We start from the raw sequence: 72,089 nt of genomic DNA on the forward strand, positions 1-72,089 counted from the left end.
TGTCTAGACTCAAGACTATCTAATGTAAGTTTCAAACATTTAAAGCATGTCTAGTGTAACTTTCGAAACTTCCCTGAAATATTCCTCAGATTTTTTAACTACCCATGAAAACCTCTGATCTACAGTTTTTTAAGCTGTAAAATATAGAGAGAATATTTATATATTAACAAAAATAAAAATGTTGTAATAAGAACTGTAAATATTTATTTTTGAACTTGAATTTAGTGTAGGCTTGTTTTTATTTATGTTTATATATTAGCCATGTAATACTTTTTCACTTGTTTTTTAGTTTAATAACTAAAGAACATATAATAAAATTGTATTTAAAGAAACCATATAAATAATAGAAAGTTTATATAAAAATTGTTCAATGTAGTTTAAAAATGTTGCGATTGTTATTTATTTGTATAAAATTATTATATAAGTTAGTAATTTTATTTCTTAGTAATTTTTTTACCAAGCCAATAACAGCTACATAGTTTTAAGAACTCTAAAAAAACTCTAACAAATAATTATTCAAGCCAAAATTTCAAGTCAAATCAAACTGATTTTATTCAGTATCCAGAACTTTTTGTTTTTCAGCTTTAAATTATAATTTTAACTACTGTGCTAGCTAGAGCCGAATGGTTAACTCATTATAAGTTTTAAGTGGCATTAGCTTAGATGCCAAAAATAAAAAACTCCATAATATACATCTATGAACTTTTTTTACAGTTTGTGATTGACTTGTTGGTAGTAAGTTATTCCTATTAAATTTAGTAAATAAATTTGGTTGTTTTGTTTAACTTATTGTCTTTTCTGCTTTAAGTTTTTTAGGAGCTAAGTAAGTTTTAAAAAATAAAAATAACTTTCTTTGAAAAACTTACAGGAATTATCTTCTTCTTTTTTAAATTACACAAAAATTAATAAATATTTTTTTACCTTATTTATCTATACTGTAAATATTTTTTTAAATAATCTGAGTTGTTAAAAAACTAAAATTGTTAAATAAATGTTTTTGTTTTTTTTCTAATTGTTACACTTTTATATTTATATATATATATATATATGGGTGTTTTAAAAGAAATTTTAGGGAATACTGAGTGAAGATTTATATAACAAAAGGCTAGTTAAATAGTAATAACCACTCTTTTTTTAGATCATACAAACAACACAAGCAATAGACAAGCTATAAAAAAATCAGAAGCTTCTAGTTCAAGGGTCAAAGTTTTTAATAAATTTTTTCAATCCTTATTTTGAAGAAGTTTTAAATTTCTTTAAAAATATTAAACTAAAACAAAAGTGTAGACACATTATTTTTTTAAATAAGTAATATTATTTCAAAAAGACAATATACCATAAATAAAAAAATGAAAAAAAAAGATGTTAAAATTATTTTTCTGTAGTTTTTACAAGTCATTTTGACTAAAGTTTTAAAGAATTTCTAATATTTTGTGAACTCAAGATCAGCTAAAACTAGTTCTATTTAAACTTTAAAAACTTCTGATACACTTGAAACAAGAATGGTACCGAGAAATTCAGTTTGTACAAGCTTTATGTAACACGTGAGCTTTTTATTTAATAAATAATTTTTCTACAGTCTAATATAGCTTTTACCAAGTTTTTACTTATTTAGTCACAAAGAGTTTTCTTCAATTTTCAAAAGTTTTCTCTTTAATTTTTATTTAAATTTGTCAAATGCTTAATTTATTTTGATCATAATGAAAATAGATTTTTAAGTTTTTTTAATTTTGTTTAAAAAGTTTAATTAGTTAAGTATTTTGAATGCTTTAAAAAGTATTATTTTGATAACAACCTTAACATTTTTATATAAATTTTTAAAGAAATGCCATAAACCTTTAAGTAAATGCTTTTAAAGTTTGTTTCATGAACTATTCTAAAGAAACAAAATTGAGAATTTTAGTTTTTATGCATGAGGTTTTTATTAAGTATTAAGGGTTGCCACTTAAGCTGGAACCCTAGAAAAACCTGGAATTTGAAAATTTAGACAAAAAGAAGCTGGAAAAACCTGCAATTTGGGAAATTAAAAAAACAACTGTAAAAACCTTAAGTTTTAACAACTTTCCAATGTTCAGTTCAAAACTTAAAGAGACCCAAAAATGTGTACTTTTAGAACCTGGAAGAAATTTGGAAAACCTGGAAAAATTTTTTGAAAAACCAGTGGCAACCCTGAGTATTGCAAGTTTTGTTTTTACCTAAAACTAATATCTATATTTTTTAATGAAAATAGAGTATATGGCTATATGAAAGCATAATACCCTTCAACTTACTTAAAGTATTAGTTAACTCTAAAATGATTTATAACTTTGTAAAAAACATTTCAATTGAAATATTTTATATTAAATTGTTAAATTTGCACCTCTTTGTTGTCATTGGAGTTGTAATTACAGAATACCTGCACTAGATTTTTTTGCTGGAAAATCTTGGCATTTATAATTTAAAATCATCCTAAAAACTAAAATATTTGAGACTTTACTTATCACATATTCTAATATATCTACGGTTACCAAAAAAATCAGGCTTATAAGAACAACTTTGTTTGCTAAATTGGACATTTTTTAAAACTTTAAGTTTTAAGTATTTAATCCTAAATTTTAACTGTGCCTTAATTTAACACTGTTTTTGTAATTTGCATATTATGTGATATTGGTAAACTGTTTTTTTTTGATTGACTCATACTTATTTTGATTATCTAACAATTTTAGTATAGCTTTTAATCGCTAAAGCTGTATTTTTTAGAGTTAAAGAAACCCTGTATAAGTAATTGAATTTTAGTTTTTCTATTGCCCAGTTAAATGATATATACTCTAGACATTTATTTACCCTGGTCAAAAATCTACCAAAATTCTTAATGTTTTATTTAGAAACCAACAACTTTTTCTTTGCTCGTCCAAACTTTAATTTTTTCCACTCTTTGAGGCTATAATTTAATTTAAGCAGCTTAGAAATAAAAGCAATCAAAAAATCATAACTTTTCTTAAAAACTATCTTGTTATCTTTTATGTCACTAACTTTTTTATTTGCAAGATATTAAAATGTATTTTTTCAAAGAAAGTTTTTACAACAATTAAAATAAGGTTTCAATTTTTTTTTTAATTAGTATTTGACCATTCACTAAATTTAAAACCTTTTACAGTAAAGTTTTTAACATCATAGTCAACATTTGACGTATAATATAAAAATTATTGTTGTATCTAACAAAACTCTCACACAATAAATGTTCTATTATTTTTAATTCTATTGTAATTTTAATTTATAAAATAAAATAAACATTGTCACGACTTAAAAAGAAACTTTTCAATAAAAGTTGATATATTGCTATTATAAACTGTCTTCAATCAAATTTAAATGATAAGTAGTTTTTGGTAAGTGTTAAGCAATTTAGTTTAAGGTTTAAGTTGGTAATTATGCTTTCTACTCTTATAATCTAAGAATCTAACAAGCATCTATTTATAGTCGAAACATAAAAAAATTATATAGGATATTGTTGTGGTAAAATGGTTTATCAAAAACGTAATAAAAAGATTCCATGATTTAATTACTTCTTTAAAAATAATCCATACAATTGCTTACAGATATTTATAATAACTAAAACTTTCAAATTAAATATGACATTTACCTTTACTATTTTTATTAGCTTGGATTAATAAGCTTAAATTTAAATATCTAAGTTGTAAGAAGTTTTTTAATTTATTGTTTGAGTAGCTTAGAAATAAAAAGGCTTTAACTTGGTTGAAAGGAAAAGATTAAAACGATAAAAATACACACCTCTTAGTTAAATTAGACAAGTATAAAGGTTTTGAAATAAATAAAATTTTGAGTTCGTTTTTAAAAAATCAAAATAGTTTCAAGGTGAACCTGGATTTTGCTACTGTATAGGAATAGTTTTATAATTTACATGGAAGTCAGACAAGTTTGATAGTTGATTAACATAATTATGCTAGTGCTTTCTTTTCTATTTAAATTTTAGCCTCTTTTTGAATTTTAGCTATGATTCAATTAAATTTATATATTTTAGTTTAGTAAAAGTTGTCTATTATACAAAAAAAAAATTTTATAGTTTACGTTTTATAAATGTGTTGACTAATTTAGACAAGTGTCTAGAAGTAATTTATTTTTGCAATGTTTATCTTTTTTTCCATGTTAATTAAAAGTATACAGTTTTATAAGCTTTTAAACTGATTAACTAATATCTTCAATGGAAAATACGTTGGCATCTGATTTAGCAAAAGAAGGTGTCGTAAAAATGACTGCTACTGATACAAAAAGTACGGACCACTCGAGGTTAGCATTGATGATTCAGTTATTTCTTGTTGAACAACGAAAACTTGATAGTTTTATAACTCTTCTTCTTTTCAATACTGTGATTAAAATAATGACAACAAAAATTTACCTCATATGTATACAACAGCATCTTGTCTGTCCACGACGATATTGTCAAGTCGCCATCAGACGAACGTATCTACCACGGCTTTCAACTCGGCAACAAACTCAAAGTTGTGGTGGTAAGTGACCCGACCACGGAAAAGGCTGCTGCTTCAATGGATGTACAAATAGGTACTTGAATTGTTTGGTATTGTTTTATAACCTACAAGTAACTAAAGCGCTAATTTTTTTTGAATAAATTAAAATTTTTAAACTAGTTTTGAATTAATTAATAACTACTTATACTATTTTTGTCTTAAAAATATGATTGTTTAAAACTTTCACCTTTCTTTAACTGTGTACAGTAATATAGAGCATTTCTTAAAATTCTATACGCACAACGCGTACAACTTAACTTCTAACAACAACACAGGATCATTAAAGGACCCTGTTGAGTTACCGGGATTGGCTCATTTTTGTGAACACATGCTGTTTTTAGGAAGTGAGAAATATCCAGAAGAAGGAAAATTTCAAAAGGTTTTTGTTTTGCAGTTTGATTTTACAACATTGTAACAGCAGCTAGTTGATAGTTCGTTCCTTTAAAAGTGAAAAGATAATCTATGTTGTTACTAGATGCTAAAAAGTTTCAATATTATATTAATATTTAATGTAAAAATAAATTAAAAACGTACCTGAAGAACTGTTTTATATTTCATAATAATATTACAATCTATGTTAAGTATAAAAATAGTCACTATTAATGAAAACCCTAGGTAAATATTTTTTATCAGTGAATTGAAAAAAAAAAGTGTTATAGTAAAAGGGCTAAAGAGTATTATTATAACAATATTTTAATTTAATCGTTATTTGATTTGCTTTGAAGGATTCAGAAAAGTTTATTATGTCCATAGTTATATGCTTTAAGTTAAAAAAAAAAACGCTTTTAAACAGTTTGCTGGACAAAATGGTGGATATAGCAACGCTTATACGGCAGGAGACCACACAAACTATCATTTCAATATAAAATACGACAAGCTTGAAGAGATATTGGACCAGTTAGTGAAAAATAAAAGTCTTCTGTATTTTAATTCTTTAAACTCGAAAAAGTTTTACAACCGTAAAACAAATTGATCAGGTTTGCGCAGTTCTTCATATCGCCCACTTTCGACGAGGACTCAACTTCAAGGGAGATCGAAGCCGTCAATTCGGAAAACGAAAAATACATGATGAACGACAGCAACAGAAACCACATGGTTGATGCGGCGACGTGCAATCAAAACCACGATTACTCCAAGTTCAACATTGGTAAGCGTGTTTAATTTAATTTCCTTTTTTAAAGCATATTAAAACAATTTGCAACTGGTTAATCAGGAAACCGTGACACTCTCATGAAAGATCCGCTCAGGAAAGGAATCGACGTGCGCGACGAGCTGCTGAAGTTTCACGCGAAATACTACTCTTCGAACGCGATGACGCTGTGCGTGCTCGGCAGGCAGCCGGTGGGAGAGCTGGAAAGAATGGTGGTCGGCATGTTCGGCGGGATCGCGAACAAAGAAGTCGAAGTTCCTCGCTACCCCGAAGGACCGTATCTCGAAGAACACCTGAAGATTCGCATCGACCTCGTTCCCGTGAGTGACACGAGATCTTTGTATCTCCAGTTCCCGGTGCCGGATTACACCGAGTGCTACAAAACAAAAGTGGGTTTCTTTTTAGTTTTAGTTAAAATTTGTCAACGTTGGCAAACAAATCAATACACACAATCTTTCAGCCTAATGAGTATGTTTGCTATTTGATCGGGCACAAAGGAAAAGGGTCGCTGTTTTCGTCGTTGAAAAATTTAGGTTTCGTCAACAGCTTAAGTGCATGCGATTGGTATTACGACGGTTTCGGTTTTTTTGGAATTAGCTGCGGTCTTACCGAAGAAGGAATTGGTAAGCTTTGTTTACTTTTGTGTATATATATATGTCAGTAACTTAGTTAAACTACAACTAAAGAGGAACTAAAACTTTAAAATAATATAAATGAAACAAATGAGTACAAAACTATTAGCTTCAACAACTAAATTGAATGAAAGTTTTATATTAAGAAATATCCATGTTAAAGTTTTTATATTGATGGTTAGAAGTATATTAAACAATAACTATTTTTACACGATGTTTTATGCAAATAAATTTTCGCTTCATTTATATCTATTAATTATTCATTGTAAAACATTGTATGCATATTTAAATATTGATAAAGGATTATAATAAAACAACTTACCTATTTTGATTAAATTATTGAAATATAAATACCGTATTAATGTAAAATATTTAAAATTATCATATATGTACAAAAAATTTAGAATATGTTGATGAAATTGTGAATATTGTTTTTCAATATATAAACATGCTACGTACGACAAAACCTGATGAAAAAATATTTTTGGAGCAAAAAGATATTAAAGACATGCAGTTTAGATTTCAAGGTATTCGTAACTAGTTATTTGTAACAAGTATGGATTGCCTTACAATTCTTAAAACATAATTTTAAAATCTATATTTTTAAGACCTGCTTTTTATATAACAATTTTAAGTTTGTATTTTACATAGTTTTTATCAGTAAAATACCGTTTTGTTTTTCTTCATAAATATATTTATAAATTTATTGATAAAAATATGCAGAAAAATATAATCCGATAGACGTAGTTAAGAGTGTTGCAATAAACTTACGCAACTATCCAGTAAGTGAAGTGCTTACTGCCCCAGTGCTTATTACTAAGTTTGATGACAAACTCATTGAAAACTTCTTATCTTATCTCGTACCTCAAAACCTCAGGTATATACTTTTTTATAACATTTTAACTTAATTAATGCTTTTAAAATTATAACTATGTTATCTTGAGTAATAATTTGTATTTCACATTAAGTATTTGTTTTTACTTGGTTTTAATTCCTTACAATTAAGCTAAATTAGTAAAAGACAAAACTTTTGAAGAGGATAAAAATGTAATGACAAGTTTTTTAAGTTAGTTCCATTAGTAACTTTAAAAGTTAAGGTTTTCTTATATAAGTAGAAAGCCTTTAAATAATTGGGCAAAAATTTTGAGCTTTACAAGGGCTCCTAATTTAATTTTTCGAATTAAGAGGAATTCGGATTGCCATTTGTCAAACTAAGTCACAGAGATGCTGTAGTTTGTTTTAGTTTAAAAAACTTGTCGTTTAAAATTAATAATAATGACTATAAACTTTTTGTTATAAAACGAATTACTTTTTATGTATGTAATTATCAAATTCTGTTCTTTAAGTAGTATTTAGAAAAAATGAAACGTTTTAATATAAAATAAAAACAATATTTTAGTAGTTTAAAGATATTAAAAAAGTTAATAATTTGGTTTTATTATATCTGTTTAATTTTGGCTGCTATAAATGTATTGCATTACTCTTTATGGGTAAAGATAATTGGTTAAATGGACAAGGTCTTAAGGAAAAATAAAATAAAAAACAACTTGTTATTACTTTTCAAGTTACAAAAAAAAATTATTCATTAAGTAATGCAAATAAAATTCTACAAAACATACAGAATAAAAGTAAGTGCTAAGAAGTTTGAAGGAAGTTGCAATACAATTGAAAAGTGGTATAAGTGCAAGTACAATGTCACTAAACTGTCGGAAGATCTCATTGGAAAGCTGAGTGATGCACCTAGACACCAAAATCATCATCTTCCTCTGCCGAACCAATTCATTGCTACCGACTTCCGATTGAAGTCTCCTCCTGAAAATTTTGAACACAATGAACATCCATATTTGATCAAAGTTAGTTGTTCTTGTTGTATTTAGTTTTTGTTTATTGTCAGATTTGTTTGTATTAGAACACAATCAATTTTGGGACTGTTTTATGCTAAAATTATTGTATTTATATAAAAAAATAACGTTTGTTTTAAGGTTTTAACCTAGAATTACAAGTAGCATACTCTACAAAGGGCTTGTCTTATTTTTAATTATTAAATGCAGTTTTTTAATATTTAAACTACTATTACTTTTAACTATGTTTTTATTTAAAATCTTAGGCTGTATATTTAAAATTACTAATTTAAGTATTCATGTTTTTTTTCTAATACTTGACTCTAATTGCTTTTTATTAGAGAGACTTTGAGTGGGTTTGACTGCCTTATAATAAATGAACCTGGACAGTAGTTTTGAGCCTGTTCGTTTTTGTGCTAATCAATTTAAACACTAAAGATAAAAACTAGTGGTATTCACGTAACGCACCTGAGTTCAGTATTTTGCATAAAATTTACTCTATTCTGAACATAAATTTAGTAAATTAAAAAATATTTGTATAACGCCTGCATTGCTTTGTAATAAAAAATTATGTTTATGTTATAAACAAAAAGTTTATAAAAAATTTCTATATATTTATATCTAAAAGACAAAAAAAACGGTTTTTAAATTAAATTAATAAACCTTATATAGTCTAGCCCAGGGGTTGGCGGCCTTTTAAAGAAACAGGCATTGTTTCCTAGAAAAGAATGCTCGCGGGCGGATAGCATTTTACAAAATAAAGTATTTACGGGTTGTAACTAACTAAAGTAATTCTATGAAACTATAAAAGAACTAGTTTAAACTAAAACTGTGAAAAAATATGTGATATTAAAGTGTTATTACTCATAACCTAGGGGCATAAATTAATTAATTTTTTATAGAAAGGTTTTATTTTACTATTTTAAATGCTGACATAAGGTTTGATCACACCAATTTGATCATTAGACCACAAAGCTTTGGTAGACTGGAAACTGTCCTCAGTCCACCGAACGCTTGTAGTCTAATGATCAGATTGGTGCGAATTGCAGTGATGAAACCTTATTTTAACTTGAGCTTGTCTCACGGCATACAAATGTCCAAGCTTCGGCTCTGTAGACTATCGACAATGTTTTCGTTGATCGTATTCAATACGAGCGTGCCAGCTGTCTTGCTGAAAGGACAATGAATTGAAAGTTGTTGCACGCCAAAAGACAATTCTGACGTCACTGATCAGTACCAGCAAACGGTTGCTACATGCTTGCATATATAAACTGTTTGTAGATTGATGATTACAAGTTTTTCGATACATTTTCGATTGATGATTACAAGTAATTAATAATATGAGTTCCAATAAGAACGAAATCGGTCTCAGTCTACTTAAAGCTTGTGGTCTGATGATCGACTTAAGTTGATCAAACCTTATGTTAATTTGAGCTTTTCTCACGGTATACGAAAGTCCAGGCTTCGGCTCTGTAGACTTCTGCCAATCTTTTCATGGATTACTTTTAAACGTGGTTTTATAGTAAAAAATATATTGTGTGTATTTTTTCAAAACAAAAATGTTTGCGTTCGCTGACCCATGGTCTAGATTGTATTCTTTTTGCTGTGCTAATCTGCTTTGCACAGCTTTTGATAAGGTTGAAGATTACGTATCTAAATTATTTTGACTCAATCACAGAAAACGGATATTTCAAGAGTGTGGTTTAAGCAAGACACGACGTTTAATTTGCCCAAATGTGATTTGCAGTTTGTCATTGCGTCACCTGTGTGCTACAACAACCCAGAACATAGTGAGATGAATGATATCTTTGTTGGTTAGCATTTTGTCCATTTGAGATTTGTATGCAAGTTTTTATTTTATACATTAGTAAAAACAATTAAAAGCTCGATTTAAAAGTAAACAGTTTTTGAATTAATTTTAACACCAAAGTTAATTTTTTCTAAATAAGTTTAACTTTATATTTTCTTAACCACTTTCAGCTACCTGAATTAGAATTGTTTACAAATAAAAAAAACTAAAAAAATTATACATTTATTAAACATTCTTAGATTTGCTGAATGATTCGCTGAAAGAGTCTGCATACAATGCTCAATGTGCTGGACTATATTGTATTTTAAATGCCACTCCTCAAGGATTCAATGTTAGTTTTAGTATTTGAAAAAAGTTAAAAGTTTTTTAAATCTCCTTAATTTGTAAAAATATTAAAAGGTGTTTCATTTTCTATAAAATCTAATAGCAAAAATTCTGAAGGGTTTTAGTTATTTTTAATTTTAGATTGAAGTTTGTGGATATAGTGAAAAACAAAACGTTCTATTAAAAAAAATTCTCAGTAAAATTGTTAAATTTGAGGTTGATGCAAAACGTTTTCAGATACTGAAAGAACAAGTAAGTAAAAAACATTGTTTTACTTTTTTTTTTAAATAGTTATAATAATTTTCGCTTATTTTTTTTTTTACTTTCTTATTGAATACTTAGCGTTAAAACTAAATGTGCAGATAAAATAACGTATTTTCAATCAAAAATTTCAATATAAAACTTTACGCATTAGCCGTATGTTAAAAAATTAAGTTTATAGTATAAAAGGTATTTAATTCAGGAAAAAAGATGCTTGACAAACTTCAAAGCAAAACAGCCATACGAAATGTCTGGTTTCTATAGCAATGCATTGCAATTTAATAAATGCTGGATGAACCAGGAGCTTATAGATTCCCTTGAGAGTGTTACTGCTGAAAAGCTGCAAGCGTTTATCGATAACCAGTATTTTTCGCATATGTCTATTGAATCGTTGTTGATGGGAAATTTAACTGCTCAAGGTTTGTGCAAAATAAAAAAATAAAAAAGTTGTTGTGATAAAAACAGTTTAAACATTTCGTTAGTAGTGTTTTCAGCATAATTTTTATTTGAGCCTTTTTTACTGAAAATATTTCAATAGATGCATTGTCTATCAGTGAATTGGTTGAAGAAACTTTCAAAGAAAAAAGAAACAGCTGTGCTAGTGAAAATTCAAATCAAATTCAAGAAGTTGTCATCGGTAAAGGTTTGTATTTTAAATAAAAATGGTGTTTTTAAAATGGTTTCTAATTTTTGTAAAAATCTGTTTTAAATGTGTGTCAGAAAAAATTACTTTAATATTAAACAGTTTCCCACCATTGATGAATCATTCATATCAAAACCTAACCTTTTTAGGCAATGTCGTCTTTTTAATATTTCAAGGAAGAAAAAAATTTTACTACTAGCTTTAACTATCAGTTTAGCTAATTCATTAAACATCAGAATATTTTCCATATTGCATTTTTTTTATGTTCTCTTTGAAAAAAAGAAAGTTTAGTCTCAAAAATATTTGAAGTTAGATTAGTTATCTTTAAAAAGTTTCAAAACGTTGTAGATTCTTAAATTTAAAATGAACTTATATTTGTTTATAAATTCAAAACGATTGATACAAGTTAACAGTTTTATTGGTTTTAAGGTTTCAAAAATCTATGGTGGGACAAAAAAAAACTTATTTTTTTTAAACTTCCATCAACTTAACCTAACTATCAAGATTACGTACATGTTTGCATATTAGCATGAAACTGACGTTAACTTTCTCCCTAAAGTTTATCTGTTTAAAGAAGAAAAAGTAGATAAGTTTTTCAATAAAAGCTTGTCCTTTCAATACTTATTAAAACTCATTTCTTCTAAAGATAATAAAAAAGTTTCGTTTTATTTTGCTGCAGATTTTAATTAATGTTTTTTTATTTAGTTAATAACTTTTTTTTAAATGATATACTAATTTTAAACAATTTAAATTTCATAAGAAAACATATGACTGCAATTTTTTTAAAATATGAATAAAAAATAACATAAAAGGTAAAAGTTATGTGTACAAAACAAGACACCAAGTAAGAGACATTTCAGCTTGCGAAGTTACGCTCAACATAGATGTTCAGTGTGATGAAATCAATGTCATGACAAAGCTTTTCGTTCAAATAATTCAAAGCCCATTCTATCTCACTCTTCGTACTAAGTTTTTTTATTTTTATTTTTTCAATTTACTATTAAAGAAATTTGTTGTATATGGCATATTATGCGTTAAAAATAAGATTTCATGAACTAGTTTTTAACTATATACCAGTTACATGTAACTTGAGTTTTGCCATGATGAAAATGTATCAGTAATTTTTTTTTTGCTTTCGCATCCGAAGAGGTCTTAACAAAAAATAAGAAACTAAGTAAAAATGACTAAAGTATAACATAACAATTTCGACTTATTTGAATATATCATTTATACGCTTTTTACTAGTAAACAAGTTATATTCGAAAAAAGATAAATGCTAGTAAAGAAATCTGTTAAAGTTTAGGAAAACTTACATATATTATACAAAAAAACGTTCATTTAAAAACAAAAGTAAATGGCAATTGTTTCAACATAAAAAATTAAATTAAAAATACTTTATAATCTAATAGTGTATAAGTTTAAACAATTAACTTGAAGCTACAAAGTAATAAAATAACTTAAATAGTTTAACTTAAACAATCAGTATTTATTTTGTTTTTAATAATGATACTGATGTTAGTAAATAACATAAAAAGATTTAAATTAATTGTTTTAAGTTTTATTTGTTAAATATAAAAAAAAACATTGAATAGCAAAATTAGTCAAAAGGTTAAATCCTATGATATAATACAATAATGTAAAATGACACATGAAGTAAGAAAATATAGCAAAAGTAATAGATTATTTAATCTTAAAGTAAAACTTATTACGGTGTTATAAAGGTTCATTATTTTATTAGATTATTTTTCGGGAATGTACTAATTTTCTTACTTTAATAAATTTCGGTAATTTACTTAAAAAAATATATTTTTTGTTTTTCCGTTATGTATATAGCATTGTGTTTGCAAATTGTCGCCTAGTTCAAATATGGTCCTTCTTTTGTATGTAATCACAATTTCAAACCTTTAAATGTTAGCTGTTAATGTCTCACAATTACCCTAATAAGTATTAATTGTATGTTTTCTTGCAACTGTATTTTCTAACATTTTAGAAAAAGAACAAATTTTATTTTAGAATAATAACAAAATTTGTCTTAAAAGAAGTTTATACTATAAACTAGATCCTAAACATAAAACTAAACTTATATGTTTTTGTAAAAACTTAGTATATTTCTAAATATATCATTTCGTAACTTTAAAATAATTTTTACTTTACAAAGAACAAAAATATATTTTGTTAACAAGTTTAACAAACAGAATAAAACTAACACTTTTAAAGGTGTTACATTTTTTATTGCTTAAAAAAAAGCTCTTCCTATCTATTTCAGCTTGATTATTGTTAATTGTTGCTGCAATTATTAATTTTAGTTTCAAGTTTAAACACTTTGACATTATTTTTAAGGGAACAGCTTGGGTATCATGTTTGTTGTAATGCAAAGAAAATGAAAAGTTCCATGAACGTCCAATTTTCGATTCAATCAAAAAAGTCACCCGATTTCGTTGATGGGAGAATAGAAGCTTTTATTCACTCAATTGGAGTCAGTATTCATTGACGTCATAACTTTTATTTAATCAACCTTATCATCACACAGTGTTTTAGTTTTAGTTTCAGGTTATTTTTTTACATAAAAATAAGTGTACAACTTTAATTTGTTCTAGAAAATCTTGGAAGACCTGAGTGTCAACGACTTCGGTGACGTAGTCGAAGCCTTGAAAACGAAACTAACTGAAAAACCAAAGTACTTGAGATTGGAAAACTATTACTATTGGAGAGAAATTACAGCGAAAAAATATGACTTCGGCAGATGTAAGTTTATTAATTAGAAACTTTTTTTATATTGTTTAACGTTTGAAAACGTTGTTAATTTATTATTTCTAAAACACTGCTATGGATTTTTAAATGTTAAAAACCACTTATTTTACTTATTACTTTTAATTCGAATTAGTAAATGCTTTAATATATTTAAAAAACGTTGCAGATGAAAGGCAAGCTTCTTACTTGGAAAATGTTACTGTAGATGACGTCATGGACTTTTACAAAAAATACGTGAAAGTTGATGCTCCGAATCGCGCTAAGCTGGCAGTTTACGTGCTTGGAAAATATTTAGACGACTGTTAGTTTTCTTTTTGATGCAGTTAATTTTATTTCACTACTAGTACAGTTACAAAAAAGGTGGTAGATACCCAGCGATGCATTATTTAAAAACTATACTTTTTATTGTTTGAGTTTTTAGAGAAAGCGAAAAGTTACGTTTGAAAAACAAGCTATCAAGTCTTTAAAATTTAATACAATGCTTCCTCACTTATCCGTCTGTTTTAAATAAGGCCGGATTAGCCTTTGGCCGTATAGGAAAACTATAAAGTTTTTTATAATCTAATTCATTTGTATCACGCAATGCATATAATAAAACATCTACTTAGTTATCTACTAATTTAATATACTTCAGTTTTCTCCAACGAACAATCAAAACACCCGAAAAATAAATGAAACAAAACTTTATAAAGTTTAAAATTAGTTTAACATAATCAAACTACATTGTGAACAATACAACTAATATCAAACCTTTTTTAAAGGAAAGAATAAAGGTTCGTTTGACATAACTTTCAAGTTTCTTATCATAAAGCTCACGGAGTCGGATAAACTTTCTGGTGTAATCTTTGTTTTTTTTTTGTTTCATTAGGCCGATTATGTACTAATGTTAAGGTATGTCATAGCAACACTTTTGAATACAACCCAGGTTTTATCGGATTTAATAATTAAGTGTTCGGAGTAGCCCTCAGATTGTTATTTTATATATCGTTCTTATATTGCATAGCACACAAATAAATATTAAACCATCAAGTTTTCTTTACAACTATAACGTTAATATAAACTGCTTGCTTAGTTATTGAAATCAAGTAAGACATGTATTTATAATAAAGCATTGACTAAATCTACTTCTCGACTAAAAGGTAAGTGAGGAACCTAATAAGTGAGGAAGCACTGTACTAAGAGTTTGTCGACGATTAACTTAAAATTCAGAACTATCGCTAACTATTTTAACAGAAAGGCTGTATCAAGTTTTTTTATTGTAAATCTGACTTAGGTTTTATTTTTATTTCAGGTCAGTTCGCCCCTGGTGACATTTCAAATCTTGACAGCAGCTGCAACGTCACTCCGCCAATTCCCACACAGGTAATAAAAATCTTGCTAAAATTATTGACATATATTAAATTATTTTAAAGATATACGCAAAATTAAACACTTAATCGGTATTTAACATAGAAATAACATCGGAATTAATAAACTAGAAAGTTTACGTTTAGAATAGCTTAAGAATCTTCATTGACACTTTAGTTTAGCATAGTTACTTCAAGCATTTTTCTAAACTAACAGAACGTTTACCTAACATGAATAAAATAAAAGAAGTTAACTATACAGTTATATTAATAATATTTGTTAAACTTTTTATATTAGACAAAGATGTATTAGAAATCTAGTGTTAATATATTTTTTCACTGTCATAATATTACTATATGGCATAACTTTTTTAAAAAGTGTTTTGCAGCCGTTTATAATAACGATTTAATAGACTCACAATGAACAAATTTAAATTTTAATATATTTTAAGTATTCCCTGCCTAGTTTTATTTACATTGTTTTCAAACTTTACAAATAAACTACCCGATTAATATAATAGACTGTTTTATAACCGCATACACATAAAATAGTATTGAGATTCGTTTCTCAAGTTGATTTGTAATAACTTTGTTGTGTTTGTTTTTACTTTTATTATATGTATGAAAATTTTAACGATTTAGTTCTTTTATTTCACTAACAAGATTAAAAAAATATTTAACGTAATTAAAGTCTAAATGTAACAATTAAAAAGCATTTCTAGTGCTACTTGTATTATTTTAATAACATTATTTTTTTAATCAGTTGTGTTAAATAAGTGATTAGTGTCTTATTTTTTTGATATTTTTATGATATTAATTAACATGTATTATTTTTTAGCCTGAACTGATTGAAAATATTGAAGAATTCAAAAAAGGCCGTGATCTTTACCCGAGAATTCCCGCTGCGATCGATATTAACACACCAAAACTTTAACACTACAAAACTGCTTTGCCTGTGTGTCAGAACAATATAGGATATTTTCATAGTTACTTGTAAAATTTATCGAAATAAAGTTATAAAAATCACAGTTGTTTGCTTTTCGTTTTTATTAGTAAAACTAACGAGTATAAATAGATCAATTTCTACAGAACTTAAGATACAATTAGTTGTACATTAAAGAAAGAAAACAAAGCAGTTCGTTTTAACTGTTTAAAAAAGCATTCTTCCTTAATAAACTGTTAATCTTGAAACTGAAGTTACATTTTAAATGTTGCGACAATGTTCTAACTAGTTAAAAAACTAAAGTAAAAATCTTAGTAGTTATAGTGTAAAGATAAAAAACATATTTAAACTCAAAAAACTAATACTAAAAATAGTTTTTTATGTAAGAAAAAGTTTATGTATGTTTTTAAATTTATCTAAAGCAAGAAGTTTTTGTCACTTAAAAACGAAAAACAAATAAGTAGTTAGTTAGGTAACAAAACCTAACACAATATCGAATTTTGTCAATCAATGATGATTAAAAACACACTAGAATAACACAATACAACGTCTAATACTACGAAAGTCCTTTAAGTTAAACTTAGTAGAAAGAGCAAGTTTAAAATATGCAAACAAACACTAACGACACTAAAAATAAAAAATCTCTTTGTGTACATCAGCACCATAATAAACGCATTTTGCTAGATTAAACGGCAAGTCTTTTGAGACTTTCATAATCTAACTAAAATTATAACAACACTATTAGTACTAAAAACATACGTTAACTAAAATAAGTTGGTTTCTCTAAAAATAACGAGGATATGTGCTTGGTTATGTATATAACGCGGGCCTGGCAGTTAAGTGACATAAGGTGTTAATATATTTAATGCTTAGTCCTAAGTTAGTTCTAAAACTACTTTTGTTATTGAATCTAATAGGTTTATGAAGTGTTTAGTAAACTCACACAATCGAAAAACTGTAATCGAGTCTGTTTGTGAAAAGTGTATTTTAAAATGAACAAATGTAAACAGAAAGTAACAGTAAACTAACACATAATAGTAACAAAAACCATAAAGTCATAACTAATAAATCACCAAAAATGCCACCACGGCTTAACAGCCTAACTTACAACAAATATAACATATTTATTCAAATTTCAAATAACGAGCTTATATAACCACAGATTAGTGGTTACACTAAATAAGAGCAACAGACAATAAAAGTGAGCAAAAATAAAGCGAAACACGCGTTTTCAAGCAAAGAGTAATACTTTAAAAAAGGATAAAATGCAAATACTATTATATCTCTAACAAAAAGTAAATACTTAAATGTAAGTATCTTTTAAATGTTGTTATAAAAATTATTTTATACAGTAAAAGCTTTAAAATTCTATAAACGTAAATAATATGTTTAAACTAGTATTTAGTTTTCTAAACAGTCCGATTTAACTTATAGCTATACAACAATATTTCAATATTTTAAGTTGTATAAGAAATTAATTTTTTCAAATAATACGTAACATTAAGTAAAAATTGTAGTTATAGATAATTTGATTTCAAAGAAGCATAATGTTATTCTAGTTTTTGAATAGTAATACGATAAAAAAATGCTGTAAAATTTTTTTTTTTCTATTTCAAATTCTTGTTTTAAAAATGACGAGTACAAAATATTTTTATGAAAAAAACTAAGTGCTTCACAAATTTCAACTTTGTTTAATTTAGCTAGTAAAAAATTTTAAGCAAACTTTTAAAATAAAAACTAAAATATACTTAATTTGATTCAAATTGAAACTTTTATATTGTTGTGAAAATTAAAGTAAATTATGTGAAAGACTTCATGATTATTGGTATATTATTGGTATATTGGTATATTCTATAAACAGTTGACATTTAAAATTAATCGTCTTATTTTTTAACTTTTTATTTAATTTTTTTTCTAAGTATTTAAGCTATTTATCAAAATCAGTTTTAAAATAACTATCGAAATTTGCATAACTGCATGTGGTTTTTTAGAAACAACTTTAAACTTAACTAAGAATGACAACAACGTAAAGAACACTAAAGTGTTAGATACGTGAACAATAAATCAAGCCACCAAAAAAATATCATAAAAAACTCCTAGACATGATTGATGGTCTTTCACAATTTCTTAAAATGTACTTTAATCTCCCCAATGTGGTGAAGGATACTCCATTTGATGTCAAAACTAAATCTGTTGTTTTCATAATTAAATTGCGTTTTTTTATTTCATAAGTTTTGAAGCTGGTATTAAGATTATACAAATTGCTTTTAACAGTCCCTTCGGTAAACGTAAATTTTAAACCCTGTTAGGATTTGTCGTCTTTTCAAACGGAGATGGTAATTCCATTGGGACGTGAGCTTGGTACGCAGAACCGGCAGCCGAAACTAAACCGGTTGGCTGTCCAGCGCTTATACTTTTTGTATTTAAAAAATTTTTTTTTTTTAATTAAATTTTCAAAATTTTTTCAAATAATGATTGTGATAAATAATTAAACTTGTTTTCATTAATAACGCATTACTTAAATAAAAGTTTAAGTTTAAAAATTTTTTATTTTTTTTATAATTTCTTGAAAGTTTATGGTATATATACCATAATTTAAGTAGACATACGGGAGATATGACTAAAAATGAACCAATTGCTTTTAAAAACCTTATACTATGTAATTTTAAAGTCACTAGTTTCTTGTAAATTTTGTTTTTTAAAAATTACTTTTGTTTATATTCTTATCGCTGCTTTATTTTAGTTTAAGTTAAGTTTCATCAGTTTTATTAGTACAACAAAATTCTACAGTAAAAACATTTATTTAGTTTTTGCATTTGATTATTACTTGATTTTGTATTTTAAAACGTTTTAATACAGTATATTCTTATTTCAGTTTCAATTCAGTTTAATTTAGTAAGATATAATTTGTTATAAGACTTACTACGAAAAATCTTAAATAAATTTCAAGAAAAAATAAAATGTGTTCTGTTATATATTATAAATAAAATTAAATCATTAACAGACATTATTCATACATACATGTAGTTTAAATGTGTCGAACATACAAATACGTTGTGTAAAAGTTTGCTTTCAAATTGAATTAACTATTTTGGACTTTTTAGTTCGAATTTGCAACAGAACGTCCATACCATTCACATACTAATTCTAATTAAAATAACACTACAACTTGCACATTCAAATAAAGAAACTTTTTAAAAACCGAAAAATGTCAACAATATTACTGTAAAACAAAACAATCACATTCCGACAATTAAAGTTCTGAACAAAATGATTAAAGGGCTACAACTCTAAAAGCATTATATTTAAAACACAATTTTCTAGATCTAATTAATAAGGTTATAAAAGTAACAAATTCCAAAAATATTAAAGAGATCTTTTATAATTACTAAAAGTTATCAGATATTGAAACTGCGTTTAGCTATATATGTTATATATCAAAAAAGTGTTTGTTGGCTTATCAATGACATTATAAAAAAAGTTAGAAAATGTTTATTTTACAAGATCATTAAGAATTTCTAAAATTTAGAGAGTTCAGATTATCGGAGTTTCAATTTTGTAAATTCAAATAGTCGTACTTCCAAATAAGACATAGTTCAATTTTATAATATTATGGAGTTTCTAACGATCATATAAATTTATTGTTAAACTTTTGTTGCGTTACGCCGTTTCTCTGCTGAGCAGTTCATCAGACGCTAAAAAAGCTGAAAACAAAAGTATACAGAGCGATGAGTGGTAAAATAAAAGTACACAGATAAAAAAAAATTGAAAATAAAATTTTTAATATGAGTTATATTTAATATGTTGTTTACAAAAGTTACATTTTAAAGTTATATCAGTTTAAAATGAAATACAGTTAAGTTGAGTTTAAATAATCTAAAAACTATAGATTTTATACATTTTAATAATGTATTTAGTAAGTATTTAATTTAATAAGCTTTGGAAAAAATGTAAATATTAAGATTTATAGGGGTTTTTTAGAAAACAGAAATGGTCTTTTTACGGAAAGGTTGTAACTTTAAAACAAAATATTTACACAATACTAACATAACGGGTTTCTAAAGATATCCTTTATTAAAGGTAATTAAATAAGCAACTAAGCCTGATTGTGTTTCCAAATTAAAATATTATTTTTTATTTTTAATCATAGTATTGTGATATTTCTCTGTATTAAACTTTTTTTTTACATATTTTTCTCATTAAGCACATATTTTAACTAAATCTGATTTACTAAAGTACACTAGTTTTAGTAATTAACATGTTATTCTAAAATAAGGTTTAACTAATACTTAGTTGAAAATATATTATTACGTTGTACCTTGTAGTCATTTGTAATAAAGTACTTTATTATAAAAGCAGTTTGAAGCAAAAAGTAAAATTAGCTAATTAAACTTACATAACTTTTAAAGTTTTGTTTAAGTACTTAGATATTTTTATATGATGAAAATGTATTAAGTTTAAAAAGCTTAATGTAGACTTATTTTTACATGAAAAGTTGTAGTTTTATTCTAAAAAAAACCGCACTTTTCTTTAAAATTAAAATAAAAAACTATACTTATAATTAAGTATTTCTCAGTTATAATCAGATCGATTAAAGTAGTTTTTCTTTAATTAATATAATTGCTTTTTATAAGTTTGTTAAATAAAATGTTTGGAATACTTTTAGAAACATCACTTACTTAATGTGAAATGTATAAATAATTAAAGTTAAATCTTCTTTGCTAACTATCATTTTTTATTAATCAAAATGACTAACTTATACTGTATTGAAAGCATAATATGTTCTATTTGTAAATATTAATATTTGTTTTTTTTTAAGATAAGGGTGACTTAATTAGTTTCACTAAAGTTTTGATCAACAACATTTAAACTGTTTTAACAGTAACTAAAAGGATTATAAGTTAAATTTTAAGTATTAGTAATGTAAATTACAACACATAAGGTTTAACAACGGATATTAAATTAAAAAAAAGTCAAATAATGTTACGCGTGTATAGATTTCTATCATCTAAAAATGCTCTTAAAATAGTTTAACAACCTTTAGTTAAGTGTTTAGTTAAGTGTCAATATAATTATTATTGAAGACTTAATTTTTGCTTTTTTTTACTTTGATAGGTAATTAAGACATTGCTAAGTGATTTGCTAAAACAACTAATTTAAATATTTGTTTCAATATTCATTCAACTTTAATTTAGATTTTATTTAGTGTTTTTTGCTAGTAGGATTATATTTTGTTATAGTCTTACAACAAGCAATTAAATAAACAAGGCCTATTGTTTAAACTAATAGGGTTTGAAGTGTACCATAAAAGTTTGTAATTATTGTCGATTATGTAGGTATTTTTGACACTTAGACCCTACACAATAATAATTTCTTAAATCAAAGTAGTTAATTGGTTAAGCAAAGTTTTAATGGTAAACAACGAAACACAAATTATCATTAGTTTTAAAGCAATTCTGCTTTTATAAGATTTTTATTTAACACAAACTATGTTATGTTAAGTATTTTACAATGAACAAATATACTAAACAGTACGCTCTTGGATGTTAACAAAAAAGCTTACGTACATAGCATAAGTGTTTAAGAATTTGATAATCTAAAGACATATAAATATTGATGTCTTTTTTACTTAATTTTTGTAAACCTTAAAAAAGTTCGTCATAATTGTTATGATAAATTATTTAATTTCGTACAATTTAGTTTCAGCTGATAGATATTATGACAAGTTAGTAAAAATGTGCTTTTTAAGAAAAAAAGTTTACTTTAAAAAATTAAAAAAGTTATTTAAAGGGTAGAAATAACTTTTCGACTTTAGAATAATAAAATAAGGAGCTTTCTTATACAGTATGCTATTATACTTTGAATCAGATATTGGCAGTTTTTTTATAAATGGCAAGACCCTTTCAAGAAAAAGTTTTTGTCATGCTACATTAACGTAAAAAATTGCTTGGACATGAAAATAAATTTGTTACTCTTTTGTAGACAAGTAGTTAATTTAAAATTATTTAATACCAAAAGTCAGTCTAAAAATCAATAATAAGGCTTTAGTATTTACTTTATGATGTTTTAAGAGCTGTGTATTAGTTCTTTTTATAAGTTTTACCTAGGATTGTTTTTAGCTTAAAAGTATATCACACAAATATTTTTTATACAACGTGGCCGTTTTTCCAACGAGATGAAATTTGCTGACTTCTAGCTTATAAATTTTTTATCGTTGTTCAATTTTTATAAGGTAAACGTCAAGTGAGGACCTTACAATCATTTTTTTTACAAAAGTTAATCTGCTAAGATAATGGTTTATATTATGTAGTGATGATATATTACTTAAACCAAAACCTTTTCTTTTATTTTTTACATGAAATAGTTGTAGGTTGATTAAAATCCTTGAACTTAAACTTTAAAGTAAAAATTGTTTATAATACTTTTTTATCTTCTTTTTCAAGCTCAGAAAGTAAACATACGATATTCGTTCTTTATAAAAATATTAATAAATTTCTTAAAGCTGCCAAGAACAAAGAAAAATGTGCTTTTTTATGTAAATTTAGTTACATAATCGCTGCTTTAAATTTTGTTAAAATAAAAGAATATTTTTTTGGCAAGTTAATTTTCTATTATATTTTTAGAATAGTGATCATATTAAAAACGTTCTTCAGTTTGTAACAGTATCATTAAAGTTTTAATTTTATTACATCTTAACTATTATATATTATATCACAATGTATAACAAGCATTGAATACTTTAGAAAAATACAAATAGATTCAAAAAACATTGTTTACCTTATTTCAATAAATAAATGGACTTGAAAGATATATTTTATTGATGCATAAGGATTAAAACAGTTGTTTTGATTTAGTATTAATATAAAATATTTAGTATTTTAAATTTTATCATAATCAAATTATCTAAAAAAACGCAAATCTATAGGATTGTGCTAAATATAAACTACAAGTATTGGAAATGTTAGAGTTATTTAACGTTGAATATGCTCAAGTTTATTTAAACTTAAGAAAAGTTTTAGCTAGAATAAATTCAAAATGAAGTTACATTACTATCAATGTATGCTAAATGTTTAAGAGCTTTAAAATTAACTTTATAATTTAATAATTTCTAAATCAGTTTAAAAAACTAAACACATTGTCTAACTGTTTACATAATTAGCTGTACTTAAATGCTTCCTTATTGATTTAAATTAAAATAAACCATTATGACAACAAGGTCTTATAAAAATTAATTAAGTAAACTAAAATCAGTGTATTTTTTATTAAGGTGTTAGAATTCTCTAGAAGTAAAATAATTATTGTTAATTTTCATTTATGTTAAATAACTAAATTCCTTCTAAAAGTAATTATTATAGTTGAAGTAGTTGTTTGACTAAATAAAGTTATAACTAGAAAAAAATTATCACATTTTAAATTTGAATTTGAAATAGATTTGTAAAAATATATGTTTAGTAATCTATTTATTGTTAAATGATTGAAATACGTATTTGAAACTTGATAAAAACTTTTACGCACAGTTAATTATAACTATTAAAGTTAGCTTTTATTTAAAATGTTAATTTGTCTAACATATAGAAAATAAGTATTTTAAAATAGTCAAACCTTAACTTTTATTGAACTAGTTAGAAAGATATTTTAAAGAAAATAGAGATTATTTATAGGAATATGAAAAAATAGTTGTTTTTCATTACATAAAGTATTAATGTAGATGTTTTAAGAAAAACTGCTCTGAATATTTACTTCTAACTTAAAAAGTTTAGCTATTACTAAATTATTTTGTTATTAACCAGGTTGACTAAAATATTTCTAAAAATCTTATTCACATAAAACAAGTATTACTTAATTTATATATGTGACGCGATATTTAAACAAAGTAAAATTTCTTAATCGCAATATGTTTTAATAAATTAATATATTTTTAAAGACGAGAATTTAAAGCAGTTTGTTAATGTCAGATTAAAAACTTAAGAAATTTTCTAGAAATTGATAATTTGAATTTGTCGTGTTTGTTAATAGGTTATTAAATACGGTGTTTCTTTTGTAGTTATAAAATACAATTACATTGCTATAAAGTATAGTTTGATACACTAGTTTAGTTATTTGGTTAAATACTCTTGTCAAACAACTTTTCGCTGTATTTACAACTTGAAATAGTTTTAAAATCTCATATACTTAAAAATGATATTATTAATTTTTTCAATTTGATAGTTTTAAGATTTACTTATTTTGTTGATTGTTTTTAATCAATAGGATTCTTGTTTGACCAAATAAAGTTTTGTTTTCTCTTAAGTAGATAATTACTATTAATTTTGTAGGTTTATATTACACCATAAATCTTTTTTAAATTAATTAACTAAACTGAAATGGTTGTTTGATTTAATAATGTTTTTACTAAAAACAATCAAACACTAATTTCAGTTTAGTTTAAAGCTTAATTTCATCAGGTTTTAATAATTTAACAAAATTGTTTATTGAACAAAAAAGTAAACGCACAAAAATTTGGTCCAACACCCTGTTGTGCGAAAAAACATTTCAGTTTTTGTTTTTTATTTATTCTTTATCAGATTATTTTTTATTATACTTTTTTATCCAACCATAGTGATTTATATAATGCACTAGAAAGAATGTTTTTTTTTTAATATTGTACAATTTAATATCTGTTGTTAAATGATAGTTTTGAATTAAATTCCTGTTTTGTAAAATAAGTGAACCGGAAACAAAAAAATATTATTTGTTACGTAGTATTGTTATTATCATAAATTTAGCCCTATATAATTTATAAAAAAGAATAAGTACAATAAATTTTATCAAAACTTAAAGAAAAAATATGGTCATGTGAAAAAACATAAACTAATTATAGTGTCTAATTAAAATAACTTATTTAAAACAGTTGCTTTTTACACTTAGACTAATACAGATTCAAATGAATTGTTTATAACAAGTGTATATTTTGGAACTTAGTTATTATTTTTGTATTTTACAGTCTTGTATTCATTTAGATCCTACTTAAAAGTTAAGCTTCTTTTTTATTTTATTAAGTTTAAGTATAAAATTGAATGCCTATAAAATTTTATTGCTTAAACTTACAGTCATTGTTTGTAAAGCAAATTTTAGTTATAATTAAAACTTTATTAGTGATTTTAATTTAAGGTTTGTGAGTAAACAACAAAATCTCATTAACTAAACAAAATTGATATTATAATACAACTATAATTAAAAACTGTTAAATTCTTATTACTTATGCTCTTAAAAACTTTTCTTGGTCAATTAAACGAGATACTCGTAGCTAGAAAAAAGACTAAAATTAGATTTAAATGATTTTAGGAAACTTCGACCAGTTTTAGCTTTATTAATATAGTTTTATTTTTTTTTTTATTGAAAGATTTTATTTAAATAGAACGTTCTAAAATAGCCAGATTTATTGTTTTTTTCAGTATAAGTCTGAAATTCATTTAATTTGATGTTAAATCTCTTAAGTTTATTTCAATTATTTGTTCTTCTTTTATACAAATTTGATTTACTTATTGTGTATTTTTTAAATGTTGTTTCTACAGTCGACACCGTTTGAGAGTTTATTAAGTTCTATTATAGATGCTAACGAAAATGTTCAGTTCTTTAATTATAAAATATTTTTTACGGTTATAAATCGAGTCTGTTTAAATTGTACAATTTACTTTGCGTTTTTTATTAAATTTAAGCTACCATTATCTTATATAGATAAAAACTGTTGTTAATAAAAAATGATTGCATTACTTTTTTATTACACACTTACAAAAATCTAAAATTATACTTAATTTTATCAATAACTAAATATTTATACACTAATGCAATATTAATTTATATTTGTTTTTTAAGGTTGTCATTGTTTGCTTTTGTAAGAAAGTACACTGTGACTTCTAACTAAACTAATACTAATTATGCTGCATGTTGGCATTAGAAATTGTGACCAATTAAAAGGATCAACAAAGTCAGTACAGAAATACATTTTTACAAACTTATATCTTTAAATGAGTTTTTTAATATCTTTAATAAAACTTGAAGAATTTTCTTTAATCATTATTGATAAAGTTTCGGAGATGATTGTAATTTAAATAAGGATGTTTTCAAAGTAATGATTGTGAATTAAATATTTTCTTCATGTTGTGCTTGTAAAAATAAAAATTTTACCTTATTTTATTAAGAACTCAAAGTTGTCATTAGTTCGTTTTTCCTTCGTATAAGGTCTAAAAATGTTTTTAATCGAATCAACTTCTAGTATTATCATGGAATATATCGCATCTTTTTTTAATTACAATTTTAGCTGTGGAAATAACCAAGCCGACTTATTAATTCATTATCATGTTGTACAGCTTCTACAAAAATTTCATCAATGCGCATTTTTTAAAGACGGTTTTTTTAATTAGACAGTTTACGAATTAATACATAAAAGTTTATTTAGTAAGCTTAACATTTTTCTCAAGAAGCATGTATGTTTTTGATTAAAAAAAACAAAAAAAATTTCTATAACAATTTAGGCAACGCACAATGACTAAATAATTTGCTGATTATTTTAATATTTCTTACATTTATAAATGAAATTTGTGCCACAGCTATGTTAATATTTAAAGCTAATCGTTTTAGCATGAGTTACTTAAAAACTTAGTTGTTTTGTGTTGTCAAGTATACCCCTAAGAAGTCATTATGTGTGCATAGAACTATATGTGTAGATCCTAGCCGATTATGATGAAATTGAACCTTTTTTAGGAATTGAAATTACCCTTTTTAAATGTTTAACACTAACAGTGCTGTAGTACTGTTTTTGTAAAGTAGAACATAATGCCATGTTTAAGCATAAACCAAGAAACTAATGTTTTTGTCGTTAATATTGTAAATAATGACGGAAAAGTTAGAAAATATATACTTTAAATTGATATTCAATCTATAAATCAGAAAACTAATTAATTGTTTCCCCAGTTGCATTTCATAAAACCAAGATGATCATGGACCCGTTGATCCAGACCTGCGTCGATTTATTAGAATCGGTCCACGCGAACAACATCAGAGTTCCGATCACGGATGAAGTGCGCCTCCTCCTGAGAACGTGCACCACCGAGTACGGTGGGATAGCGGTCACCGCCACCCTCAGAAGCTACCTCTTCCTCAAAAACGAATACCTGCACGTGATGATAATGCTGATCAGGCGGTATTTTGAGGACCACGTGACCGCTTACGTCATCGAATCGGAGAAGACCTTTTCGTGCATCGCTGATCACTGGAGGAAGTTCAAAGACAGTCTCGGTTACATTTTGCTCCACATGCTCGTGAGCGCGGATGAAAAGTTCCGCGGAAAGTTCCGCCGCCACCGGCTGATAGGAAACGAAAAAGGCACTTTGTCCATGGAGCTCTACGTGGACTACGTGATGCGGAACCGCAACGTGATGGCGCTGTTGGAAGAGAAGAGTAAGGAGCACGGCGCGATGGCGGGGAACGAGGTCGAAGCGATGAGGTTCGTCTATGGGGAGCTCAAGCGCGAGTACCGCAACGCCGAGAACGAAGAAATCTGCGCGCTCCTGGAGAAAAATGTTCCCGTGGAAAAACTGATTGGTGCGTGAAATGTTGTTGTAAAAACTTTATGCTGCAATATTTACACGATAGTTTGTCGAATTTTTTTGCCGCTTTGTGTAAAAAAATTGAATTAATTTTAATAGCGTTAGAGCTTTTATAGAAATCATTTTATCTATATAAACTTTACAAATTTTAAAGTGTAATTAATTGTTTTAATAAACTATTTTTTGTATAGTGTATCCTTTTCACTTTTGCGCGCTTAAAGAAAGATTTTTTCTTTACTTAACTGCATACAAATAAGCTATAAAGTCAGTTTTCTGAACTATTATATGTTAAAAAGTAATTAATTTAATTCTTGTTTATACTAAAAAAAAAACTAAAGTTTTGAGGGGACCCAACTTGAACTTTATCGCGTAAAACTTCATATTCCTACATTACCTTACTAGTTTTACCATATAAGTCATCAATATTTGATAATTAAGTAATTTGTCGTTACTATAGTTCATCATATATGACAGTGTGTAGGTAGTTGATTAGCTTTTTATTCAAGATTCTAGTTTTAAGCAATAAATAATGAAGCTTACTCTCAATATAAAAGTCCAATGGAGTATACAGAGTTTTGCAGCACACAAATTTATAAACAGCTTGAAATAATAACATTCAAATTTATAAGCACTTAAAAGTTGTTTTATACTGTTTGCAACTTTCGAAAGTTAAGTTTAAGAATTTTTTTCAAACTGCAATTTTGTTAATGCTAAACTGCTAGACATTTTTGTTAGCTTTACTTTAAACCTCAACGATATACTTACTCAACAGAAAAAAAATGTTGAGTTTTTCATGCTAGTTTTAACTTATCTACCGCGTTAAATTTAAATTTAGATTAATTACAAATGCTAGATTAATACCAGAAGCATTTTTAAACTAAATATAATTTGATACAAGTTAAGATTTTATGTAGACTTTTGTAATTCATTTGTAAAATACAAGCATAGCGTAACTTTAAGCATAGGTTTTTATCGAGACACTTAATTTTAACTGGATTTTAGATATGTGGTTATGAAAACTTAGCTCTACAATCTATAAACTAGATGAAATAGTTCAGATTATTAAAAAAAAACTATATCACAGATCAGTGAGTGATACACTTTGGGTGATAAGAAAGTAGTAGTAATTTGAAAATTAAAGGCGGTAAATAAATATATTAAGCAGGTAATTAAAAATTAAAATCAAAAGTAACAACTAAAATATTTTGATGAATATGGGTTAAGAATCCTATAAACAATTGTTACTTTTTACTATGTCGTTTACAAAAATTTTTTAACTTAAATGATTAACAGGTTCATAATAATATAATTTACATTAAGGTGAAGAAAACAAACAGTTGTTTACTTTATATAAAGGGGATAAAAATATTGGTTGAAACTTTTTAAACGGTAATCATTCAGAACCTAATTTAGTTAGTTTATTAGAAAAAAACTAAACAAATAAACTTAAAAATCATTTACATTTTGTATTATTATATACAAATAAGTCAAACACTACGATTTTTTTCTGAAAAAAAATGCAAAACTACTCTGTTAAACAGAGTAGATCATCAGTAAGTTTATTAAGTAGATATTAAAATAAGAGTCAAAGTACAAGTGAGAATAAATTAAAACTTGAAGCATCGTTATGTCACTAAATAAGTTGGTTTAAAAACTAGACTAGCTAAATTTCCAAAAACGTTCAAAGTTATTAAAAATAACAGATAAAGAAATGTTTACACCTACTATAAATTTCTTTTCGTTTGTTTAAAGTTAGATTCGGATTTATAATTAGATTTTGATTTTGAAATATAATGTTTTACCATACTACAAAAAGAAAATCCGTGTTTTAAATTAAAGTATTTTTTGACGTTCTAAGTTTTTCTACTATAAAATCTTAATCTCTATCTTATAAATCCCAAACAAGCTTATTTTTTAGTTTATTTTTGCTGCTATTAAAGGAACATTCAACAGTGTGTACATACTTTTATGCAATAAACCTAAAGACCCAAAATACTGTTTACTGTTAACCAATGTTATTACCGTCACTTTACAAATCACACTCTACTAATTAACAGTTTAACCATTTATCTCTCCAATTAAATTTCTGGCTCCTCTGTCTTATCCTCTAACATTTTTTGGTTATAAAACATTATCTAGTTCTTCATTTTGTGTGCAAGAGTAATAAGTTTTAAACATTTTATGTTATAAGCTTTTGCAGGTGCCTGTAATCTAGCTACTAGGAGGATTGTAAAGGAGCACACTTTAGTAGTTAACTATTATTCATTTAGAAAAATTTAGAACATAATGTTTAACCTTAAATGAATACAGAGATATCCGAGAAAAAAAAGTTTTTAAAGTAAAAAGCGTCGCTGGTCTAGATTGTTTGCCTAAAAAGCCTTATTCTGCTAATGAGCTGCCTACCCGTAGATTAAAATTTTATATTATTTATTGATATATTTTACTTATCCGTTGATCGAAAGAAAACTACTGACATCCTAGCTATTTATAAGTATTTTACAAGTTTTCCAAAAGTTCTACAGTGTAAGTCCACAGTCATGTAGTAATATTCAGTAAACATTACACTCATACTGTAATAAATTTAATGTTAAAATAATTGTAAGTACCCTATTTTAAACCTGTTACTGTCAATAAAGTTACTGTCAATACTGACGATAAGAACCATTGTCTACCATAGACACAATAGTAATAACTACAGAAATAAAGTTTTTCAACTACATTTTGCTCAATATAATGTTTAAGAAAAATGTTTATATTTATTAAATTTTGTAAAAGTTTAATAATAAGTTAAATTAGTTATACAATAATTTAACTCTTTGAATTATTAAAACTTGTTGGTGTACACGTAATTTTTAGCATCATACCTTTAATTTTTGTTTAACTTTTATATTTTTTAGGACATACTAAGGTGATTAAGATGTGAAGTTACTAAATAGTTTGCCCTAGAAATTTAGATTTCATTTAAGAAACTAGTGTTTATAAATAGTTTTTATTGTTAAAAATATCTTACATTTTCTACTAATATAAATAAATCGCATCTAATTAACTTAACTACTGATAAATTACGTTTTAGATATTTTAGTTTATGATACTAAGAACTTAAAATCAAACTTATTTTATTTAACATAACACAACAAACATGGTTGTTGTAAACTTACTTATTTTAAACAAGTATACATAGCATAAATAAGCCTTAAATTACACTACATCATATCATTAGTTTAAGATAAATATTTAAAGTAGTGTTTAGTTTTTGTTTTGGTAAATTTGATTGAACATTTTTAGTTTTTAAAGTATTGTTAAATTATACTATTGAATTAGAACATAAAATACATTTAGAAATTTTATTTAAGTTATTTACACTTCATACAACCTCTATAAAACTGAAATACTTGTTTTTTGTTTTATACAAAGCTGATAATTTACTTAAAAAAAAACATATATATATATTTTAAATTTTAGTTACTAAATAGTTTTTTTATACTAAATGCAATCTAAAAATTATAAATTCTAAACTTTTCTATTAAAAAATACTTTCTATTAGTTTTAAATTATATAAAGAAAGCAAATTGCAGATTTTCGAAACAGAAGAAAATTATTTCTATTGACCAATATTTAGTAGAATTGTATGTTTACAAGTGTAAACTTTTTGTTATGTTTTAATAGTTATTGTTTATTGAACGATAAAAAGAACGCGCTCAAAAAGATTGGTCGAAGGACCTGGTTTACAAAGGAACCTTTCGGTTATCAAAAAGTACACCTTGATGCTTATAAAATTTCTCACGAGCTATTAGATTTAATTTTTTATCATTTAGTTATGTAAATCTTTAGTAATAAAACAATCAGTTAAACGACATAGAAGAAAACAAAAAAAAACAAGTGAATTTTTTTTGTATAAAAATTTATTTCAATACTTTTTCAGTAACAAAAGAACTAAAAAGTCGAAATAAAATTAAATCAACTTATTAAAGCAGATAGACAATACTTATAGAAAACATTTGAATACTTAAATGATAGGTTACATCCTTTTTTATAGAAAGTAAAAATGTAATACGCTAAAATATCTTTACGTTCAATTTTATCATTATTTTGTGCTAAAATTGTTACTTTTTATTTTATTTATTAATTTTGATTGTACAGTAAAAATAATTTAACATTCGAATAGATAGATAAAGTGTTGCATAATCTATTAATAACTTTAAAGAAGTGAATTCAACCATAACTGAACTTAACTTTTATAAATGAAAATAAAAAGACGAGTAATGATAAATTTATGCTTCTAATAAAAAAACAAAAATACGAAAACAATAATAAAAAAAAACAAAAAGTTTTCTTCTGTTTTAAATTAAACTTCTTTATATTTTGAACACTTGTTTAAGTTTAAAATTGTAATATTTTATTAACACTTTTTTTAAATTGCAAAAAAAATTGTGAGCATAATTTAGAAGTTTTTTTTTTTTTTTAACTTAATTCAAAGTAGTAATCTTTTCTAAAAATCTTAAGAATAAATGGAAAGAAAATGCTGCATTCTAGACTAAAACACTAGACTAAAATCCGAACAATTCAAATTTTAAAAGGTTAAGTAACTTAAAGCTTTTAAACAAGAACTGTAAATTAGTCATTTTAAAGTTCTAAAAATAATCTCTTTTAAACTTGCATAAATACAGTTTAATCACTTAATAAAATTGATTTACTTCAATTGCATAAGCTTACTAACTTTAAACCTTTAGAAACGCTTTTTATTAATTTGTTTAAAAATATTTCATATTCTAGTTGTTTTTTAATTAAATCAAATATTAAGTTATAGTTGTAAGTTAAAAAAACAACTAGTTAATACGTATTTTATTTTGTATTATGATAAACATAAAAAAATCAATAGTAACGTCTCACTGTTAAGGACTAATGGAAAATTTAAAAATTAATAGCAAAGTTATAGCCATGACACAACTTTCTAAGTTCTATCACTTTTGACTTTGCAGCCCTGAAACTATAAGTTTTAGTTAGTGATCTAGTCTAGCGGATCAAAAAAGATCTGATCCGACCGCATCCGGATTTATTTTTCAAGCTAAGACGCGACCAGAACCGGATATTATTTAATTTATATCAACAGGCTATAATTTACTTGTAATTAAATACAAGCTAGCAAGTAATAGTTAAGTATTATTTCTTTACTTATTTAGTAAAAAATCTTTATGTGTTTAACGTCTTAATAAATAAATTAATTGATTTTGTCAAAATTGTGTTTTTTCAAACGTACAAATAGTATAAGTCTCTTTCTAAAAAAAATCAGGCTACAGACACGAGACCTCAGTTTGAATTTATTAGATATGCATATAAGTTACATTAACATAGGCTTGTGTTTTTAATATTTATTTACTGTAAAAAAAAAGATTTTGGAAGTTTATAACTCAGCTACAAAAGTCTGTTAATAAAATTGAAATAAAATTTTCATATCAACGGTTTTTTGAAAAGAGTTTTTTATTTGTCTATTGAATTTAAAGTTCATACAAATATGTTGTTTGAAAGTTTGCTTTCTAATTGAATTAACTATTTTGGAGTTTTTAGTTCGAATTTGCAACAGAACGTCCATACCATTCACATACTAATTCTAACTTTAATACACTACAATTTGCACATTTAAATTGAGTAAACTGTTTTGAAATCGAAAATCTTTATTATCAAAAGTCATTAAAACAAAACAATTATGTTCCGACAATTAACTTTATGAACAGAATTATTAAAGGGCTACTCCTCTAAAAGCACTATAATTAAAATAAAATCTTTTAGATTTAATTAAAAGATCATTAAAGTTATAAATAAAAAAATATTAAAAGAGAGTTTTCATAATTACTAAAAGTTAATATATATTAAAACAGTGTTTAGCTATATCTCAAGAAATAGTTTAATTTTTCAAAAAAAAGTGTTTGTAGGCTTTTTAATAACTTTTGTAAAGTATTAAAAATGTTTTAAAAAATGTTAACTAGTGAGATAATAAAGAATTACTGTAATTTAGAGAGTTCAGATTACCGGAATTTCAATTCAAAATTGCTTGTTTATCAGAGCAATATAGGATGTTTGCATAATTACTTGAAAAATTTATCGAAATAAAATTATAAAAATCACAGTTTATGCTTTTCGTTTTTATTAGTAAAATTAACGAAAATAGGTAGATCAGTTTATAAATAATTTAAGATACAGTTAGTTAGTTGTACATTAAAGAAAACAAAATAATTTGTTTAATCTGTTTAAAGTAAATTGTTCATTAGTAAACTGTTAAACTTGAACTGCACGTATCTTTTTTTGAAGCTTATATACTAAACATTCTGATACCCATAATGAAATTCAATAAAAAGGTTATTCATTCGAGATTTGATGCTTTACACCAGGAAAAATTATTTTATTGGTATTATTTATATTTTTTATTTATTTCTGGTAAATTCAGCCCGCTAAACAAAAACGTTGCTTACCTCAGAATAAAAGACTTTTTATTGTCCTTAACTTCCAAAATATAACAAAGTTTATATTTATATTACTTAAACTATAAAATAAACGCTACAATTTCTTCTAATTTACATTTATCTTTGTTACTAAACTTTTACAAAAAATTTAACTTTGCTATATATCTAAGTTATACCTTTTTTTTTTGGTTTTATTCAGAATGTTTTTGTTTTATGTAAATTGCATATAAACTTTTTGTGCTCTATACTTATGAATTACTTTTTAAATTATTTAACTAAGTTTGTCTCTATTTTCAAAGTGTATGTTTATAAGTAGTTTATGGATGTAGTTTGATTTTAAAGTTGTATAAAATAAGACTAATTAATTAGTATACAAAGTTATTTTAAAAGTATTTCAGAGACAAAATTATTAGTCTTTTAAATCAGCAAAAAAAAAATAACTCTTCAATCACTTAATGCTAATTATGTTTAAAGTACAAAAGTTTTAAGTACATCCGGATCCGGCTGGATTCGACCTGGACTCTAGATTAAAAAATGAACCGGATACGGCTTTAAAAATATTAAAAAGAAAATTTTTGTAATAAAACTTTACAACTAGGCTCTTAGTTAACGATTAATCTCTACTAGTGCTTTTTTGTTGTTTATTTTATCTCATTTTTGGTTCAATACAGAGTTTTTACATTACTTAATATAATCGTTTCAAAACAAGGACTTTTTTAGAGTGTTGCCCGCCACTTATAAAATATGCTGACTCCTGATCTATTTTGTATTACAAATTTGAGTTACGAATGGTTTTTCTTACCAAAGTTTAGTCTTTGTTTATAAAGCTTTTATATTATAATTTTTAAACGCGTTTGTCCGAGTTTTATAAAACTTTAGTCATTTAATTCAGCAATTATATCTGAATAAATACTAACAAAAACCAAACTCTTTTTTGCGTCATGCAACATAATTTTTTGTTTACAATAAAACTTGCTAACTGCTGTGAAACCCAATTAATGTTTAAAAATATAAGCTTTTCTAAAATTCGGTTTTAAAATGACGAGTAAAAAATAATTTTTATGAATGATACTAATTGCTTTAAATACTACAAATTTGTTTAATTTAGCTGGTAAAAAGTTTTTGGTAAACTTTTTTAATAAAAACTAAATGACACTTAAGTTGATTTAAGTTGAAACATTTATTTAGTTGTGAACATTAAAGTAATTTTTAAATAAACAAAATCGGCGAAAGTCTGCAGAACAAGTCCGGACTTTCGTTTGCCGTGAGACAAGCTCAAATTTAACAAAAGGGTTGATCATGCCAATTCGATCATCAGACCACAAGTTTCGGTAGACTGAGACCGGTCTCAGTCTACCGAAACTTGTGGTCTGATGATCGAATTGGCATGATCAACCCTTTTGTTAAAGTTATTTTCATGAAAGACTTCATGATTATTTGTATATTTCTATAAATAGTTGCCATTAAAATATTCGCTTTATTTAAAAATTACTATTTATTTAATTTTAATTGATCGTTTTTAAATTTTCTGAATGATATAATAATTCTCTGTGCGTGGTATTAAGAAATAGTATTTTTTGAATAAATTTGTTTTTGAACACTTAAACAACTAAAATATATATCACAATATAAGCAAACTGATTAAAATTTTTTAACTTAGGCTTTGATGTTTAAAAACTAAAAGATTACTACAATAGTTTATTACTGAGTTTATTTTCGGGTAAAATTTTTTTCCTAAGTTTAAACTATTAAGACTTTTAAATAATATTTCAAAACTAGTAGGTAAGTTATACTTTTATAATACGTTAAAACTTAAAAAAAAATTAAGAAAATTTAAGCTCTAAAATGAAGAGACAATAACCGTTTTCATGGAATTTCTAAATGTGACTTAAAATTAGAAGGATAAAGTTAAAGTAAAAACTCAAATTACTGACGTGTAAAGGTTTTAGGGGTAAATCACCAAAATTTGAAAATTTTATAAAAATAAAATGATTTGTTTTATTATACATATACAACATACGTGTATTTTACTAGTTAAATAAATCAGTTTTTTAACCTTCCTTCTAGTTAATAAAATAAATTTCTTGAAACATTTTTTAACAAGTAGAAAATTTTTGAAGCATAAATAAGTTGTTTCTAAAACTTTAATGGTAGCATTTAAAAATGATTTTTACCGATTGAAATATATTTGATATTCTTCAAATAGCGTTGGTATAGATTAAAATTCAATGGTAAAAATTAAAAATTTGAAAACTAATAAAAAGCTCATAGAATTTAATGATTTATTAAGCTAGTTGCATGTTAAGTAAACACGAGTTTTAATGTTGAGTTTTAAATCCTAAATACTAGAAACCAATTTATACTTCTCTAGTGAGCTTGTTTAATAAATCTTTTATGTAGACACTATATTATTTTGTACAATTTTATATACTCTGCATGTGTTTTTATTTTTTCTTTATTGTACCAAGTTGAAATAGAGTATTTTATTTAATTATACTGAACAAGTATAAAATAGTGGTTTTAGTTCTTTACGTCTATATAAAACACAAAAGATTTTTATTTTGCTTAAAAGTTTATTTTCAACCTTTTTGTCTATTTTAATGAACTTTTATACGTCAGCTGTAATACACAAATTATATGAAAATAAACTAATGAGTTTTTAATTCTAATCTATTTAATTCAGTTAACTCGATATTGAGAGAATTATTTTAAAATATATTTTCTTTAAAATGTTTAGTTACCTTTAAAATTTAAAATAGAAAGTATAGACTATGTCATAGATCAGGAGTCGGCAAACTGCGGCCTGCAGGCCAATTGCGGCCCGCGAGCATGTTATTTTTTTGAATGGAATGCGGCCCGCGAAAGAAAATTTTGTTGCCTGTGAGCATGTAAAAGTGGCCCGGTGAGCAAAATTATATTTCTACTTAAATTTTTTCGGTAATTCGACTTAATTTGATTAGTTTGATTTTAAGTCTTTCCATAACATTTTAAAATAATTTCTAGCAATTACTGCTTTAGTTTAAAAATGTGAAAAAGACAGATTAGCATTCTAACAGGATATGATTCTCAGTTTCATAATTACTTATTTTTTACAACAGTAAGTAATCATCTGAAAAAGAGTGCCAAGACTTCAAGAGTTCTTGGATTTAATAAGTTGGTTCAATAATACCTATTTATTAACTAAACTAAATGCAAATATTTTCCATTTTGTACAAAAGTAATGCATAGTAATTAACTAAAGTGTTGTTTCTTTATAGCTTAGATATTCTTTTTCAATATTTTTTTATACCTCAGTTTCTTTTATAATTTTTTATTTGTAAATGTTATATTTTAGTGTGAATAAATTTAAAATAACATAGTAATAAGAAATAAGGTTCATTTGATTTTTGTTTTGACACATTTTAATTTTTTATAAGTTTTCTATGCACACCAACTTAAAAAAATGCTCATATTTTAAACCACTTTTTATTTAATACTTTAGTTAGTTTAAGTTTAGTTTATGCATACTTTTCTAAAATTGTTATTTATACATGTCATATCTAAATTTGTACAGACACATTTAAAACAATATATATGACATAAGTTAATATAGTTTTTGTTAGGTGTACATTCCATTTTTCAAACATTGTTTTTTTCAAGCTAAGTTAATTTTTATGCCTTGCATATCAATACACACAATTGCTGTTTTTTCGAGCTACCTTTTTAATATAAACTAGATATAGGGATGGTAAATTTATAAAGTTTGTACATTGTTAATCAAAATAGTTCAAATTCAAGCAAATAAACAACTTAACATTGCCAAACACTCAGACTATCACTATTTGAAGACTTCAAATCTCAGGCCAACTAAGACATTTTTTAAGTTTTTGGCTAGAATTGCTTTTTGTATACAAAAATATCAGGAATGTTTTTGTTGACTCAGGCTGGCTTTTTTGCTTTAAAGAGTGGCAAATTAAACTTATGATGTATGTTTTGCTCAATCCACAGTGTCAGTTTGAGTTTTAATATATGTTAAATTTTAAGTCTTGCAGCTGATATAATTCAAAGCATTATTTATATTATTGTGTACATTAAAGAATGAACAATCAGTGTTGCCAAAAACGTTGAATCCCGGAAGGTTTTGAATTTGTGAATTTACGGTTAAAAAATTCTAGAAAAAACTTGAATTTGAGAATTTTTGAAAAAACCTGGAATTTCAAACAATTTTTACATTTAAAGTAATAAAATTTCGATTTGACTCAAAAAAATTACCAAGTAAATGTTTTTTTATGAAAAATATATTATAATAGCTTAACAGTATTTTTTAATATTGATAAATGTTTTCAGACATTTTTTTAAACTTTAATTAAACTTTCTACTAAAAATAAAAGAAGGAATTGTACTTCCAAAAACTCCGTATTGGTATATTGCACTTTTACTAGAAAAATTTCACCGATTGTTGTGATTCGCGTTGGAACTAAATCAAGAAATTCTACTAAAATGTCAAAGTTAGTAAAATCATCTCTATTAAAAATTCTCAGATGAGCATTAGTTTTTTTATCAGTCCTTTCATGCTAACAGTTTGCTTAAAGTCCTAATTTGATTTATGCGACTTTATAGCCTTAATGCATTTCCTAAACACGACTTCATGTTGTCATTGAAGAAATAAACAAAAGTTTTTCATAACCGCCAACATCAATTCTTTATAAAAGTTTTCAATTATAAACGATAACTCATTTTAGGTAATAAATTTTGCTACTTTATTACTTGCCTTAACAATTTTTTCTGATTATTCTGTAGTTACTGAAGTTAATAAAGTGCTTTGTCGGATAAATCATGGTTTCTTAGCTAATATAAAAAGTTAAAACTTTACAACAAATAGATGAAAAAAGAGTAAAATTATTTTTGAATTAATTTATTTATCAGGTTTAATTGAAAGTTATACAAAAACTATATTAGGCATAAAACAAACTAAGTTATACTATTATGTAATTTTAAATCTTTCATTTTTAGTTAAAAGTTTAGTTACTCAATGAGCATGAATTCTGATCTTTAAACCAAGTATTTGTTTAAAGATTAAAAAAATAAAGAAAAAAAATAGTTGTTTAGGCAAACAACGTTTTATAATTTCATAATATTTGTAGAACATGGAAATTTTTCAGATCTTTAAGGTAAATTGTTTAAACTTAACAAACACTTAAGGTGCCAGAATATCATCAAACAAAACGTCACGTAAATTAGGTTCATCTAAACCTACTTTTTGGTATTCTTCTTGTAATATTTCCTCTGTTTCTTGTATATCTTCAACCAGTTCGCTAACAGCAGCAGACTCGTTCAAGTCTTCAAGATCGAGTTCTTGATTAATTTGCCCTCGGAGCGATTGCAAACGACGCTCTGTTGCCCGTATGTCGTGTATCGGTTGCAGCCCCGCTCGTTGAAACGGCAACATCCGCAACATTCTATAAAGATCCTCCTGCAGTTCTATGAACCGGTGCAACTTCTGTATGGTTTGCTGTCTCAATTGTTGCATCATTTGGTCGACATCGAGAAGACTTTTGTTTTTCATGTTAATTAAAGCTTGCTGTTATTTTTTCTGTTTTCAATACATGTGTAAATAGGTTAAAAGATGTCAAATCAACAAAGATATATTTTTTGTATTAACTAGTTACTAGTGTATACTTTTATTGACAATTAATAGGATGTGCTTCTGTTAAACTTTAAGTTTAATAATAAAGAAAGCGAACAAAGGACACTTAATAAAAAAAAATATTTGATTAATAAATATATAGAGCTTCATTTCAAATGGCTGTACAAAAATGCTTATGTTCTTTGTTAAATTAAAATTTTACATGAGGTAAAGCTAAAAGGAACATTATTAAAAAATATAATTAAAAAATTCATTTAAAAATCACATTTGGTTTTGCCAGATTTATTATAAACAGATTTTAAAAAAATACACATGACTTGTTTATTTAATAGAGCTAAAACAGTATAAACTATTTTACTTTAGTTGTGATGACTTATTATATATATAAAACTTTAGAAAATTCTAAGATAACAATATTACTCATTCTTAATAAGTGTTTTAGTTTATTTTCATTGAGGCGTATGAAAAAATTATTCAATACTTACAATTATTTTAAATATTAAGAACAGTTAATTACTTTAAAGTACAAAAAATGGTAACGAGTTACAAAGACATAAACAAATTAATTAAATACTTGTTGTCTGCTAAGATTTATAGTACTCGAACTGTTTCAAACAAACTGCTGCTATCTTAAGTAAAACAAGAAACTTTACGGTAAATATTAAAGTGTAAGCTAATAACTTTTAGATGGGTCGTGTGTCGAATGTTAAAAATAATCAATTATATTTATTAAAAAAAAACTAAATAGATTATTTTAAATGTTTAAAAAACTACAACTTTCAGTTTTCTATGAGTAATATAAAACTAGCTAAATAAAAAAATATATATCACAGATGTTCTTGTGCTAAAACTTTATTTCAACTAACGGCGTTTCACTGCTCTCAAATGAATTTAAGAACAGATCTACGGAGTCTCAAAAAGCTCTAAGAATGAGACTCCGTAGATCTGTTCTTAAATTTATTTGAGAGCAGTGAAACGCCGTTAGTTGAAATAAAGTTTTAGCACAAGAACATCTGTGATATACATTCCGATAAGCTTAGCTTATCAGGATCTCCAGGATTTAACGCCTTATAACGTTACATCTTAAAAAAATATATATTTATGTTCAAGTGGTCTAAAATTATACTCGAACATTTTATAGTATATATCTGATATTTTTTGTTGTTAAAAAATTTATTTACAAATGTATAAAGCAGGGTTTCGCAAATTAGGCCAATTGTTCCTTTTGGGGGCTATGAGAGATATTCAGAGGCCATGAGTAGCAAAGGGGCCAAAGGGCTGCCATGAGCAGTAAAGAAGCCACAGGGGCCATGAGGTTAAAATTAGAATCTTACACTTGATATTCTGGAATTATTGATTAAGCAAGAAAAAGGTCTTAGGTGTGCTTCAAATGTAGTTTCGAAACTTACTCTAGAAATTCTAGAGTTTAAGAAGAAGAGAAAAAAATCTTAGGTGTCGTTTAAGTAATTGTGTTGGAGGAGACCATAGCTTTTTAAATTTCTTTAAAGGGGCCATACGAAAAACAAAACTTCGAAACCCTGGTATGTATTCTGATAATTTACAATTTTTTTAATGTTTTTTCAGTCTTTTAGCATAGCGTTTCTACTCAATTAAAATTATGTTATATACGAAAATTACAAACTAGTACTTACAATAACATGTTTCAAACATCTCTAGTACTACTGAAAGTTCTGATACATTTTAACGTAAGCAATTTATAAAGACTTTTATAACATGTTGTATTTTACAAAATATGTATAACTATTAAATTAATTTTTAAGGTGAACTTTTAAAAGTATAGAAATCACTATACTTGGACTAAATAGTTAGTTTAATAATACTTAAAAACAAATATTTGGAAAAACTAGCTCCGTATATTACTTTTCTGTTTAAAAAAATTTGCAAATATTATAGGCTTACACTTTTTTTGCAAAGTTTTACATAAATTTAACGAAAACTACTAGAAAAAAATACAAAAACAAACATACTATACTGTGGAAACTTTAAAGTATTTTTTTAGAAGTAAAAAAGATTCTTAAAAAATATGCTAGAGCTATTAAGAAACTTAAATTGTAGTTTTTTGTTTACAATACTGTATGTCTTGAATGTTTTATTCACAGCAAGTTTTGTACCTTTCATGGTAATTTTTTTATATTACAATACAATAGTATAAAGCATTATATAGTACATTTGGTTAAATAACGGGTATTAAAAGATCAAAAAAAAAAAAGGGATTTCAATATTTTAATTAAAAATAATTTTCAAATAACTTTTAGTAAGTATACTTGAATTAAAAAATGTTATAAGCTTACATTTGTTATTTGCACTTTAAAACTTTGTTAATAAGACGACTGTAAATGTTGCCTAAACGTAGGATTTAGTACAAGCTTAAAGAATAAAAAGATAAACTTCAGTAATATGCAGTTTTTTTAATAACTAGTTTTAATCTGTGTAATTACAAAAAGTTAGCAAAAGCATAAGTCACTTAAGCTCTTCAAAAAAGTTAATAATCAATTAAACATGATCTATGACATATTTTATATTTTTTGTTTAAATTTTACAGGTAACTAAACATTTTAAAGAAAATATATTTTAAAATAATTCTCTCAACATCGAGTTAACTGAATCACAAAGATTAGAATTAAAAACTCATTAGTTTGTTTTTATACAACTTGTGTATTACAGCTGTATTATTAAAATTTACAAAAGTAAACAAAAAGGTTGAAAATAAACTTTTAATTAAAATAAAAACCGTTTGTGTTATATCTGGACGTAAAGAACTAAAACCACTATTTTATGCTTTTTCAGTATAATTAAATAAAATACCATATTTCAACTTGGTACAATAAAGACAAAGTAAAAACACATGCAGAGTATATAAAATTGTACAAAATAACCTAGTGTCTACATAAAAGATTCATTAAACAAGCTCACTATAGAAGTATAAATTGGTTTCTAGTACTTAAGATTTAAAACTCAACATTTAAACTCATGTTTACTTGACATGTAATTAGCTTAATAAATCATCAAATTCTATGAGTTTTTTATTAGTTTTGAAATTTTTAATTTTTACCATTGAATTTTAATCTATACCAACGCTATTTGAAGAATATCAAATATATTTCAATCTGTAAACATCATTTTCAAATGCTACCATTAAAATTTTAGAAAAAACTTATTTATGCTCCAAAAATTTTCTACTTATTAAAAAATATTTCAAGAAGTTTAGTTTGTTAACTAGAAGGAAATTTTAAAAATGTATAAGTTCAACTAGTAAAGTACACGTATGTCATATATGTATAATAAAACAAATCATTTTATTTTTCTAAAATTTTCAAATTTATGTGATTTACCCCTAAAAATTTTACACGTCAGTAATTTGAGTTTTTACTTTAACTTTATCCTTCTAATTTTAGACACATTTAGAAATTCCATGAAAACAGTTATTGTCGTTTCTTTTTTAGAGTTAAAATTTTCTTAAGTTTGTTTTTAAGTTTTAACTTATTATAAAAAATATAACTTACCTACTAGTTTTGAAATACTATTTGAAGTCTTAATAGTTTAAACTTAGGAAAACAAATTTTACCCTAAAATAAACTCAGTAATAAACTTTGCATTTTTAAGTTATTATAGTAGTCTTTTAGTTTTGATAACATCATAGCCTAAATTAAGAAGTTTTAATCAGTTTGCTTATATTGATATACGTTTAAGTTTTTTAAGTGACCGAAAATAAATCTACTTTAAAATACTATTTCTTAACATCACGCACAGAGCATTGTTATAACATTCAGCAAACTTAAAAACGATCAAAGTAATTTTTGAATAAGGCGGATAGTTTTAAATGTCAACTCTTTATAGAAATGTACCAACAAACATGAAGTCTTTCACAAAAAATACTTTAATACTCACAACAATATAAATAATATAATTTTTGTCAATTTAAGTATATTTTAGTTTTTATTTTTACAAATTACCAAAACTTTCTTAATAGCTAAAATAAACAAAGTTGTAGCCTTTAAAGCACTTAGTTTCTTTCACAAATATAGTTTCTACTCGATATTTTAAAAACAAGAACTTAAAGTAAAAAGACATCTTTTTGAATTTTTTTTATTGTATTATTCTTGAAAAACTAGAATAACATTATGCTTTCTTGAAATCCAGTTATTTCTAAATACATTTTTTTCTTAACTTTTCTTGTATCATTCAAAAATATAAGTTTCTGTGCACATTTAAAAATTGTTCTATAGCTATAAGTTAGATCAGACTGTTTAGCCAATAGCTCTCGTCGCATCACTCGGTCGACTCCCCCACAATATCCCCTTCGCCGCGCCTTTCCCCTCGACGAACTCCTTGCTGCAGCCCCTGCTGAGCGTCTTGCCACCGCTCAAGTACCACCCGTCGACCGTCACCACCGACCAGCACCTGCCGCACTTCTCCTCCGAGCTGTTTACAGTAAATAAACAACAAAAATACAAGCTTATGTTAATGTAACCTGTATGCATATCAAAAAATTCAAACTAAGATCTTGTGCCTGTACCATGATTTTTTTAGAAAGAGACTTTACTGTTTGTTTCATAAAAATAAACAGTGTTCTGACAAAACCAATGAATTTATTTATTTAGACGTTAAACACGTAGTAATTATTTTTACTAAATAAGTAAAGACCTAATACTTAATTATTACTTGTTAGCTTAATTACAAACAAATTATAGCCTATGGATCCGAATTTTAAAAACTATCCGGTTCTGGTCGCGTCTTAACTTGAAAAAACCTGGATGCGGTCGGATCAAGTTTTTTTTTTTTTGATCTGATAGACTAGATCACTTACAAAAACTTATAATTTCAGGGCTGCAAAGTCAAAGTTGATAGAACTTCAAACGTTATGTCATGGCTATAACTTTGCTATTAATCTTTAATATTTCTAATAGTCCTTAACAGCGAGACATTACTATTAATGTTTTATGTTTATCATTATATAGAATAAAAAACGTAACAACTAGTTAGTTTTTGATTGACAACTATAACTTAATTTTAAATATAATCTACAAAACAACAAGAATATAAAATATTTTTAAACAAATTAATAAATAAATTTTAAAAGGTTTTATGTTAGTTAGCTTTGCTTTTAGAATAAATCAATTATAATAAGTGCTTAAACTGTATTTACGCAGGTTTAAAAGAGATTATTTTTAAAACTTTACACTGACTAACTTATAGTTCTTGTTTAAACGCTTTAAATTACTTAACTAACAAAATATGACAAACAATTTACACTTATAAACATACAATTCTACCAAACATCGGTCTTCAGAAATAGTTTTCTATTTGTCTTTTAAATATCTGCAACTTAATTTCTTTAAATAATTTTAAACTTAAAAATTTTTTTTTTTAATAAAAAAGTTTAGAACTTATAGTTTTAGATCAAATTTAGTATAAAAGAACAATTTAACCAACTAAAATTTAAAATAAACTATATGTTTTATGCATTGTAGTAAATAATCAGCTTTATATAAAACAAAAAAATTTATTTCAGTTTTATAGAGGTTGTATGAAGTATAAACAGTTTTAATAAAATCTTTAAATATATTTTATGTTCTAACCTAATAGCAGAAGTTAACAAAACTTTAAAAAATAAAAATGTTCAATCAAAATTACCAAAACAAAAACTAAACACTACTATAAATTTATCTTAAACTGTTTATGTCAACTAATGAAGTCAGTATAATGTAGTGTAACTTTAATTGTTTATGTAATGTAAACATGTTTAAAATTAGTAAGTTTACAACAATCGTCAATTTAGAATAATGCTTGAAGTAAGGCTGCTAATTAAAAGTATAAATAATGATTTTCAAGCTAGTCTAAACGTAAAACATTTTATTATGTATTCTGACGTTATTTCCTTGATAAATTAAAGTGAATAACTTTGCGTAAATTATTAAATATGATTGATCATATGACAATTACTGTAGCACGATTACCTGATTCGGAATGGGCAGAGTGACATTGTATCTGCTGTCCACATTTGAAATGTCACCAGGTGCAAATAAATAAAACCTAAGTTAAATTTAAAAACAAAAGAAATATATACAACCTTTTGTTAAAATAGTTAGCGACAGTTCGGAACTATTAGTTAATCGTCGACAAATTATTATTTCAGTGCCCCCTCACTTATCCGGTTCTCACTTATCTGGTCGATTTTAGTCGATAAGTAGATTTATTTCATTCAGACAAAATCAATGCTTTATTATAAATACATGTCTATTTTGATTTCAATAACTAAAAAACAGTTTTTAGTAATTTTATAGTTGTTAAAATAAATGAAACTTAATTTTTTAATTATATTTTTGCGGTATAAAAATATAAGAACACCAAACTAAAGTCAACTCCAAACATTTAATTGATAATTCCGATAAAAGTTATGTTGATTTAAGAATGTTGCCAGGAATTACCTTAGCATTAGTACACAACCGGCCTGTTTTAGTTGTTTGTTCGGATGGAAGATTAATTTTTGCACATATTATTAGAACTGTACAATATTTGATAACTACGTCATATTGCTTTTTGATTTTTTGTATAACTTTTGTACCATTGTTTAGCAAAGTGCTATATAATTCAAACTATACTAGCTGATATTTAAAGCATTTAGCTTTATGAAATATTTGTTCGGTTTTTTAAAACCTACTTATGTTATTAAATTAAGTTTTTATTTATGTATGTAGTTTATATTCAATCCACAATTTAGTCTATTTTGTATTTCCTAGTGAATTTGAAAGTTATATAGTATACAAAGTAATGTAATATATATTTTTTATTGAACGATAAAAAAAGCGCTCAAAAAGTTTGATCTAAGGACCTGGTGTACAAAGGAACCTTTCGGTTATCGAGTCGTACACCACATAATTATAAAGTTTCTTACGAGCTATTACACATAGTTTTTTTATCGTTTAAATATTTAAATCTTTAGTAATAAAACAATCAGTTAAACAAAAATAAAAATGAAAAAATAAAACTAAACGAAAATTAACTGAATTTTGTGTTTAATAATGTACTATGAGTCTTGTCTAGTGACATAAGAACTAAAAAATATATATAACTTTAAATTAACTTTAAAAAGAAGTTAAACAACACTAATAACAAGCGTTGCAAATTAAAAGATGTAACAAATTATAGGTTACAACTTCTTTAAAGAAAGTAAAATGTAAATGCTGAAATATTTTCACGAAAAATTACTAGTTACGAAAAACAATTACTAGTTTAAAATAAATAAGTACTTATAAAAACATTGGTCATGCTTTTACATAACTTTATTTAAAGCTTGTTTATGGTTTTAAAATTTAAAAAAAAAGAAAATAAATTTCTGCTAAACCTAAACGACAAGCTACACGAACAGAAATATTTTAAAAAGCATATATAATTATAACTAAATCTCAATTGAAGTGTATTTTATTTTCATTAATATCGTTTTTTTATATTATTTTTACATTTATGTTTCCAACACTGGGTGTGTAAGTGTCAATTACAATGCTTTTAAATTTCGTTAATATCACTTTTTATACGGTTTTTAGATTTATGATAAAACCATTGGGTATGTAAACTTTAATTTCACTCTTCATTACTTTCGTTTACCTAAATTTTGTATGATTTTTAAAGTATTTTTATTCATATGTTATAATATTTGTCTATGTAAGTTACAGTGTTCGTTATTTTCTTTTAATTAACAAACTGTAACATTTTTTTAATATTGGATTTTGTATACAGTTTTTAAGTTCATGACTTATTCCTGGTGACACAGCCTTTTTCGGCTAAAAAGTGCATATCATATCGGCAATTCTTACCTAGCAAGTATGTACCTAGTTGGCTGGTTACTGTATTATGTATTCTAAAGATACTAAAGAGTTTTGTTAGCCTATCAAGCTAAGAAGTATTGCAGCGATTATAAATAATTCTGGTATAATTTATTTGATTATATTTTAGATTGCTCATGTTAGTTCTAAGTTTAAAGACTTTAGACAAAGCTTAGATTGGTGTGTTGCAGGGGCGTGGGGAGGGACACTGGCGCATGCGTGCCACCCAAAAAAATAAAAATGTAAAAAAAAGAATGCAATATCTTTATCTTTATAGTTTATTTTTTCTGCTTAATTTGCCTTTTTTCAACTATGTTTATCTAGTATTCAAAAAGTTGAACGAAATTTGAATATCAATTAGTGACAAGTTAGGAAAGTACATGTTATTACTCAATATACTGATTCGGTGCGTAACTGCAATTACGCGCCGATGTTGATGAAAAACTCCATAAGGAAAAGTTTTATAAGTTTATTAACTTCATAAGAATTTAGACTCAAAAAGCACGCAATTAATATAGCGCACCGCTGTAGTTTAACCTTATGGCAGATTATTTTTCTACAAAAAGTTTACAAAATACGTCACGCTTAAAGAAAAATTAAACAACTTTACAATTTTTTTAATGCTTCATTGTTAAGACTACTGCTAGTTTTATTGAACTTTATTTTTGTAAACATAAAAGATAAGCGTGTCGGCCTTTGAGAAATAAACTTTGTTTGTGATTTTTATTTTAAACAAATACAATGAAATGAATTAAATTTAAAAAGTATACTTTTAACTATTTTACAAAGTTGTAATAATCTGTAATAACAGTTATAAAGTTGGTCTATTTTAACTTCTGTGTAACTTTATTAAAATTATGTGCAATGAGGTGTTGTTATCACTGTTGTACTGTAAATTAAAGAGATTGATATCTTTTTCGTACATAAAACAGATACTTTCGATTTATTGAATAAATTAATTTTTAAAGATATTAAGTTTACTATAAGTAATAAAAACTATTTTCTTTAGTAAGTTTACATTTTTGCAAGTATAAGTAATTCTAATGAAAATTATACTTTTATTTAATTGTTTAATTTTGTAATATACAAATATTTTTTAAAACAGTTAACGAACTTATTTTACTTAATAAATTTATTTCAATTATATTACTTATAAAAAAATTTTTTATAGCTAATTACAAAAGTTTTAATTTAGAGGATTTTTGAGAAAAAAATTTGCGCACCTCCTGACCAAAATACCACGCTATGCCACTGGTGTGTTGTATTCCAACTTAGGACGAATGTATACGAGATACAAGTTTTTAAGAGGTGTAGGTTTAAAACAATTTAAAAGTTAAAGATATAAAAATGATGCAACTTAGTAATCGTTTTTAATTTGGTGGTTCAATTTAAAATGTTCACCAATAAAAGTTTGAAGATATTTAAAAGTTTTAGTTTAAAATAATCTTATGTTGTTTATTTTAGTTTCAAAACTAATGAGAGGTGTACTTTCTTTAAAATATTTAGAACTTGACGTTTACTAGGATTTAAGTTTAATTTCATTTATTTTAGCCGATGGTAAGCTTTATCTAAAAATGTTTGTAAATTTTTCTTAGTTTTAGCTAAAATTTACTTCCTTAGATTTTGGCTGACGTTTGCCGACACCTGAACTAGATTAAGATATTTTTATAGAGAGAATTTTATAAGATTAAAATTAAAGAATTATATAGACTGAATTTTCTAGAGAGAATATACATTTGTTTAGTTTATGTTTTATTAGTAGCATTGAACAAAAATGCAACAAAAATCATCTTTCATCTGGTTGTTGTGACGTGCTACCCATCTGTAAGAATATTTTTTTTTATTCAATATCAAGTTAATATTATTTTAACTACATAGTGCTTCTATAGTTTTTATTTCAAATGTTTTATGTTTTAAGTTAGTTTTTGAAGAATATTAAAAACATTATAATAGTCACTGTAAAATAACTTTCATTGCAATTTTTAACCACGTTTTAGTTATGTATGCTTATTTGAAAAAAATATATATATAAATTCAACATGAAATAAAGAAGTTTATCTTAATGAAGCAGTTAAAATAGTTCTAAACTTAAAGAAAATTCGACTGTAAATAAATTTTTAGAACCAAAATCATCAGAACTTATTAGTACTGGTTTGTAGAATGGCTTTTATTTTAGTTAATAAGAGTATGTCGTAAAAATACTAAACAAAATATTTTCATACCTGTACAACTTAGCAGTGGTAGATGACTGGGTTGTAACATCCCTTGTTGTATCTTCTTCTGTAACAACAAGTTCTGCGACGGATAATTCTTCTTGGGTGGTAGGTTGGTCTGCAGTATGGAACGTATCCTCTGCTGTAACCTTTACCGTAGTATGATGGACTGTATCCCTTGCTGTATCCTTTGTTGTAGTATGATGGGCTGTATCCCTTGCTGTATCCTTTACCGTAGTATTCGTCTGGGATAACCAAACCTGTAATAAGTATGTTTTAAGTCATATATAGCTATTTAGATAAAAAACAATCCATAAGTACTTTAAGTTTCCGTAAATTTTATAAATTGTGTTGAAAGTAATACTTTAAATGCTTGTATAAAGTTTTAAACATATAGAAAAATAATTTCTTTAATTAACATTAACGTCTTATGGTGTACGAAAACTTTTGTTACTCATAACAAAAATTTAAACTTACCAGTTTCTTTTTCCATTGGTGGAGTGAATGGGTTTGGGATGGCAAGAGCTGCTCCAATGAAGCACAAAACTACAAACAATTTCATTTTGCCTATTTCTATTTGAAATATGATAATTCTTCATCCAATACTCGAGTTTATATATATTTGGAAATGGCTTGTATAAACAAGTTTTCTGTCTGTTTTCAAGTACCCTCAGGTTTATTTTTGACATAAAGATTAATTATAACGAGGTACTTAACTTCGGCTTTGAAGTTTGTTGTATATAGAGTAACTGATTTGTTGTTGTAATATAAAACAATTGTTGTTTTACCAATGACCAGAAACACGTGCACAAAAGTTGGAAGCAGTGTTATACTTGCATCAACCAATAGAATTACTCCATTTGGCAAAATACTTTAGTCTCGACTACTTAAAAAGTTTGTATTTTTAACTAACTTTCAATCATTTTAACTAATGTCAAGTGAATTCTAAATTGGATACATTTTTACAACTTTTTAAAACACTTTTATTTTAGTTTTACTGTCTAAAAAAGCAGTATACATTTGTATTATTTAACACAACGATTAGTTATGTTTTGTTGAAAGATATAAAATTTAGAATTATATACAGAAATTTAACTGTTGATTAAATTTCATATTCTTTAAATATGTTTATACATGTATGTATATATAAAGTATTGTCGAAAAAACGCATATTTTTGTTTTGTCTATTATGTATTTTTTTTACAGGTACATTAGACTATTTCTTTACTCAGTTTTCTAAAAGTTGTTATTTTAAAATAACTGTTCTGTTTTTGTGAACTTATGCTATCAAGTAAACCAGCAGGAAGATTGAACTAATCTGGCAACTTGTGGCATTTTAAAAAGCGGAAGTTTCAAATACGAAGAAAGTACGAATGTTTTCAAATACCTTTGATTTTAAAATTTTGGAACTAGTTTCAAAAGGTAAAAATTCTACAGCTACGTTAAACCGTTTGTAAACTAATTTTATTATAAAAAAGACAATTTAGTTGCATTGTAGTGTTATAATTTTATTTTTGATCTTTAGGTGGAGCATATGTTCTAATGCTCCGCTCAACGCGACGCCACTATTACGTATAATTAATTTAAAGTACAACACATGCTCATTGTCCTTTTTTTAGTTAGAGGCAAATGTAGGTTGGAACATAGATAGTTTTGTTTGATTTTTACTATGTTCAATATTTTTTTTGTTTTGTAGTTACTTTAAGTCATTCACTAGCAGTATATATTTTACATAATTTAAAAAAAGTATTTAGTATTTGTAACTTTTAATTTTTTTTAGTATTTACAAAAATATAAAATATATTTTTTTGTTATATTTCTTATAAAAAGCTTAAAGTTAAATGTTTTTCAATGTACTTAAGCTTTAGTTTAGCAATATTTCCTGATTAATGCTATTTAAATAAAAAACTTCTGATTAATAAATCGTATATGTCATCATAAAAAGTCTAATTACCCATTTGATGTTTCTATCATAAAATTTGATCGATATTAAGTCCCACCATAGTCAGTTTTTACAAAGATTATGCATGAAAAACTCTGTTTTGTCTAAATAAATTAAACGTATTGAATAAACGTATGTTTCTTTTATTTAATTTATTCGTCAATTCAACGAAATCGGTAAAACCCACAGAAACCAGGTAATAAATAAAACTGTTTAATTTGCACAGTATGTGTTTTTAAATCAGCTGTTTAAAGTCATACTAATCAATATTTTGTGACAAATAAAAAAAAGTTTGTATTTTGTCATTTAATTTTTTGTGTTGAATTGTATAAAACACGAATTTAATAACTATTAAAATAATAATCAAAATCAAAATGTATAGATAGTAACACATCTAAACATATTGTAAAATAATAAGGAACTTATTAGCGTTCGTTTGCATAATACTAAAGTAGATATTTAAAAAAACTAGAGTTAAGTATAGAGTTGTCTCATTTAGGTATATAACTGTCACAAATGAAAGATTTATTTTTGATCATGTTTGTTAAAAAATAAAGTATAGTTGTTTAGTTTATAAATAAAAAATAACTAATTTAAACTGCACAGTTTTATAAAGTTCTAGGCAGAAAAAAAAACAAGTGGTTTAAATACTTGTACAATTCTTCTAATTAAAATTTCAAGTGCATTTTAAAAATCAGATTCGTTTCAAAAACAAGCTGTTCGTGTAAAACAACAGCAAAGGAGGGAAAATATTTTATATATTTAATTTAGTTTAAAAAAAATACTATTGTTTAGTTTACACTAGTGATGTACCGGAATCAGTATCCGGGTCCGGATCCGGCCGGATCTTGATATGAAAAACAGATCCGAATCCGGTTCCGGCCGGATCTTAATTTTAAAAAAAGGTTCGGATCCGGTTCCAGCCGGATCATAACAGAGATCCTGGCGATTCGGATCTAGTTAGTTAAAAAGAGCATACAGAAAAGTATTTTTTCAAAAACAAACTTTTAATATTTCGTGGAAAAGATTGATATCTGTTTAAAGTATAGTGTGATTAGTTAAATTAGATTAAGATTTTTTTACCAGATTTTAAATCTTATTAGAATGATTTGTACAAAAGACAAAATTTAAAAATATAGAAATTAAAGTTAATGCATACATTTAATACATTAGTTACAGTGTTCATTTTTGTCTAAGATTATTATTAGTTATGTCATTTGTGTGGAGTTATTTTACCGTAAGCTCAGAAGATGATGCTATTGCTGTTTGCACAATTTGCACCAACAAAATAAAAAGGGGTAATAATCCTAAAAGTTATAGTACTACTCCTTTACATAGACATTTATCTGCTAAGCACAATGTGATTTACACAGCAGCGGAAAAAACCTTAGCAGAAAAGGCAGGAAGCAGCACTGGTTCGCCTTCAGCTCCAAAGAAAATAAAACTAGCTGCTATGAAGCAATCAACCATGAATGATTTTAAAAACTTCAAGCCTTGGGGCAAAGATGATCTAAAAACAATTATGGTTAATGAGAAAATCAACAATATGATTGCTATTGAAAACCAGCTGTTTTCAATAGTGAATGATAAAGAATTCATTGAACTCTTGGCACATTTAGAGCCAAGATATTTGATCCCAACCGAAAATGTTTCAACGAGGTAATGCTTCAATGGGCTTACCAAAATTTGTCGTCTGATATTTCCAAACCTTGGAAAAGTCTTTGAGTTTTTCTTTTACGACAGACATATGGACTAATTCAAAGACCAATTCGTCATATCTTTCACTGACGGCGCATTAGTTGAATGAAAGTTTTGTTTAACTACTAATGTACCGGACTCATTATCCGGGTTCGGATTTGGCCGGATATTGCAATTTTTGTTTGATATCCGGATCCGGCCGGATCTTGATATGAAAAAAAAATCCGAATCCAGTTCCGGATCGGATCTCGATTTGAAAAAAAAATCCAAATCCGGATCCGGCCGGATCTTAATTTGAAAAAAAAGTCCGGATCCGGGTCCGGCCGAACCCAAAATTGTGAGTCCGGTACATCACTAGTTTACACATAAAAATCTAAACAATTGGGTTTTAAATAATAAACTACTATGCTAAGTTGCACAGTTTTACAATATTTCAAAAAGCAACAAAAATATAAGTGTTTTAACAAATTATAAAAGTGTTCCAATTATAGTTTCAAGTGTATTTAGAAAAAAGATAAAATGAAAACTGTTCGTGTAGTCAATACTAAAGTGTTTCGCCAAATTGACTGATGCTATTGGCTTCTAAAGCAGGTTATACTTCACATGCACGTGTTTAGTAAAACAACACTTACTTCACAATAAAACAATAAATCATTAATTTAAATATACATAAAACTTCAAAGTCTAACTTGTATATCTAATTACGATTAATTTCAATGTCAAAAATAAACTAAATGGTACTTAAAAACATCAACAAGATTTGTTTATTTAAGCTACATCCACATGTATATAAGCTCAAGTATTTGATGAAGAATCATCATATTTCAAATAGAAATAAGCAAAATGAAGTTGTTTGTTGTTTTGTGCTTCCTTGGAGCAGCTCTTGCCATCCCAAACCCATTCACTCCACCAATGGAAAAAGTAACTGGTAAGTTTTATCAATTAATTTATTCAAGAAACAAAAGTTTAAAAACAAAAAAAAAACATAATAATTGATTGAAACATAAATAATTTAAATTCTTATATCATACAATAACTATTAAAGTTTTCGATTATCAAAAACTGCATCAAGAGGTTTTTTAATATTTATAGTTAAAAACTGTTAGATTTATGAACTAACAATTAATTTTTTATCATAAACTATTGTTAAATAAAAAAACACTTATACGAAACTATAAATATTTTTCTTATTTTAGTACAATTTTTAAATTTTTGTCCTGTTTTGCTTTTATTAAGATAAGAAAATTAAAATTAAAAACACAAGTTACTAATTTCAATCTCTATTTGTTTTTAAAGTATAACAGTTACTTTTGTACTACAATCATAATCTTATAAAGTTTTATTAGTATTAACGATTCATGTTTAAATCAATATTAAATGAACCTAAGTAAAGTTAATTTTTTGGGTTGTTTACAATTACATTTTTACAGGATTGGTTATCCCAGATGAATACTACGGTAAAGGATACAGCAAGGGATACAGCCCATCATACTCCAACAAAGGATACAGCAAGGGATACAGCCCATCATACTACGGTAAAGGTTACAGCAGAGGATACGTTCCATACTGTAGACCAACCTACCACCCAAGAAGAATCATCCGTCGCAGAACTTGTTGTTACAGAAGAAGATACAACAAGGGATGTTACACCCCAGTCATCTACCACTGCTAAGTTGTACAGGTATGAGAATAATTTTTAAAATTTTGTTAAAAATATGTTTATAGAGCAAAAAAAAAATTGTTGAAAAAATCCATAATATACCAGAAAATTTTTTTCAAATTAAAAATTAAAGTGTGTTTTAAGTCTCGACCAACTATATAACTATTTTTGTACTTCTAGTTTCATAAAACATACAACATTGAGGATATAATTTTATATTTAACTAAAAAAAAGAAAATCGAAATAGTCTCGAATTTAGTTATTATGACTAAATTACACTAATTTACATAGCTTTTTTTAACCTTATAGAATTTAAAACAAAATTTATTTAATAATTAACTCGTAGGTATAATCAATTAATATATATTTTGTAATAACAATTAAAAAGATTTATTTTTTTACAGGTGGATAGCACGCTACAACAACCAGATAAATTTTATATTTTTTGTAAAGTTTTTGTTTAGTGCTTATAATAAATTATAAATTAACTAGAGTTCTTTACGTTTTATAATAAAAATTTGATTTAAAATTTTGAATGTGGAAATATCAAGTTGATAAGCTAAAAATAACTTACTTTTTTAAAAACTTTGTATCTTTGCAAAGTTTGTTAAACAAATTTAAAAAGAACTGAAAAATATTTAAATGGGAATTAACTTAATTAAAAAAAAACTCTTTACTATGTTTGCCTAAAATTTATTAGGTTTTAAGAAATTAAGATTTTTTAATATGTTAAGTAATATATATATTATACAAAAAATGTATCTTAAATTGATACTTGGTTTTAAGGAAAGTATATGTCAATATTTATCATTAAATTGGTACATTTTAGTTGAAGAATTTTATTTTATTTAATGTTTGTAGACTTTGTGATAGATTTCTCTATGAAATCAGAATACCCACTAGTTTCAGTTACCCATTAATTGTTGTTTAAAATATTTTCTAAAACCAGTAACTGTTAGTAACGAAAAGCTTTCACCCTTTAGGTTTCTATCTTAAACTCCAACTAACTATTTGTATCTAAACTTCTTGAGAAACTGATCTACTTATTACTCGTTAGTTTTACTAATAAAAACAAAAAGCATTAACTGTGAATTTTATTACTTTATTTCGATAAATTTTCCAAGTAATTATGCAAATATCCTCTATTGTTCTGATACCCAGGCAATTTTGTAGTATTGATGTGTTGGTGTGTTTATATCGATCGCAGCGGAAATTCTCGGGTAAACATCACAGTCTATTTTGAATTATTCAATATTGTCAATCAGTTCTGGCTATAAAGTATATAAATATTAATTAAAATCATAAAACTACCAAAAAAATAATACACTCACATCTGTTACTATTTAATAAAACTGATTTCAAAAAAAGATAAAATTAACTTATTTAAACTAATTAAAATAGCACTGAAAACACCTTTTATTCATTACGTTTAAATTTTAAATAATGACATTAAATATTGTTTAAACTTATATTAGTGATATGAAAGAACAACATTTTTAAGAATTTCATATATACTATAAAAGTAAAAAAGCATAACAAAGGTGTTAAAATCCAATTTGAGAAAGAAATCTCTATACTATTGTATGTGTAACCGCTTATGAAACGAATTATAGTGTTTACTTAATACTAATAGTCTGTTTGTAAAATTTTGTAATAATATAACTAAAACTACGCTAGTAATACTAGACTTAGTTTATGGAAAAATAAAAAGTATAAGCTAAATAATGAAAAAATAGATTAATCAAGATCAATAACATGTAAATAATAACAAGTGTTCTTAATTTACACAATTTAAAAAATATTACAAGATCTTAAAAACTAGACATAAAAGTGATAAACTTAGACGGATATTTTGAAAAATATACAAATCAAAGTCAGATTACTTAGCAACTCAAAGACTATTTATATTGACAAAGGTTCTAACCAATAATAAACAATGAACTTCACAGTAAGATCAACAACAACAGACATTGTCAAATACTGGCTAAAACTGATCAAACGAGCGCAGACTATAATCTCACAATAAGCTGACAACGTCTGAGACGTTGGGCTGTGAATGATTTAGCTGTGTCATTTTTTCGATATTACCCACAAACGGTCGCTTCAGTACTTTGTACTTAAGCCCGCTTGGTTAAGATCACAAAAGCGGTTTCTCGCGACTATTCCTACCTGATGAGTCCTAATAAGGACGAAATTGGTTGTAGGGTTGTCTCGGATGCTGTTGTTGATTTTGCGGTGAAGTTCATTGTTTATTATCGATGGCATAAACATCTCAACTTTTTTGATGATGGCCAAAATAAATACTGGCATCCTAGAACAATTAAAAAAAATATCCCAAAAATGATTGAAAATAGAATTTCAAAACTAACAAAAAGCAAAGTATCATTTGATAACGAAAAAAAATTTACCAAAATGCTTTAAACAAAAGTAAATTCCATCATAAGCTCGAATATAATCCGACAATTGATAAAAACAAAGCAAAAAACACACAAAGAAAGTTTATATTTTACAACCCACCTTTTTGCGAATCAGTGAAAACAAAATTCGAAAGCCTCTTTTTAAAACTGCTGGACAAACACTTCCCGAAATCAACAGAACTACGCAAAATCTTTAATAGAAGTTACACCAAGATATCATATAGCTCTTCCACAAAAATAAAAGCAATAATAAGTGGACACAATGGAAAACTGCTCGAAAAACCACCAGCTGAGCCGAAACTGTGCAACTGCAAAAACAGAAAGCAATGTCAGGTCATAAATAAATCCGAAAACGTAATCTACGAAGCAATTGTCTCATCTGAGAAAAATGAAAAAGATGTCATATATTAGATCTACCAGAAGATACGAAGACCTTTCAAGTGTAGATTATACGAATATAGAGCATCACTTCCGAAACCCAACAAGAATAAGCCCACCAACTGTACACAACTCGATAAGTACATATGGAAATTGTATGAAAAAGACGAAAAATACACAATCGAATAAAAATACTCAGACAGTCCAACAGCAGATTCAAACCAAACTTTATGTGCGAAATATGTAACCTAGAAAGACTGTATATAGCAAACGCTAACCAGAGAAAAATCCTTAATAAGAGAAAAAGAACTGGTCACGCAATGCCCTCATTACCCCAGGAAATATTCTTAGTTTATTTTTGATCTCATTAACTTAGTTTATTTTATTCTATTCAATTTAGTTTAATTGTTCCATTATATTTATGTTTGTATTGTGTATACATTTTTGTTTTTGAGTGACAACCTTTTCGTTAAAAGACTATTTCTGTTTTCATGAAACCCCCATAAATCTTAATATTTACATTTTTATAAAGCTTAATATATAAATGTATAGTTAATAGATTATTAAAATTAAACTTATCGGTATTTAATTTTCAATTAATTTACTTTTGTAAACAAAGTCTTAATGATAACTCATATTTTTAATTTAATTTTAATTTTACTTTTATGTTTACTTTTATTTTCCTATTCATCGCTCTGTATACTTTTGTTTTTCAGCTTCATTTAGCGTCTGATGAACTTCTCTGCAGGGAAACGGCGTAACACAATAAATTAATATAACCCTAAGTTTATTAAAATACGTAATAAGCTAACCCTGAATATTTTAATTATGAGAATAATTTTTACTAACTAATACTAAATTTTAAAACCTAATGCAAAATTTTTCTGATAAAACTCTGACTATATATATTTTTTTAAACTGTACAAGATTTCTTTAAAAACAAAATCTAGTGCAAAAATTTTTGATGAAAATGTTTTGTGCAAAGTTTTAAACTTTTTACAAAATATTTTTAGTAAACCATTATTTGAAAAGTGTAATGCTTTAATAACACCATATCTTCTATTTTCTAAGCAAATTAAAAATATTAGCTCTTAATTTAAACGTAAAACTTGCTATTCGTAAAAAATAGGTAATGCATAAAACTTAGAACTTAAGTTTTTGAAAGTTTAGTACAACTATTGCATACCATATTTATTTATATGTAATTAAAACTTGTATAATTCTATCTCTATCTTTAACCGGTATAAATAGGTATAGCAACTTAATTTAGTTATAAAATAAACAACAAAAACTATGAACAATTTATTGCCTTCACAAACAAACAATACAAATGGTTGCGCGACGCTTAAGTTTTCTACACAATAATCTTATACGAACTTCAATGTCGATAAAGGTGGAAAATACAATATTTATGAACGTAGAAATCCTATCAAAATTGTTTCATATCGTACCACAGCTTACGTCTTCGGCCTCGAAGTCTCACGTAAGCTGTTTTATATCGTTCTATAGTTAACCTCTGCGGTCTTGCAATCCCAAGCCAACTATTTTGTATTGTACTGCCATTCTCGTCTCCGGCCTCGAAGTCTCACGTGAAAAGCTGCAACTACTTCCACGAAGGAAGAGTCGCCCCGTTGAAGCGGCCTAGGTCCGCTCCGTAGGTTAGCTGAGGTATTATAACCTGTTTGTCGATGTGCTTCATCGTTTATATATATTTTTACTCTCTCTTTTGCAGGTGGCTTTACATGTTGACAGTTGCAGATGGCTTGACATGTTGAAAATTGCAAGTGTCTCAGCATGTTGAAAGCTGCAAGTGTTTCGGCATGATTGAATATGCATGTTGGAATCTGCAGGTGTCTCGACACAGTTTTAATAGCCAGCTTACATACTCACCTGGCTTTGCACACGGCATTTAATGAATACAAAATTATATTCATTTTGCCTTTGTCAATCAAAAAATATCGAGTTGAATTTAAAATATAAATTGGAGAACTGTTGTTATTATTTATTTGAAACTTGTCTTTTAAAAATAATTTTAAATTAAAAAATTTTTAAATTTATATTAATGCATGCATCGACACATGGACGATTGTGGTGAAAAAAGTATGATTTCACATAAATGTCCAACATCGACTCTTATTTAAAAAACTTTTTTTTTTTTAAGTTTGCAAAATAAAAAAGATATAAAAATTTACACGTTGTAATAGAGTTTTGTTGCCATTGACAATTAAATAATAAAAACACCAAAATAGTTTTAAACTTCAAAAACTTATTTTTGTCTGCAATATTTACAAGCAATCACTAAAGAAACCAAAAACGAGAATCATCGAAACAATTATCAAGGACTAAAAAACGCTAAGGCATTGACGCAAAAAATAACAGTTACTTTGTTTAAACAAACCACAACAATATTTTTTATCTTATTGTAAACAACTTGTTATTTAAGTGTTGATACAATAGGCTTATGAACTTGATATTGTTAAATTAGTTTTTATTCTGAAATATTTACTCTTAAAATACTTAACTCATGCAGTAAAAATTAAAAACTAACAACTTAATTTGTAAATTCAATAAATATACTTAAGTCATATAAAATGTCTTAAGCAAATTGAAGAATAAATATTTTTACAAGGATATTTCTATAGTTGAGAGAACTTTGTATCATATGCAAATTTCAACTATATACAACAAACAGTTTTTTTTATAGTTTTTTATGTTTAAACAGTATTTATACAAATATACACATATAAAGATATACAGTTTTTAAAGTTATTTACAAAGTTTAGACTTCGTTTTGTCTTACTGTAGATGTTAATGTTTGATTTTGGTTGATTTGCAGATTATTAATAAATGACTTGGTCGACTTCATTTTATAAGTGCTTTTACTTCTGTTCAAGATATATAGAGCTGTCATAGATTATTTAATGAGGTGTTTTAACAACAATCGCTTTTCTTCAAATACATATATTGTTTTGTTGCTAAGTCGAGTTTTTACCTTCAGGGTGGAATAAGTACGCATACATAAGCACTTTTTTTAACTGTTTTATTTCTAGTACTGGAGCATTTTAATCAAGAGTGATTTTCTTTGCTGCAAATTAAATGCCTTTATGTCTGTGCGGCTGATAAAAAGCGATTGTATTTTTTACGACAAAAACAAGTGCAGTGAGAGTTAAAAGTGCTTTCATTGCGGCTTACATGCGCTCGTTTGGCGACTTATATGCGATTAGCGACTTTTTAATAATAAAAGCTTTGTGTTAAAATTTTGTACACATTTAGCACAAATAAAAGTATAGATGACAATAAACTGTACATATATGAGAAAATTAAGCAATTCTCTATTTTTTTTGCTAGCAATTAAACCACTCAAAGAATAAACACTATCGTTTTAATAAAACTCAATAGACTTTTACCACACGCTTTTACCTTTAATTTTACACTCACTGTCACAAAAACCGGTGATTTACACTACCATCCTTACTAAAATCAAATAAGCGATGATTGCAAACTATAATTAAGTTCAGTTTTACACGTAGAAAAGCATTGAAGAAATTTTTCCGAGTCGTAAGTCTAAAAAATAAATGTACTCTTAAAAAGTAACTTAGTAAAGTAAGTTAATTTCTGATCGGTTTTAATTAAACCGTTACTTATATTTGCCTTGTCTTTGAAAGTTTAGTTTTACGAGCTGTTAGAGGACGCCAATTATTGCATACCATATTTATTTATATGTAATTAAAATTTATATAATTCTATCTCTATCTTCAACCGGTATAAATAGGTATAGCAACTTAATTTAGTTATAAAATAAACAACAAAAACTATGAACAATTTATTGCCGTCACAAACAAACAATACAAATGGGTGCGCGACGCTTAAGTTTTCTACACAATAATCTTATACGAACTTCAATATCGATAAAGGTGGAAAATACAATATTTATGAACGTAGAAATCCTATCAAAATTGTTTCATATCGTACCACAGCTTACGTCTTCGGCCTCGAAGTCTCACGTAAGCTGTTTTATATCGTTCTAAAGTTAACCTCTGCGGTCTCGCAATCCCAAGCCAACTATTTTGTATTGTACTGCCATTCACGTCTCCGGCCTCGAAGTCTCACGTGAAAAGCTGCAACTACTTCCACGAAGGAAGATTTTCATAAACCACATTTCATAAAGACTACTAAAAAGTTAATTTCAGCTTATAAATGTATTTGCTTCTGAACTATTGCGAAAACTTACTAAATTTGATTTAAAATTGTGAAACCTTTGGTTGATACTCTTGAATAAAATTTAAAGTATACAATGTTAGTTAATTGATTATTTTTTATTTCTTTGATTAACTTTCTGCTTTGAATGGCACACTTATTTAACTAGTATACTAGCTTAAAAAGGCAATGAATTTACATTATCTTTTATAGTTAATATATTATAAAATAGGTAGGAAAAGTTCTAATATCTTATCTAAATAAAATTTTTGGATTTCTTTATTTTAAATGTATTAAAATACAGCTTTAAATATACTAAAGAAAAAAATAACGATTCTATTTTGTTTGGATATATAGTTTTCTTATTACATAGTTTTGAAGTTGATGCTTAAAGCAATATAAATCTCTTTTGAGAAAATGTCTACCGTGTGCAAAAATATTTTATAATTGTCATTTATTAGGATCTGCCATTTGCTAAACTATAGAAAATTAAACTTGAATCCTAATAGTTTTATGTTTGTAATATTCATAAAAATACTTTAAACTCTACTGAATTTAAGAACTACCTTCAAACTTAATATTTAAAGATCTTTGAACTTTTATTGCTAAAAATTTAAAAGAAACTACCATATTAATCAAGTTTTTAGATTTGCATCGACTATACTTTTTTTAAGAATTAAAAAGTTCTAAATCTGTAGATATAACCACTCTTAAAAATTTTAATTGTTAATTTAATGGTTAATTTTCGTTTAAACTAAAAAAACAAACAGGTTAATCTGGTCTGCATACATGAAAAAAAAATTAGCCATCTGGTGTTAATAAAACCAAACTCTTTTTACTGCTGCAATATTTCTTATACGTTTTACCTTGATAGACTATAAAAAAAAAAAACTTAGTACTAGATCTTTAAAGTACAATAGACTTAAGCTTGAACTTATTACTTGTTTTTAACTAATTAACGGTGAAACTATAACTAGTTTGTAAAACAATTTTATACTTGCTTAAAAAAGTTTTTATTGAGAAGTGAAAACAGAAAATTTGGATGCAGAACCATTTCAATAATAATGTTCATCATCATTTATTTTCAACTAACTTTTGGAATAAACTTCTAAATAAAACAGTTTCATGCAAAGAGTTTGCTCAAATTCGAATAAAGCTTAAAGATTTTTTTTTGTTAAAACACTTATTATTAAATTTCGTAAACACATTGTTTTGTTTTTCTATTTCAATTATTGATTTAATTTGTAATTAACACTTTTGCTCCTAAAATAAGATTGTTTTCTAGTGTTCTGAATATGCATACTTATTAATATTTTTTTTATGGTTAGTGTTTTTGGACTTTTGGTAATAAATATTTTAATTTTTGTTTAAAAATTAAAACTTTATTACCCTCTGGTACAAAGTATTTTGTTTATCGTTAATAGTTTATTTCATTCTGTTTTAATGTTTAAATATAAGTTTTAGATTTATTTGTATAATTTGTTTATAAAGTTATTTTTATTTTATTTTTATACTCTTTTATCTGTATTTTAGTTTATGGTTCAAGTTTTTATGTCTAGGGTTAGTTTTTTTTTGTCTAAGTTGCATTTAATTATCAGCAATTAATTTTTAATTACTTTTTGTATATAAAATTTTTACGTCGTTTATCAGTCCTTTTTTGTATAAAGCTTTATTTTTGCTTTACTAGATGTTCACTTGTATATACTCAATATATAAAGAAAAAAAAAATTAACAAAATATATTTTTTTTAAATTTAATTAGTTACAGCAATATTTTAAAACTTATAATAGGTTTTCACGTTAAAATACAATTATTTTCGTGTTAGTTTATACTTTATTAGTAGCACAAAACAAAAGCTTTACAACGAAAAATATGTTCATCAGTTTGTTAAAAAGTGCTGTCCATCTGTAAAAATATTTAAGTATTTTAAAAAAATTTAATGATAGACTTACGAAAATGATTTTAACCCTCATACAATTTATAAATAAAGTTTAACTCGAAATAATAAAGTTAACACAATTTTACAATTTAAAATTAATATGTAAATCAAAGTAAATCAGTCCTCATAACAAATGCTGTACTTCTATATGGTAAAGATATTGACTTAAAAATATAGTTTTTTGTTTTAAATATACTAAAAAAAAAAACAAAAGCATACCCAAACAGTGTAGCTTTTTAGATAAATATTAGAAAGAACATTAGAACCAATAAATGGACATTAAATACACCTTTGGAGCTTAATATTATACAACTAAATACACTGATAGGCAGTTTTTTTCATTAATTAAGATTTTTCACATGATTAACAATTGTAATAAATACTTTTCAGCGTCATACGAGGAACATTTAAGTAACTAAGTTTTGTGTTTAACTTAAAAATTAAACGCTATGTTTTTATTACAAACCTGTACAACCTAGCAGTGGTAGATAACTGGGGTGTAACATCCCTTGTTGTATCTTCTTCTGTAACAACAAGTTCTGCGACGGATGATTCTTCTTGGGTGGTAGGTTGGTCTGCAGTATGGAACGTATCCTCTGCTGTAACCTTTACCGTAGTATGATGGGCTGTATCCCTTGCTGTATCCTTTGTTGTAGTATGATGGGCTGTATCCCTTGCTGTATCCTTTACCGTAGTATTCGTCTGGGATAACCAAACCTGTGATAATTATGTTTTTGGTAACATAAAACTATGTAAAATTTAAATTAATCCATAGTTATTTTTAGCATCGGTAAATTTCTTAAATTGCTTAAATTAATTATACTTTAAATACTAGTAAGAAGTTGTTAATTTACTTAGAACAAAATATTTTCATTACTATTTACATCTTATTGTGAGATAAGACTTCTATTATTTATAATAAAAAAAGTTAAACTTACCAGTTTCTTTTTCCATTGGTGGAGTGAATGGGTTTGGGATGGCAAGAGCTGCTCCAAGGAAGCACAAAACAACAAACAATTTCATTTTGCTTATTTCTGTTTGAAATATGATAATTCTTCATCCAATAATCGAGCTTATATACATTTAGATGTAGCTTAAATAAACAAATCTTGTGGATGTTTTCAAGTACCCTTAAGTTTATTTTTGACTTTGAAATTAATTACATGTAACTCACAAACTGCTCTTTGAAGCTTCAACTATACTGTTTGAAGCACTTTGTGTTGTTTTAATTAATTACTGTTATTTTAAAATTATTTGCAAACAAATATTAATGTTTTAAAATAAAGGTTTAACTGTTTTCAACCAATCAAGTTTCGACATTTGGCAAATTTGTTGTCATCTATGAGATCATGCATGTTTTTCGTTTGTTTCATTGTAAAACGCAACTGTTGATTTTTCTCAACCACTATAATTAATCTTGTCATTAATATAATAACAGCAAGCCCACTTCTAAAACCTATAGTACTGCAAACATTTTATTTTGCATTGCTATGTGAGTTTTACATATTGTTAAATGAATTTTTTATATATTATGTAAAAATAAAACTTTACAGTTTGTCAAATACATGGATGTGAATTTTATTATGCTTTTTATTAACCTATTAAGTAAATTTGATAAATAAACTCTTAAGTATGAAGTTAACCTTGAAAAAAAAAACAATAAAACTTGAATATATACTTCAAGTTTTATTTTCTTTATCAACTTTATCGAGTTTTTAACAAATTATCGCAAATCTCTTAAACTTTGTTAAATAATAAAATTAATTATCACCGTTAGAAGTTGTTACAGATCAAAGTAATAATTTACCACGGATATAGGTCTATAGATATTTAGAATTAAACCAATGTTTATAAAAATATAGTAAAGTAATTAAGCCGCTTCTATTTTATTAGGTGCAATTTTTTATCTATCAATACGTATATTTTCAAAAATTTGATTAATCGGTGTATTTTTGTTGGTACTTCTAAATGCTTACAGCATAATCAAAAATACAATCGATTATATTTTTAATAATCAATAATATGTTTTGATAACTTAGGTTTTATTATGAAACGAATCTATAAAATAATTTACCAAGTTTGAGTAAAAACTAAACACTTAATTTTACTTTATAAATAACTGTTACGGTAAGTACAATAGAATACAAGTAAAGTAAAAAAGTACAAAAATACTAATCATTACAAAGTGCTATTGAAAAACATCGAATTAAATTTCTTCTGAGATTCACATTTACATACCTCATAAAAACATAATTATATATTTTATAATATCGTATTATTTTTTATAAACTAAAACAACGATGAGTGCAGCTCAAAACAAACACTTTGAAATAAATACCCATAAAAAAATTGCTGTTGAAGTCGCTGGTTGTTGTTAATTTTTTTTCAAAATATCTAAAAAGCTATTAAAAGAGATTTTAAGCTTTTCTTATTTTACATACTTGCTGAAGATAGATTTACTACTAGAACTACAAATAAATCTAAATGTTGCGTAAGTTATAAACTAGAGTAAATTTAGACAATACACAGTAGACTACATAGTTAAACAATTGAAATATAAATAAACATTTGTATTGTTTTACAACAAAAATCTTTAGGATGGATGAAAAATTTATAGAGAAATTATTTATCATTTGTAGACAACAACGGTTACAGACATTTTTAGATTAGGTTTTATGTGTGAGATTGTTGACGATATTTTACTACGCTTTTTCGGACTTTAGAGAGGAAAATATCTGAAACTGTTTTTTAAAGTAGAAAGTTCATGTCTCGCTAGACATTTTTTAAGAAAATAACTTTTCTAAGTAAAATTATCAGATACATTTTTTTCACATCACAAGTCGATTAAGTTTTATATGTTGTTTAAAAACAGTCTGTTGTACAATATAAAATATTCAAAAACAGTTGTTTATAATAGGAAAAAAGTCTATAACGCAATAAAGCATGCTTTGATTAATATTTGCATAATCAGGGTTAGGTTACACAAACCCTTTGTTACTTGTTTACATAATTATACATAGTAAGTTTGAAGGTCCCAACACAAAACATTTAAGCTATTTATTATTTTTCTAACTCGACTAAACACGTATGTATAAAATATATTGAGACTTTTAAAGAAAGTAAACAGCGTTTAAAACTTCAACAGCATTATTTTAAAAAAGCTATTTTTGTTAATTTAAAAATTGATCATAGCTTTTAAGAATTTAAATTGTGATTTTTATCACAAATTACTTGTTTAACATTTAATTGTATAAATCTAAACGAAAATGTTTAGAAAAACATAGTCAAATAAACTGCTTAAATATTTTTTTACAGTAGAATCTCTTTGACCTTAGTTGCATGCAGTTTAAACAAAGAAGATATATAAATTTTTCATTACTTCTTAAATTTAATACTTTTGTTGTGTAGAACTGTAGACTCAGATAAATACTATTATAAAAAGTTACAATGCTTTTAAGTTTTAAATTTTAACTCAACACATGTTAGCTTTACTTTTATTTATCTATTTTAAAATCGTTCTTTTCTTTATTTTTTATAGATTTGAAGTAAACTATAATGAAACATAATTATCCTACATTAACATTCTTTCTTCTGTCAATTTTGATTGAATCTGAAGCTTATGTACTCAAAGAAAATTCAGGTTTGTTTATATTAAAGTTTTAAATTTTCTTGTAAGATAATGTGAACTGTGAGATTTTTTATGAATTAAACTTTCAAACAAAATTGTTACTATTTAAAATAATCGATGACTTATAAAGGTAGGTTTTGTCTTATGCTTTATTCTGTATGTAAAAGCTTAGAAAGTATAAATAACAGTAAATATAAAATTGGAACTTGGATTTTTTAATTTAACTGGTAACTTTTGTTTGTAATCCTTATTATACACATTAGACTAAAAGTTTTTAATATTCAGTTTGAATTCCAATTATAAAAAAATGCTCAAACATACGTAAGTTTAGCTAAATACAGTTGAATAAATATATATACATACGAACCAGAACAACCTTCTATAGTACTTAATTTTTTAGAAATTTTATTTCGAAAATAATCTTCTTTTAAAATTAACATTTTAAACATGAAAAGCAAAAAAAAAACGTTGCGTACTTTTTTAAACTATTAATGTATAGATATAATCAGCAAGTAAACAAACTTCTATATACAAAAAACATTAACTTTGAACCCAAAAATGAAAATCACAGAACTTCAGACCAAAATATTCGGAGGTAATCTTGCTCGAGATGGGGAATTTCCCTACAGTTGCTGGCTTTTCGCTTTCGGGGGTTCCCTGAACAGCTGCGGATGTTCGATAGTGACGTCAGAATGGGTAGTCACTGCGGCACACTGCGTACAGGGGTAAATGACTAAAAATAAATACAAATTGATGATCAAAACTTTAAACGTGCGAGTTCTTCGGTAAAAGTTTGTTTTAGACAACTGGATAAACACACAAGTATTATATCTGGTGACTTTAAAGTTAGCTTGAGAATTGTTCGAAACTTTATATGATTAGAGTTTTTGTATAGAAGCTGAATACTAAGTCTTTATAACAGTAGTGGTAGAGAAAATTTTCAAACGTAGATTTTCCATTAAGTTGTGGAACCTGTGAAAATATTACCAAAATTAGTAAAAAAAGTTTTTAAAAAGTGTTATATGCCGATGTACACAGTTTATTGTTAACTAATAAAAAACTGGAAATACACTGTAAAAAAGATATGAAATTTTATTTTTGATAAGCTTTTCAATTTAAAAATTGTTTATATATAAGGTTCATTAAAGTTCTAATAAAATATTTACTAGAAAGATTGTTTTTAGTTATATAATTTTTGATTTTTTTAATCACTTTGGTGCTGATTATAACCTTGATATTAATAGATATTTTTTAGTTAGTTTGATAATTGTAGGGTTTTGTACTGCAATCTTATATACAAGCAATCTTTTGAACAAGTACTTTTTGACTAAAACTATATAGTTTCATTTTATATAATGTCTTTTTTATGTGTTAATACATGTTTTTTGCTGAATAGTAAATACAAAGCATGTCTTAAAATTTTTAATATCAAATATTATTTTAGAAAACAAATGAGCGTTATGACTATTTATGCCGGTAGCACTGATAGAACCTCTTCACTTAATCAGCAGCAACGTAAAATTTTACAAATTGTCTACAATGGTAGTTATTGTTTTTAATGATCATTATCTTTAATATGGTAAACTTAAATAACATAAGTTATTTTTTTTATGTTTACAAAAATATAGTTCCATAACTGCTGTATCGTTAACTACTATAAATATTTTAATTGAATAAAGTTATTTAGTTCAAGTTAAAAAAAAAATAAACATCAAAATTAATCATTTAGTATTAGAATGATTTAATTTATAATGGCTTTAGATTAAAATCGATTTTTGATTTGCCTATTACTTACTTCCTTAAAGCATTTTGTTAAGATAAAACTTCGAAAGCCACTTTACTAGAAGAAATATAATTTCGTATGATTGCTAATTTAACCAAGTTTTTAAAGTTTTGCTTTTTTAAAATACTTAACTAAGTTTAAAGAATAATTTTTAAACTTAAAAACTATTTTCATGTGTATGTTCACTAAAAGTACATTATTCAATTTAAAAGTTTCAAGCTAAAACAAAACTGTAATAAAGTTTTAAGTGTAATAGTTGAAAGGCTTCTAAAACAAACAAAATACACAAGTAATTTTTAAATATTTTCAAAGGAGAATAGCTTAAATGCGAGAAGTATTTATAGAATGTGTTAAGTTTATATGCTCAAACATATTTCGAACTAAACACACCTTGGTATACAAATATATCAAAGATTAAGCTTTTTTTTTGTGTTTTATTTAAGTTTAAAGTTAAAAAAAAAGTTATGAGAAAACTAAAATTATGAACAAGTATTTTTAGTAAATCAAGTTTTGTAGTTTTAATTAACTTTTACAATTAACAAAAAAATTTATTGGAAAATATACAAAGAGAAAAAATAAGTATTAAAAAAACTTTTTAAAATGTTTTTTAAATCTTCTTTGTATAAATAAAAGTTTTAAAAACCATAAAATTATTTACTCATAGGTTATGACTCATTGACAAGAAACAATGACATTGCTTTACTACAACTTGAAACACAATTAACATTCGATGATTATGTAAAAAAAATTAGAATTCCAAAGAATGTAGAAGACATTCCTGAAAACTTTAATTGTTACGTCACGGGCTGGGGTGAAACTGGAGGTAAAACTTTAATTATATATTTTTTTGTTTTAAGATGTTTTCAAGAGTTGTTTTACAGTTTTAACTTGTAGATAAAAAAACTATATAGTTTTAAACTGTAGTAATTATAGTTGATTTTATATAATTTTGAAACTAGTTGTTAAATAAAACAAAACAATAGCCTTAAAATTCAAAATTTGAAGTACTCAAAAATAACCTTTGTTTGTACAATATATTATTCTTTTAGTTATGTAATAAACAAATTGGCCATACACTGTTGTTATGTACAAATACAGTAGAAGAAATAGCTAAGAAGCTTTAAAATTAAAAAAAAAGTTAAATATCACATCAAAATTTTTGTTTTACCTAACTATTTTAACATAAACTTGAATTTTAGGAAGTGTATCAATATACTTAAAGTATGGTGAGGTTGATATCATAAGCAATGACGTATGTGGTTCTTGGTTGAGTTCTGATGTAACTCTCACCAATTCTAAATTTTGTTCCGGGTAAGAATACATTTTATTACTGGTAACAGCTAACACTAAATATATGGTATTTTCTAAAGTATAAAGAAGCCGAGTTTTGGATATCATAACTTAAATATATCTACTTTGTTTAAATCAAAAACAAAACCTCTCAAGTCGGTTTTAAAATAAATTGAAAGAGATTAAAAGTATTGTGTTTTAGATTTAATTAAAACAGTTTATTTCTTTATAAAAATCAAAACAATATTGCATTATGTAAAAAAAAGTTATAAAAACACAAGAATATTAATAAATAACACTAAACTGCTGAAAACTATTAAAGTATATAACATTTTAAAACTACAAATAAGTTTATTATTTATACTCAAATAATACTTTTATAAATAGTTTTATTTATTTACTGTTTAAAACACAAAATGACTTAGAAATGTAAATTTTAGGTTTTCTCTATAAAAAAACAAATTAAAATTTCCTAACTGTGTAGAAATAATTGTTTCTATTAATTTTGCCGGAAACAGTCAATAAGTAGTTTTGTTATTTACAACCACAACATAAATACAAGCTAGGAAAAGTGGTTTTACCGCAACTTAAGTATTAAAAACAAATTAACTTGAAAATAAAGTTTTTGTTTTTGTGTAAAAAAAATAAGAAGACGATTTTACGCAAGTAAAACTCAAGTATTTTTTTACTACCTAACAACAACAGTTATGAATTTTTTTAATAAATTGATACATAATAACTACAAAGTATTCATCGTATATCACTTTTGAAATAATTTAGCATGAAATTATGTTTTGGTTCAGAGGTTGAATAACATTAAGGAGCTTGTATTAACAAACGTATAATTATTTTTTGTTTCTAAAAACAATAATAAACATGTAATTATATCGGCGACTCTAGTTTAACTGCAAACTGCACATTGTGTTTATATTGCAACTTAGTACTTTCATAAAATTTTTATTTAATACTTCTTTGTTTATTTTAAAACGAGTTAAAGTGAAGTATCAATTTTTCAAACATTATATAAGAAACATTAGGTAAGTAAAAAACCTCAATTTTGTTCTTATAGCTTAAAACTTTTCCAATCTTATAAAAGGAGACACTTACGTATGGTTCGGCAGCATTGGTTAAATATTTATAACCAGTTTTTAATTTAAATAACTTACTTACTTTATTTTAAACTAAAAATGTTAGTCTCTTTGGA

General features: G+C 25.6%; 4 protein-coding genes across 5 annotated transcripts; 2 read left to right on the forward strand and 2 right to left on the reverse strand.

Moving 5' to 3' along the window:
• The first annotated feature begins 4,246 nt into the window (after positions 1-4,246).
• Positions 4,247-16,215, forward strand: LOC145836849 (insulin-degrading enzyme-like). The gene is made up of 20 exons (XM_082944621.1): positions 4,247-4,284; positions 4,412-4,557; positions 4,799-4,902; positions 5,317-5,444; positions 5,501-5,670; positions 5,737-6,062; positions 6,134-6,296; positions 7,029-7,182; positions 7,927-8,158; positions 9,825-9,960; positions 10,196-10,287; positions 10,518-10,532; positions 10,744-10,960; positions 11,080-11,184; positions 11,997-12,075; positions 13,525-13,660; positions 13,782-13,929; positions 14,102-14,236; positions 15,227-15,297; positions 16,120-16,215. The coding sequence occupies exons 1-20, from the start codon at positions 4,247-4,249 to the stop codon at positions 16,213-16,215; spliced, it is 2,691 nt and encodes an 896-aa protein (XP_082800747.1).
• A 33,260-nt stretch (positions 16,216-49,475) lies between these two features.
• LOC145835762 (uncharacterized) lies at positions 49,476-50,566 on the reverse strand. The gene is made up of 3 exons (XM_082943476.1): positions 50,431-50,566; positions 49,963-50,213; positions 49,476-49,562 (listed from the first exon to the last, which is right to left on the reverse strand). The coding sequence occupies exons 1-2, from the start codon at positions 50,513-50,515 to the stop codon at positions 49,972-49,974; spliced, it is 327 nt and encodes a 108-aa protein (XP_082799602.1). The 5' UTR covers positions 50,516-50,566; the 3' UTR covers positions 49,476-49,562; positions 49,963-49,971.
• Positions 50,567-54,366: 3,800 nt separating this feature from the next.
• LOC145835628 (uncharacterized) lies at positions 54,367-55,746 on the forward strand. Its single transcript, XM_082943303.1, has 3 exons — positions 54,367-54,521; positions 55,024-55,274; positions 55,658-55,746. Exons 1-2 carry the CDS (start codon positions 54,437-54,439, stop codon positions 55,263-55,265), a joined length of 327 nt encoding a protein of 108 aa, XP_082799429.1. The 5' UTR covers positions 54,367-54,436; the 3' UTR covers positions 55,266-55,274; positions 55,658-55,746.
• Positions 55,747-64,055: 8,309 nt separating this feature from the next.
• Positions 64,056-65,265, reverse strand: LOC145835478 (uncharacterized). Of its 2 annotated transcripts, none has more exons than XM_082943091.1 (3): positions 65,123-65,265; positions 64,660-64,901; positions 64,056-64,150 (listed from the first exon to the last, which is right to left on the reverse strand). In XM_082943091.1, exons 1-2 carry the CDS (start codon positions 65,205-65,207, stop codon positions 64,660-64,662), a joined length of 327 nt encoding a protein of 108 aa, XP_082799217.1. In that variant the 5' UTR covers positions 65,208-65,265; the 3' UTR covers positions 64,056-64,150. The 2 variants fall into 2 exon arrangements, with proteins under 2 accessions (XP_082799217.1, XP_082799216.1); XM_082943090.1 differs by having other exon boundaries at positions 64,651-64,901.
• Between the last annotated feature and the right edge of the window lie 6,824 nt (positions 65,266-72,089).

Source organism: Thalia democratica, chromosome 5, assembly GCF_965202585.1.
Source record: "Thalia democratica chromosome 5, ktThaDemo2.hap1.1, whole genome shotgun sequence".
NCBI classification, from domain to species: domain Eukaryota; kingdom Metazoa; phylum Chordata; class Thaliacea; order Salpida; family Salpidae; genus Thalia; species Thalia democratica.

What these genes read in the sequence shown, in the direction of transcription:
- LOC145836849 (XM_082944621.1), top strand. Translation starts at nt 4,247, where the DNA reads ATGACTGCTACTGATACAAAAAGTACGGACCACTCGAG. An exon ending in AACATCCATATTTGATCAAA is followed by an intron (nt 8,159 to 9,824) that starts GTTAGTTGTTCT and finishes ACTCAATCACAG; the next exon opens with AAAACGGATATTTCAAGAGT. An exon ending in CTTTTATTCACTCAATTGGA is followed by an intron (nt 13,661 to 13,781) that starts GTCAGTATTCAT and finishes AATTTGTTCTAG; the next exon opens with AAAATCTTGGAAGACCTGAG.
- LOC145835762 (XM_082943476.1), bottom strand. Translation starts at nt 50,515, where the DNA reads ATGAAATTGTTTGTAGTTTTGTGCTTCATTGGAGCAGCTCTTGCCATC. An exon ending in ACCAATGGAAAAAGAAACTG is followed by an intron (nt 50,214 to 50,430) that starts GTAAGTTTAAAT and finishes TACTTATTACAG; the next exon opens with GTTTGGTTATCCCAGACGAA.
- LOC145835628 (XM_082943303.1), top strand. Translation starts at nt 54,437, where the DNA reads ATGAAGTTGTTTGTTGTTTTGTGCTTCCTTGGAGCAGCTCTTGCCATC. An exon ending in ACCAATGGAAAAAGTAACTG is followed by an intron (nt 54,522 to 55,023) that starts GTAAGTTTTATC and finishes ACATTTTTACAG; the next exon opens with GATTGGTTATCCCAGATGAA.
- LOC145835478 (XM_082943091.1), bottom strand. Translation starts at nt 65,207, where the DNA reads ATGAAATTGTTTGTTGTTTTGTGCTTCCTTGGAGCAGCTCTTGCCATC. An exon ending in ACCAATGGAAAAAGAAACTG is followed by an intron (nt 64,902 to 65,122) that starts GTAAGTTTAACT and finishes TAATTATCACAG; the next exon opens with GTTTGGTTATCCCAGACGAA.